The sequence below is a fragment of the Microcebus murinus genome, chromosome 16, assembly GCF_040939455.1.
Source record: "Microcebus murinus isolate Inina chromosome 16, M.murinus_Inina_mat1.0, whole genome shotgun sequence".
Classification (NCBI taxonomy): domain Eukaryota; kingdom Metazoa; phylum Chordata; class Mammalia; order Primates; family Cheirogaleidae; genus Microcebus; species Microcebus murinus.
In genome coordinates, this window is record NC_134119.1 from 34184721 (window position 1) to 34255759 (window position 71039).

At 46.0% G+C, this 71039-nt stretch overlaps 2 protein-coding genes across 6 annotated transcripts; one reads left to right on the forward strand and one right to left on the reverse strand.

Annotated features, from left to right (window-relative positions):
- Positions 1 to 30899: 30899 nt before the first annotated feature.
- BLCAP (BLCAP apoptosis inducing factor) lies at positions 30900 to 44577 on the reverse strand. 3 transcript variants are annotated; one of them, XM_076011113.1, is made up of 4 exons: positions 41590 to 41791; positions 41183 to 41348; positions 37808 to 40395; positions 30900 to 32844 (listed from the first exon to the last, which is right to left on the reverse strand). In XM_076011113.1, exon 4 carries the CDS (start codon positions 32666 to 32668, stop codon positions 32405 to 32407), a length of 264 nt encoding a protein of 87 aa, XP_075867228.1. In that variant the 5' UTR covers positions 32669 to 32844; positions 37808 to 40395; positions 41183 to 41348; positions 41590 to 41791; the 3' UTR covers positions 30900 to 32404. The 3 variants fall into 3 exon arrangements, 2 of the variants coding, with proteins under 2 accessions (XP_075867228.1, XP_075867227.1); XM_076011112.1 differs by lacking the exon at positions 37808 to 40395; XR_001151654.3 differs by lacking the exons at positions 37808 to 40395; positions 41590 to 41791 and adding an exon at positions 44475 to 44577 and having other exon boundaries at positions 32664 to 32844.
- Positions 34748 to 37156, forward strand: NNAT (neuronatin). 3 transcript variants are annotated; one of them, XM_012755037.3, is made up of 3 exons: positions 34748 to 34912; positions 35837 to 35917; positions 36143 to 37156. In XM_012755037.3, exons 1-3 carry the CDS (start codon positions 34841 to 34843, stop codon positions 36233 to 36235), a joined length of 246 nt encoding a protein of 81 aa, XP_012610491.1. In that variant the 5' UTR covers positions 34748 to 34840; the 3' UTR covers positions 36236 to 37156. The 3 variants fall into 3 exon arrangements, with proteins under 3 accessions (XP_012610491.1, XP_075867226.1, XP_012610492.1); XM_076011111.1 differs by having other exon boundaries at positions 35837 to 35912; XM_012755038.2 differs by lacking the exon at positions 35837 to 35917.
- Positions 44578 to 71039: the final 26462 nt, after the last annotated feature.

Here is a 71039-nt window from a genome sequence, read left to right on the forward strand (position 1 = left end):
ATGCTTGCCTAATAATCCACTTAATGAACGGAACATAATTTGGTTAACCATTCCCCTGGAGCTGGAGACTTTGATAGCTGCCTTTTTTTCTCTTTTCCTTTTTTGCTCGTATAACTAAAGCCACAATGCACATCCTTCTGAACAAATTTTTAGAAATTGCTTTTGATCATTTTCCTGAGATGAGCTTCCTGCAAATGGAATTACTGAGGCAAACAGTATGAACCTTTCGAGGCTCTTCACACATTTTAAGCAAATTGCCTTGTGGAAAGGTTTCGCCACTTCACAGTCCTGCCAGCTGTGCACAAGAGGTCCCATGCCACCGGGGCTGAACCAGAACTGTGAGCTCTTGTTTTGTAAAGTACTCATTCGATGAGCCAAAAGTGGTATCCCTGCATTCTAATTCACATTCATTTTATTATGAGTAAGTTCAACATTTTCAACTGAATTTGCCTTTTGAACTTCATCTTTCATAAATGGACTCTTACAGCCTTTTATTGCCCCAACATTTCATTATGAAGATTCTTATTGCCTCTGTGAATGTTTTATTTATGAGCGTTTTCAACACACAGAAGCTTTACATTTCCTATAGTCAATTATATTTGCATTTTCCACTACAGTTCTCTCTATTGCTGTGAATGCTACAACGGCCTCCCTCCACCACAGTTTGGATAATGAATCATTTCCAATTTTTTCCTAGTTATTACTGTGCTTTTTTTGCATTTAAATTACTTTACCTTGATTTTGGTGGCTGTTATAAAGGGAGATAAAAATTGTTTTTTGTTTCCCAAATGGATAAAATAATGTTCCAGCCCCACGAAGTGACAAAGCCTTCCATCCCCCATTAATATGTGGTGCCTGTGCTCTCATGAGTCACCGCGTGACAGTCTTAAGATCTGCATCTAGGCTTTCCATTCTGTTCCATCAAGGTGTCTTTTTCTTTCTTTCTTTCCTTTTTTTTTTTTTTTTTTGGAAAAAAAATTGTTATTTTCTTTTATATTATGCTGCAATATCTATTAGGGTTAGAATCCTTGAAATCTCGATCTCAGATCAGTTGCCCACGTGCCCAACTCCCATAGGCAATTTCCATTTTGCTATCTTACCTTGGGTTTGCACAGCCCTGCTTTTTCCACCTATACATGTTTTTCTAGCTGTTTCTTCTCCCTGGAGCACGTTGTTTCATTGCGCTCCATAGGGGCAGGCCAGCGGTGGGCACACCCCTGAGATCAGGAGGCAGGGTCAGGAGACGTGGGTTTGAGCCCCACCTCTGCCAGCCCTGTGTTGAGCCCTCGCCACACTGTCTGGTCTCTGGACATCTCGGCTTCCTTTTCGGTAAAATGGGGTTGTGAAGACCACATGAGGTAGAGGATGTCCATACAGGTTTATTCTTCACTCAGCAAAAGCGTGTGCTGGGTGCCAGGGCTACAAGAGTGAGCAGGGCAGAAATGGGCTCTGAAGACATGGCCTTCGGGCAGCTTGCATTTGTCAGGGGAGTGTCCTCCAACTCAGGGGAAAGAGGCCATTGCAAAGGAGGAAGAGCACGGAACGTCGAGGGAGAAAGTGCACCAGGAACCCTGTCCGGGACAGGTGGCTGGGAAGGGCCTCTCTGAGGGGACGTGGAAGCTGAGCCCAAAATGCTGCGAAGAGGGTGGGAGGAAAGCCCTCTCCAGGTGTGCCGAGCAACTTGGGCAAAGCTCTAGGAGAGCAAAGAGCTTGGGGCACTTGGGGCAGGAAGAATTTGGTTGTGGCTGGAGGACAGTGAGTTGGAGCCCCCAAGGGGGTTAAAGGGACAGAAAAGGCAGGGCAGGGAAGCCTTGCAGGCCTTGAGAAAGAGACCAGATTTTGTTCTGGGGCCCATGCAAGCCAATGAAGGCTGCTGATGGGAAGGAAAATGACACCATCCTGTTCGCATCCGAAGAAGTCTGTTTTTGCTTCTGCGTGCCACGTGGTTGGGTGAGAAAGAGGGAAGACGGTGGTGAGGCCATCGCAGTGAGGAGGTGGGGGACGGGAGGTGGCTGGCAGCCGGAGGTGGCAGGGGTGCAGGAGAGGCCAGCCTAGGGACGATTCTGGAGACAGAACTGCCAGGATTTGCTGAGGTTGGGTGGGAGGGGTGCAGGCCAGGGAAGAGCCCAGGGTGACTCTGAGGGATCTGGTTGGGAAACCGGGTTGAAGGTTGGGACATTTGCAGAGAAGCGGAAGACAAGCCAGGGAGGGGGGAGATATTTTGGGGGAGAAGTTAGCATTCTGATTGTGGCAGGTGGAGCTGTCATGGGGCTACGGGAGGCTTGAGAGGGCAGGGCTGGGGGCATGAAATTGGAGTCCTTAGTGATCGCTCAGCGTGACAATACAGAGAAAATGAAAAGTGCCCAGACGGGAGCCCTTAGATGGAGGAGGAGCAGTCATCGAGGGAGAGGTTACCTGGGCAATGATGGTGTCATGACAGTGGTGTCATGGTCTCCAAGGAGAGTGATCGGCTCTGGGAGGGAGTGATCAGCTGAGGCCACGTGAATGAAGGGCAGAAAAGCGTTCGCTGGATTGGGCAGTAGAGGCTGTTGGGTAGAAAGGCAGCAGGAACAAGTTGGGGGAGGCCAGGCGGTGGGTAGCGCAGTGTCCACTGTGACCAGGGGCTGCACAGGACAGGTCATCCTGGCCCTGCCCTCTACCCCATGCCAAGCTTATCTCCCGGTGCCCAGCTATGAAATTAACCTGGTGACATTTCCACCCCCAGCCCTGCCACTCCCACCTGGCCCCACACTTCCTTCCCTGTAATGTCACTCCCTCACAGCTGCCACAGGGCCTTTTTGGTAAAAAGAAAAATTTCTGAAGCTCCATTCCAGAGACTGAATTTTAAGCAGAAAATAATTATTCTGCCCCTACCTAGCCGGCTGCCTGTTGCTAGTTGCTGAAAGGCACAGAGCGAGTAAGACATGGCCCCAGCCACAAGGCAGGATGAAACCGCTGCTAATTAGAGCTGGAGCTGGTACCCAGAGGGCAGAGAAAAGGCCTCCCGGAGAACATGGAGATCAGGTTACCTGGTAAAATGTACATGATTTACTTCTGTCCCTTTCCACCAACGCAACTAATCCCTTCACCTCCACACTTAATCCTGCTGCTCCAGGCCCCTTTCATTGCCTTTCCCTGCTCTCCCAAGTCAGCCCGCACAGCCTCCTCCCTGCAGAGCCCTGGGGAAGGCCCAGCCCAGCGGCTGCCTGGCCCTGTGGCCTCCTCCGGCTCCCCCTCCCTCCTGCCTTCTCAGCCAGACTGGAGATTGTCCCCCACCCAGCGGTGCTTCTGCCCCTTCTCCCAGAGTTGCTGTGGCAAACGTCCCCAGAGGCCAGGTCCTGGGGATGCCCTCGCTTCCCCTGTCTGTGCATGTGGCCATCAGTGGCCACTCCATCCTCTGGAAACTCTCCTCTCTGGGCTTCTAGGACGCCCTCTTTCCCTGTCTTCCCTCTTTCTTGGGTTCCCATTCCCCTGTCCAGTGTTGGTGCTGCCTGGCCTCGGGCTCCCCTCCTCTCTCTCATCGTGCACTTTCCCCTTGGTCTTATGCACCCCTGAAGCTCTCCCTCCTCCTGGAGGACTCCCAAACTGATGGTCCAGCCCAGGCCTCCTTTTAGCTCCAGCCCAATACACCCGTCATAAAACCTAAGGTGAAACTGTGGTGAGTCAGGGACTGTCTGTAGAAGCCCGAGGGCAAGGCTGGGCGTGTGTAGCTAGACCACCTGAGCACAGTCGCCAAACGACATCCTAGCTACTTGGCTCAATGCAGGCTTTCCCTTTCTTAAGCGACTTAACCACCCTGCAGAATGTGGGAGTGTCGTTGACCTTGACTCCAACTTTCTCAGTGTGGGAAAGGGCACCGCCAGGGAGTCCCTTCCTCGCACTCCTCCCTCGAGGCCTCCCCATCACACCGCGTGTCTCCTTCCAGCCGGGGCTCGCAGGATGGATCCCAGCTCACTCACAAATCTTTCTGCTTTTCATACTCGCCCTCCCTGCTGGTGCCTTCTTTCGAGACCAGAAAATTCTGGGGTCTCTCCTGTGTTCAAAAGCCCTCCCTTGATCCCCCACATTTTTCTTGCTACCACCTGACTCCTCCCCTCGTCATCCAGCCTTCTCTAAGCAGGGGTCTGCAGCCCCGACATCCATTCACTCCGCCACCCCTGGTGAGCTAGCTGTCACCCCGTCACCCACAAAACAGCTCCTGACAAGGTTCATAATAGTCCCTTGATTGCTATATTCAAAAGACTTTGTTAGCTTCTTATTTTTCAGAGATTTGGGGCAATGAGCTGTGTTGATTACTTTCTCCTTGAAACTCTTCCCTACCTTGGTTGCCACGGCAACCCCTCTCCCAGTTCGTTGCATCTCTCAGGTCCTTCATTTTCTCTCTTCTCTGTCCCCCTCCCTCACCACAGTTGGCCCCTCAAATGTCTCTGTGACTCATGGTTCTGCCCCAGGCCCTCTCCCATTCTCTCTCTCCACTCTCTCCCTGGTGCTCTTGCCCATTCAACTCTGTCCCCGAGTCAGTCCCTCCAGTCGAATCTCTTCCTGAGTCCCAGAGTCTGGGGTCCAGCTGCCTGCTGGGCTCCACATGGCTATGCCCCGGCCCCTCTGCACCATTTCCCGGAGACCGAGCCATTGTTGTCTCCCTCAAGCTGGCTGCCAAGTCATGTGTCCATCCCAAGCGCCTCCCCACCGCCTGCTGAGGGGCCCATGACACATGCGAACTGCCTCTGGCTCCACCCTGTCTCCCACCCCAACAGCCAACAGTCACCATGCATTTCCGACCTCAATTTCTATATTGGTCTCCCTACCAGGTTAGGGACCGTCATCTTCCAAATGCAGTCTTCACACTGACACCACAGCGATCCCCCCCAACCACAGATCTGAACACCCCACTCTGGTGTAAAACCTTTGCATGTGCCACTGACTGCAGGGTCGTGCCCAGAGTCCTTGACATGGGTGGTATCCAAGTCCCTGTGGGGCCTGGTCTCTGTCCACTTCTTCAGTCCCTCCTCCTCTCGTAATCCAGGAAGATCAAACGCCCTCAAGCTTACTCTTGCTGCTTCACTGTTAGGCCTAGCTTGTGCCGTTCCCTTTGCTTGAAATGCTCCTCCAGTCCCTTCTACCTTGCTCATTCCTGCTCATCTTTAAGAAATCAGATGAACAGTCACCTCTTCTGGAAAGTTCTGTGTATGTCTATGTTCCACTCCTGCACTTACAATACTGGATAGGGATGGTCTGCTTAAATGCTGTGTAGTAGGATAGTATTTCATATAATAGTTGATGTGCTTACCCCCTTTCCTTGCCTGTCACTGTTTTGGTGAATAACAAACTACCCCAAACTTTAATGGCTTAAAAACACAATTTTATTTCTCATGGTTCTGATGGGTTGACAGAACTCAGCTGGGTGGTTCTTGCTTAAAGTCTCTTGTGCAGTTGCAGTTAGATGGCAGTTGGGGCTGGAGTCATCTGAAGGCTCAACTGGGCTTGATGTCCCAGAAGGCTCCTTCACAGCTGACAGTCAGTTGGGGCTCGCCAAGGCTGTGCGCTGGAAAGCCCACAAGTGGATCACCACACGGGCTGGACTTATCACAGCATGGCAGCTGGGTCGCAAGAGGAAGTGCTCCAAGGCCAAGCATCTCAAGAGGCCAGGGCAGAAGCTGCAAGCCTCTTATGATCCAGTCTCACAACTCCCAGAATGTCCCTTCTGCTACATTCTATAGACCAAGAAAGTCACTAAGGCCAGCCTAGGTTCACAGGAAGGGGGATTACACTCCTCCTCCTTACGTGGCAAGCAGTATGTCTACGCAGGGAGAGCAGGAGTTGGTGGTGGCCGTCTTTGGAGACTAGCTCCCATGGTCACTCTCTCCTGATCCAGGCAGAGCTGAAGGGGAGGATTTGGGGGTGACAGCATGAATGCAGTGAGAAAGACAGCCAGTCGTTTCAAATAGTCTCTTGAAACCTGCAGCAGAGACAGGGTGTCTGGTTGCAGTAGCTGGGCTTTTGTAAAAAGAAAAGAACCTGAGGGACTCAGAACTTGAAATTGATGCCATGAACAGTAAACAGGGAAGAACATAGAAGCTGTCTTTCTGCCTAAAAGAAAATAAGCTAATGGGAGGAAGGGAATCATATGGAGATGTAACTAAAGTAGATATTAGATCTCCCAAAGGAAATGTGGGGTGTCTGAGAGCAGAGGGGACTGTTGCCCGGCTCCTCAGGTGTTTCCTGGGAGACCAGGACCTCCTGGCATGGGCTGGAGAGGTGGAGGAGCCCTGGTGGGAGAAGGTGTCTGACGATGGGCCTCAGGGTGTCCTCTAGGGTCCTGTGTGTCCCCATTACATGGTGGTGATGGGGAGTGTGTGGAGAAGTGGGGCAGTGTAGCTGACGGCCTTGGAAATGCCTCATGGTCAGGCACTCAAGGGTGATGCCGCGGCTCAGTGGGTGGCAGGGGACAGGTGCTGGCATCCCCGGATCAGCGGCACAACCCCGGCCCTGGTGCCAGGGCAAAACAGGAGCTCCCAGAACAGGACCACCTGCAGGGAGGAGGGAAGGAGCAGTGGGACACAGAGAAGCTGGAAGTGGACCAAGAATCGATTTAAGAGAGACTTAGGAAAAGTCCAGCTGTGACTGTGTTTACCTTGAGCTGACAAAGATTAAGTTTGTGCTGCTGAACGGAACGGGGTAGTGGAGGTGGTGGGTGGAGTAATAAAAAAATGACCTTTTGGCGAGGCTCTGTTCGTAGCTGTTTCTGGCCAGCGTCTGGGGCCATTGTTGACCTTTCATTCTCTCTAACCTCTCCTGTGGGGTTGGCACCGGACCCCCTATTTTTACCTCCCAAACTTCTCCTGGATCCACTTCCTCTCCATGCGCACTGTCATTTAGCTCAGGCGGCGCCACTTCTCACCTGGACAACTGCAGTGACTCTTGGGATTCTCCCCACCTCCAGGCTGTTGGCCCTCTTCAAAGCCTTTCCTGCTGGCAGCCAGAGGGATGGCAGGACACGTTCATTGTTTTCGTTAGCCAGAACATCGTCAACCCTCCTGGTAGTCATTCTGTATGCCAGCCTGTTTGCTTTGAAAGGAATTCACCTTCTGATTACATAACCCACCTTACTGGCCATCAGCGACTGCCCAGGTGTGAGCTCTGACTCAGGCTGGGCAGTGGGGGCCTTTTTCTGGATTTCTGGACCTGGGAACAGAGGAAGCTCATAGCTGACATTTACGGAGCATTTACTACGTGTCGGGGTCTGGGCTAAGCATTTTTCAGCTGCCTTCGCTTTTGACCCTCACGACACTGAGGCTGGTGCTGTCATTATCCCCATTTCACAGATGAGGACACTGAAGACAGAGAAGTAGACAAAACAGTGAGTAACAAGCAGCACTGACTCGAGTGTGGCCTCCTAACCAAGCTCCTGCACTCCCAGCTCGGGCTCTCTGTGCTCACGAACACGAGCCACGTGAAACACGGGCAGCCAGGAGTGCCAGCATGAGGGGGACGCGGGCCTGAGAGGGAGGCTGGCAGGCAGACAAATGAGCGGACACGGAGAGGGGAGAGGGACAGTTTGATGCTTGAGTCCCTGGCTCCTGGGGACCTGGAGGGCCAACTGATCCTAGCCCGTGCTGTGGTTTGATTATGGAAGCTAATTAAGTTCCTCTCTGCCCGAGCTGGTTTGGAGTTAAGCTTCTTTCACGGGCAAAGAAAAGAAACCTGACTAAATGAAAATGTGATCACACCTGTCTTCCCAAACTCTCACCCCAGGGTGTGTGATCTCTGCTCCTCGAGGCTACCTCCCCAGCTTGGAGCTCTTAGGTTGTTAGGAAGAATGCTTTCACTAGAATGTAATAGAACACCTAAGAGTGCCTAAACAACAAGAATATTTATTTCAAATAATGAAAAGTTCAGAGGTCAGTGGTTCTAGGTATCTGGGCTCTGAGTGGGCAGAGAGCCATGTGTCTCCTGGCCATCCCCTCCTGGTCACGAGATGGCTGTCACAGCTCCAAGCAGCATGTCTTCACTAACTGGCACCTAGGCAGAAAGAAAGTGGCAGCGAAGAAACCTCTCCAGATGCACCTCTTTAATTAGGAAGGAACATGGTTCCCTGAAGCCTCCTGAGGATGTCCCCTTTCAAGTTCCAAGTCAAAACTGGGTCATGGAAGTTCCTTAAAGAGTATCTGCTGCACCCTATTTCTAGTTTATAAGCTCCACTGATGTCCCAGGTGACAGATTAGGCTTTGAGTCACTTGGAAACGAGTCCCCTCCATCCTGCTTCCCCCCAGCACAGTTTTAAGTACCTCTATTGGTTATCTTTTTAAGTTTAAGAAATCTACTTGCCCGTTCATTCTTTGTCTCACCAGGTGTCCACAGAAGCTCTTGCCTCCTGCTACTGTCCCTGTCAGCCTTCCTACCCTCTTCCCTCCACTGCTACTTCCCAACTTCTTTGTCTTTACTTTCACATTGTGATGGATGGTAATGTTGACATTCTATTCTGTAACTTTGTTAAAATTCAGGTCAATACAAAAATTGAATATCAATGAAAACTGGAAACGACAAATTTCTCATTATTTGAGACAACCAGGCCATGTATTTCCTATGGGAACCCCATCTATGTATTCATAAGTTTTAAAGACAATCTCAAAAAGTACACACTGAACCTATTACAGTGGTTACCTCTGGGGAGGAGGACGGGAATGGGGTGGCAGCAGGTGGCCAAAAGGGACTTCAACTTCATCTGCAATGTTCCATTTTTCAAAAAGGAGAATGTATTCATGTTTCGCTTGTGTCATTAAACTTTAATTTTAAAAATTCCTATTCATTTTCAGCCAATTATGCCGGCTCTGTGTGTTTGGCTGTGCTCGCATGTTTGTGCCCAGGGAGGAAGAACATTTACTTTCTGTGTGTCTGTGAATGAAGTGTAGCGATTAGTGAGTGGATGAAAAAGAAATGTAGCAAGCAAAAGCAAATAGAAAAGGGAATGTGGAGAGAGCTCATTCACAACAAGAATAAAAGCTATAGGAATGGCCCCATTAGGGAACAGCCAAGTTCTTTATGAAGAAGACAATAGCGCGTGAGCAAAGGACACACAAGACGGTCGGAATGAATGTAGCGATCTCCTGTATTCACGCATTGAAAGGCTCCGTATTGCACGGATGTCAATTTCCTCCAAATTAGTCTTCAAATTCACAAAACTTGACAAGCAGGTTTTAAAATTCATGTGGGGGAGTTAATGTGCACTTACTAGTTCGCTAAGATAGCTGAGAAGAAAGCACAATGGAATGTAGCATTTTACTTAATAAATATCAAAAGGTGGGAGAGCAAACAAAATAGTCTGTTATTGACAGGAACAAACAGATCGGTGGAAAAAAACAGGGGCCTGCGACCCACCTAGACACTGTGACTCAGTGTATGAGGGAGTTTTACTGCAGATTAGTGGAGAAAGGAGGAACGAGTCCATCCATTGTGTTGGATAATTGGCTACCCACTTGGAGAAAGGTTAGATCGCATCTCTAGTGAATCATCAAAATATATTCCGGATGACTTAACCAAATAAAAATAAAATTATTAGAAAATAAGAAAGAATATTTAAATCTTAGGAATAGGGAAGAACTAAACATAATATCTACACAAAAAAGGAAAAGATTGATAAACTTGATTATGCCAAAATTAATAACTGTCTAAAAAAAGATTCTACAAAGAGTCAAAGGCAACAGACAAGCTGAAAGAAAATATTTGTCACAGATTCACAAGAGTTTAATATCCAGATTATATTAGAAAATTCCAAAAATCAATGAGATAAAGACAACCTAATATTTAAAATGAGCGAAAATAAGCAGGCAATTCAGAAAAGAGAAAATACAAATGCCCAATACACACATGAAAATCTCACTAGCAAATAGGAAAATACAAATTTAAAAAAAGGATTTAATTTTTCACCCATGAGATTGGTAAATATTTAAAACAACTGCTTACGGCAAGGGGATTAGAGTCCTCTCGTACCCTCTGGCTGGAAGTTTCGATGGTACAGAAATCATGGAGGGCACTTGGGTAACATTTGTTAAAACTAAAAAACGTGGAAACCTCGACATTCAACATTCCGCTCCTCAGTCACTACCCGAGAGAAACAATGCAGAGAGGAGGCTGTTTCTGTCATGCTGCTCATGACCCAAGGAAGAAAAGGAAGCAGTTGAATGTCCGCGGAGCTCGGAGAAGATGAAAGTATGGTCCGTCCATGGAAATGAATACAATGCAGCCATCAAAGGGCAAAAGCTATATATGTCCACATGAGTATATTATAAAAATGTAAGACTGAGTGGGGAAAAAAAAGCTTACATGAAAATCCCCATAATGTGGAGTGAGTGATGCATTTACAATATCTACATCAATACACGCGTTACTATGGACAGAGACACACAAAACCGTTGGGGAAATGAGGACTTCATAGGGTAGCCAAAGGGGACTGTATCTATCTTGATATTGCTCTATTTTTTAAAAGGAAAATGTATTCATGGTTTACTTGTATAATTAAAGAATAATTTGAAAAGATTCTAATTTGTTTTCAGCCAATTATGCCAGCTCTGTGTGTTTGCCCGTGCTAACGTATTTGTGCCCAGGGAGGAGGCAGGTTTACTTTGTGTGTGTCTGCGAATCGAGCACAGTGATTAGTAAACAGGCTGCCGTGGGGTATGGAAAAACAAGGGCCAAATGTTTAAGAGCAGAGGGGGCCCTATGCACAGTTGATAGCAAAACCTATAATAACCCTCGGAATAAATTTATCAATATGCAAGACTTTAACCAGCGAAAAGTGCAAAACTTTCTTAAAGGGCATAAAATATGAGCTGAACTGAGAGGAGAGCAATGTGCATTGGTAGGAAGACTCTATATGACAGAGATGTCCATTTTCCTTACATTTATCTATAAACTCAATGTAATCCCAATTAAAATCCCAGCAAAAATTCTTCTGAAACTTGATAGGCTGATTCTAAAATTTACATAGTGGGACAAATATGCAAGAATGATCAAGGCAATTTTGCAAAAACAACAAAGAGGGTGGGATTTGTCTTTCCAGTTAGCAAAGCATATTCTCAAGCCCGGGAGCAGAAAAATAGATCAGTGGACCAGAGAGAGCCCTGACATAGACCACAGACCCACAATGGGATTTAGTGTCAGACAAAGGTAGTGATTTTAAATCACGGGGGAAAGGGTAGAGTATCCAATAAATTGTATTGAAAAAATTTGGTTATCAATTTTGAAATTTATTAAAATTAAACATTAATATCACACCAAAAGTAAGCTTCATATGTAGTAAATACTTAAATGTGAAAATTGCAAAATAACAAAATATAAATGCAAGGAAGATAACTAAAAGTTTTAGGAAAAAATTAGGAAAAATGATTGTGATATTGGTGTACCTTCTTAAGGCAAGATAAGATTCTAAATTTGACATAAAAATAAAAACTTCTGTAATAGAAGGTATAATACAGTTAAACGACAAGAGCCAGAATGGCAGAGAATATGTGCAATGCATACAGCAGACAGGGAATTAATAATTAAGAATATATAAACCTGCAGAAAGATGGACAAAGTAAATGCACAGAAGACCCAGACAAGAGGAAATAAAAATGATCGGTAAACCCGTGAGGAGACCACAGTGTGACCAGTCACTCAAAACACACAAATCAAACTAAGAGGAAACCCTGTTTTCACCTATCTGACCTGTAAAGTTTAAAAGCTGGCAGTGGTGTGGAAAAATGAGGATTCGCATTTACTTGTGGAGGGAGTTTTAGACCGGCACAGACACTTCAAAGGACATTGGGCATTATCTAAACACTGAAACAGTGGACACCCTAGGACTCGGAGTTCCACTTTCAGTCCCTACCCTAGAGAAACATTTCAGGAAGAGGCACGTACCAAGACGTTCTCTGCAGCATTTTTCATAATAGAGAGGAAAAAACTAACTAAAGGGCTATGGATGTTCGGGAAGGGGAAGCATGAAACAGTCATGTCAAGAAGTATGATATAGCTGTTAAAAGGATCGAACAAGGACTGCTATATGAACCAACCCGGGGAGAGCTCAAAATTACAATATTAAGTGAAAAACGCAGGATAAAGTCCAATACCTATAATGTTGGATAATTTATTTAAAATACCTCCATCAATTCTATATATAGGGTGTCCCCAAAATTGCCATACATAGGGAAAATGGGAAATTGTGGCTAAATGTCCCTTTATTTATAAAATATTCATCAAAATTTTACAAAAATTTTCCTTTGTAGTCTCCATTTTACAACATTTTTCAAAGGAAAAATTGTATACAATTTTGTAAGGAATATTTTGTAAATAAAGAGACATTTAGCTACAATTTCCCATTTTCCCTATGTATGGCGACTTTTGGGACACCCTGCATTACTATGGAAGGAGATACATAAAACTCCTAACAGTGGCTACCTCCGTGGAGGGGAAAGGGACCAGGATCTCAGACAGCCGAACAGAACTTGCTGTATTTGTGTTGCTCTACTTTTAAAAAGGAAAATGTATTCATGCTTTACTTGTATAATTAAAGAATAATTTGAAAAGATTCTAATTTGTTTTTAGCCAATTATGCCAGCTCTGTGTGTTTGCCTGTGCTCACGCGTTTGTGCCCAGGAGGAGGCAGGTTTACTTTGTGTGTGTCTGCGAATCGAGCACAGTGATTAGTAAACAGGCTGCCGTGGGGTATAGAAAAACAGGGGCCAAATGTTTAAGAGCAGAGGGGGACCTATGCACAGTTGACAGCAAAATCTGTAATATCCCTCGGAATAAATTTATCAAGAATATGCAAGACTTTAACCAGAGAAAACTGTAAAACTTTCTTGAAGGACATAAAATATGAGCTGAACTGAGAGTAGAGCAATGTGCATTGGTAGGAAAACTCTATCTATAAAGATGTCAATTTTCCTTAAATTTATCCATAAACTTAATGTAACCTCAACAAAATCCCAGTGGAAATTTTCCTGAAACTTGACAGGCTAATTTTAAAATTCATGTGGTGGTACTAATATGCAAGAATGATCAAGGCAATTTTACAAAAACAACAAAGAGGGTGAGATTTGTCCTGCCAGTGAGCAAAGCGTATTATCAAGCCCAGGAGCAGACAAATAGATCAGTGGACCAGAGAGAGCCCTGACATAGACTTGCGATGGGATTTAGTGTCAGACAAAGGTAGCGATTTTATATTAGTGGGGAAATGATATATTACTCTGCAAGTGGTATTGGGACAATTACCTATCCGTGGGGGCAAGTAGGTTAAATTAGACCCTTACATTCATGCATATGGAATTTATTTTTTGTATGCGGTATAAAGGCTTAAAAAATATATATGTAAACTATAAATGGTAGAAAAGAAAATACAGGAAAAATGCTTATTACTGTTAATAACGGAGGCTTTCTTAACTAAGATTGCAAAAAAAAAAGGGCATAAAATTAAATTTGATAGATTTGACTGTATCAAAATTTAATATTTTTCTAAAAGATACCATATTAATTAAATGACAAAAATCACAATATAAAAAATAACTGCAAAACACATAATAAAGCATTAGTATATAAAATACATAAAGAACTCCTAAAAATCAATAAGAAAAAGATAAAATGCCCTAGAAAAATTAAAGAAATGGGCAAAGGATACGGAAAAGCAATCTAGAGAAGGAAATATAAATAGGTAGTAAACACACAAAGACTTTTAGCCTTGCTGGTAATTCAGAAAAATACAAACTGAGACAAGACACTATTTTCTCCCCATCATATTGTTTAAAATGTAAAACTTGGAGATGGTCTGGGGAAATGGGTATGCACGCTGCTGGCAGGAGATTAAATAAGAAAGGCACTTGGAAGAACATTTTAGCAGTTTCTATTAGAATTTAAGATACGTACACCCCCATGACCCAACAATTCCATCTCTAAGTATCTGTCCCGGAGAAACATTTGTACGTGAGCGAGAGGGGCATATACAAGGATGCTTTTACAGGTTTGTCTTAATGGAATAACACTGAAAGCACTTTAATAGTCAATAAATAACAACTAAAGAAAACGTAGCACAGGCAGTTCCAGTTGCCGGCGGCCGGCTGAAAGGCGTGCTGGAGCAAGCTGCCGCAGGTGACACGAGAGTCCCGTAGGGTGCCCCGAGCTCAGGAGCAGCACCTCCAGTGTGTACACCACCACGTCTATGCAAGCAAACAAAAACAACAGTAGAACAGAGGACATGTTTCAGTGGGCACAGGAAAACATTTTGGATAAACAGTAAATGCCTAACAGCAGCTACCTCTAAAGTCGGGGAGGGGGCTTAAAGCGGGCACACGGGTGGCCAGTAGTGACTTTGTCTGTAACACTCTAATTTTACTTAAAGGAAAATGTATTCATGTACTAGTTGTATAATTAAAATTTAATTCAAAAATTCTAATTCATTTCCAGCCAATTAGCCCTGATTTACATATGTGCTGTGTTCTCATTTGTGTGCCCAGGGACAAAGCACATTTACTCTGTGGTGTGTCTGTGAATGAAACATAGTGATTAGCAAACTGATTAAAATTTGGAAAGCAAATGAAAAAAAAAAAGGGAAAGTTTTTCGACTCATAAAAGCAACAAAACTAACAACGTACTCAGGAAAAAGCCTGCCTAGAAATGTGAAAAACCTTTATGCCAAAAGTGGCCAGCCTTTATTAAAAAGCATTGAAACCAAAACAAATAAGACTCTGATTAAAAGGAGACAGATACTACAGTCACAGATGGGGAGAACTGATATCTTAAAAGATATTATTTTTCCCTTCAATGCAATCTCACTCAAAATTCCAATGGGATTTTTTTCCCCCTGGAAATTTGACAAGTATGTGGAAAAAGTAAATGTACAATAAGAACAAAATAATTTTTAAAAAGAATAAAGGGCTGCTGTGGGGTAGTGCTTACCTTATCGGGCAGTAAGGCACTTTACAAAGCTCTGCTCATTCACATGTGCCGTTGACCCAGAAACAGACAAATAGCCCAGGAGAACCATTCATAGGGGACTGGGAGAAAAGATGGTGTTGGGACAATAAATGGTGCTTGGCAAACTGGATATTCATTTGGAAAAAGATCAGATTAAATCTCCTTGTCACACCATACACGAAAATACATTTCAGAAGGGTTAAAGACTTAAACATTTCAAACAACTCTAGATGTTTTAGGTGCAAACACAGAGTGTATGTCCAGCACTAGCCGTGCAGATTTCATCAGTGCCGAGCGGTAAGATGCTTTAATATCCGGTAGAGATCCAGGCAGACCTCACCTCCCACCTTCTGCGAGGGCCTGCGGAGCACCGCCACCGGACCTCGGAGACTCCTCTTCCTCTTTCCCTCCAGCTCAACCTGGTCCCAGGAGGAGGGACCGCCATGCTGGGTGGCCTGAGGTCCGAAGTCAGCTCCTGCTACTTGTGCTCAGGGTCAGTAACCCATCTCCTTTTCTGGCTTCCACCTCCTGCTCTATGAAATGAGGCAACACTCTGTTTCTTGTGGGGAAATGTGAAGTTCATGTGCGATGATGAATGTGAACACGGATAAATGGCACAGAGCTTACGAGGATGAGGGGGGCAGACCCCTTCACTTTTTTTTGACCCACTCACCAAAACCTCTGCCACCCAAGACTTAATGCCCCAATGCTTCTTTCTTGTATTGTAACTTCTGAAGAATTGTCATAGATTCTTTTTGGTCCAAAGAAGTTTGAATGTTGACTTGGTATTTGATTCCGAGGCAGAAAACACTGATTCTGCACCCAAAGAGCTTACTGCCTGTTGCTAGGCGCTGAGAAACACACAAGAATAATAAGACACGATCCCAGCCAAGAGACAGGATAAAACTGGCGCTAATTAGAGCTGTAGTCAGTACGCAGGTCAGATAAAAGCTCCCCAAAGAACACGGAGATCAGGTTACTCTCTAAAAGGTAAATAATTTAATTTTGCCCCATTCAGTCAAATACACATTATTGCCCCAAACTAATTTGTCCACCTCCACAGTTGATCCCAGCCCCGATGGGAGCTCATTTCACTAATTGTCTCCATCTCTAATCGCTCAATTACTCTTACTCGCATAATGCTCATATTGCCAGCACTGCTCTCCTTTAAGATTAAAATTAAAAAGCCTTAGATCTTGCTTCTTTCTCCTTTCTTCTCTTAATCAACCCCTACCCCAACTGCTCTGGCAAAGCCCCTCAGGGGTCCCCTGATGGCCCTGTGGGGTGCCAATCAGCAGAGCTGATATGCTGCCCAATTCCGGAGCCATGGAGATTGTGCAGTTGCACGAGGGTGGGGCTCACCGGTCGCCCTTGTCCTGACCTCTCTGCACACACCCACTGCTGAGAGACCCCCTCTTTCTGCCCACAGACTTCCCAGCTCTTCCTTTTCTTTTCAGTACTCTCAGAGGATCCGTCTTCTCTTTTCCAGTTCCGAATGTTGATGGTCTCTGGGCTCAATTTCTGGCCTCTTGTTCCTCAGCCATCCTCAAAATGCCCCAGAAACCTGTTACCATCTCACGTACATTTCCACTCAGGAGCATCCCTGAACCGGTCTCTGTGATGTCTCTGGCTGTGCATTCAGCCACTTCCTCCCCATCTCCACCTGGGTGTCTCAGCTGTCAACCATTAGACTTGGGGTCTGTCTTACAGAACTCTGCCCCTTTCCAGGGCTCCCCAGTTCTGAAAATGGCACTGCCATCTCAGCAGTAAGGCGAGCCAGGAGCTCAGGGGCGTCCTGAACAGATCTTCACTCCATCAAGCATCAAGAGTGGCCAGATATGAAGACTGTGTCCAAATCTGTTCGCCACGACAAAAGCTTCCTAACTGGTCTTCCTAAGTCTACTCATATTCCTCTAGCGACTGCTCCACAGAAAAGCCGGAGTCGCAGATCACAGCGACATACCAGGGCAGGTCACATCCCTGCTTCCCTGGGCAGGTCATATCCCTGCTTCCCTCGCTCTCAGGATGTAGGTGCTGTGCGGCGTCCTGGTCCCCCAGACGCTGCACGGCCAGAACTGCCTGCCTCTCCGGTCTCACCTTCCTTCCTCCCGAGTCTAGCCCTTTTGCACGGGTTTGTCCCCTGTCCAGAATGCTTTCCCTCAGTTTGCTGTACCCAGTTAGCTCTGTCCCTTTCTTCACAACTGGGTTTGCAGCGTCCCTTCCCAGGGAAGCCTGCCAGAGTCATGTAAATGCAGATCCTTGTTGGATGCCCTCCGGCACTCGGTACCTTTTCTTCAGAGCGCCTATCAATGCTGGAAATCGTACATTTGTGCGATTATCTGATTATGTCTTCTACTACCATGCAAGCTCCACACGGACAGGGATCTGGCTATTTTAATTCATTCACCAAATCATCCACAGTGCTAGGCTTGCTGCCAGGCACATAATAGATGTTAAATTAGAATATGTGGAATGTAGAAACTTTTTTTTTAATGTATAAACTTTTTGTCACTAAACCATGGGTACCTATCGCATTTGGAATTTGATGTCAGCCTATGAACACGCCCATCTTTCCTAGCCTCAACCTCCCTACCCCATCCTTCACGTCTCAAAGTCTCCCTTCCAGACTTCTTAAAGGACTCTTAATGATGGATTCACATTCCCCTCATATCTCAACATTACTCCAGCTTACGTCCCCATCACTCCCCTAAAATGCTCCTCTTAAGGCCACCAAAACTTACTAATCGTGAAATCCAAAGGAAAAATTCTGTCTTTATTTTGTTGGAATTCTCTACTGCATTTGACAGTGTTGATTACTTTCTCCTTGAAACGCTTCCCTACCTTGGTTGCCATGGCAACCCCCTCTCCGAGTTGTTTGTCGCATCTCTCAGGCCCCTTTTCTTTCTTTCTCCTTTGTCGCCTGCCCACACCTTGATCAGCTCTGCAAATGTCACTGTGAATCACGACTCTGCCCTGGGCCCTCTCTCATCCTCTCCCTGGTGATCTCGCTTATTCTCAGGGTCCCCATCACTCTGAGTGGCGATGGCCCTAGGCCAGTGCTTCCAGTCGGATCTCAGAGAGCAGGATCCAAGTGCCTGCTGGGCCCCACTTGGCCGTGTCCCGGCCCCCTGGGCTGTATCTGAGTCCACGATCTGCCCCTTAACTGGCTCTCCGTACTCTGTTCCCACCCAGAGGCCTCCCCGCCATCCACCCAGGGCTCCACTCAAGACACGTGGGCATCCCCACTCTCTTACTCTAACAGTGAACACTCACCGATCATCTCGGGTTTCCATCGATCACAAGTTTCTGTTCCCATTCTCTCCATCCCCACAGGTCTCGTTCAGGCCTTTCCCTCTCCTATCTGGATGTCTCCTGCCTCTGGGTTGGTTACTTTCTATAATGGATATCCTGGACTTCTGGCTTTCTAGCACTCCTTATTCCTTTCTGAAGACCCTTATTACCTTTAGGGAAAGTTCCTGTTGCCATCTCACATGGGACCTGGGCTGTTTCCCACGTGGAAGTCATGGAGGCCCCTCTTCTAGTCCCACCTCTCACCACCCATGTCCTGTCAGGGGTGGTGTGAAGGCCCAAGCTCAGTCAGCTAAAGCAAGGCTCTCTCTGTACTTTGACTTCTGTCCAAATATGGAAGAAACAGAATGATTTGATGTCTGGGAGACACCACCACGTAGAACTGCTATTGAGACCCTGTGTATAGCATTCCAGACTGTGACCCAGTCCCTACTGACTTCATTGCTTACCATTCCCTACCTCAATCCTGCTTCTCTGGGTCTCAGTTTCCTGCCCTGTGAAATGGAGGTAATGGTGGCTGTCTGCCGTACTAGTGGCAGAAGGGTGGGGTTATGATGACTAGACAAGACAATGGCCATGACTCCATGGTATAAACAATTAAGAGCTGTGAAGATGGGTGTGGTGGCTCACACCTGTAATCCCAGCACTTTGGGAGGCCAAGGTGAGAAGATCGCTTGAGGCCAGGAGTTCGAGACCAGCCTGGGCAACATAGTGAGACCTTATCGCCACAAAAAATGTAAAAATTAGCTGGGCATGGTGACACGTAGTCCCAGCTATTTGGGAGGCTGAAACAGGAGGATTGCTTGAACCCAGGAGTTTGAGGCTACAGTGAGCTGTGATTGTGCCACCGCACTCCAGCCTGGGTGACACAGCGAGACCCTGGCTCAAAAATAAATAAATAAATAATTAAGGCACTATGGCTATACTGGAGTGCCAATGCATTTCCTGCAACCCAGATAGCCTCAACCTTGACGTTTATTTACTTGTTTGTTGATCCCCTGGATGTTGCCACAAAGTCTTTTTGGTAAAAAGAAAAATTTCTGAAGCTCCATTCCAGAGACTGAATTTTAAGCAGAAAATAATTATTCTGCCCCTACCTAGCCGGCTGCCTGTTGCTAGTTGCTGAAAGGCACAGAGCGAGTAAGACATGGCCCCAGCCACAAGGCAGGATGAAACCGCTGCTAATTAGAGCTGGAGCTGGTACCCAGAGGGCAGAGAAAAGGCCTCCCGGAGAACATGGAGATCAGGTTACCTGGTAAAATGTACATGATTTACTTCTGTCCCTTTCCACCAACGCAACTAATCCCTTCACCTCCACACTTAATCCTGCTGCTCCAGGCCCCTTTCATTGCCTTTCCCTGCTCTCCCAAGTCAGCTCGCACAGCCTCCTCCCTGCAGAGCCCTGGGGAAGGCCCAGCCCAGCGGCTGCCTGGCCCTGTGGCCTCCTCCGGCTCCCCCTCCCTCCTGCCTTCTCAGCCAGACTGGAGATCGTCCCCCACCCAGCGGTGCTTCTGCCCCTTCTCCCAGAGTTGCTGTGGCAAACGTCCCCAAAGGCCAGGTCCTGGGGATGCCCTCGCTTCCCCTGTCTGTGCATGTGGCCATCAGTGGCCATTCCGTCCTCCGGAAACTCTCCTCTCTGGGCTTCTAGGACCCCCATGTTTTGGGTCTTTTTCTCTGGTCCCTCATTCTATTTCCTCAGCAGGATCCTCTTCCCATATCTATCCCTAAAATGTCACTCATGAACTTGTCTCTGGCCTTGTCAGAACACGACCCCTGGTTCTCCATCTACCCCTGCTGGGAGATGCCCGTTTCTTTGGGGAGCTCCCAACGGGCATATATACTTTCCCACTTGACAATAGCCCCAGTCAAGGTCACCAATGCACATTTTCCTTCCTTGTCACCCTTGTCCTTTGATCTTGCCTCTGATTTACACAGACAGGAGCACTTTAGATGATAGCCCTTTGGACTGTTGCTGTCACATCTATCCTTATTTCATCTCAATCCAGCTCCAGGCTCAGAAACTGTCCCCTGGCCCAAATTGTCCCCCTAGCAGCTTCTCGCAGACAGGTGGCCCAGCTGCCTACTCTCCCGTCCCCTCCCATTTTCCTCTCTCCATCTCTCACGGGAAATTGCTCTTGGTGAGGACTAGCAGCCCCTGATTACTACACGCAGGGGGCTCTCAGCCCCCAGCTAGCTGGCCTCTCTTTTGTCTGCTGATTGTTTTCTTCTGGAAATGCTCCACATCCCCGAGTTTCCATGCCAACACAGCCTCCAGGTGCTTTTTTATCTCTCTGGCTTTTTTTTTCTGCCTTTGTGGGCTCCCCTTTCTCTCTACCCACCCCTTAAATAGGGGCAAAGCTCTCATTTCTGGACACCCCTCCCCTTCTCAGCTGACATATTCTCCTAGGGCCAGCTCACCCAAGCTCATGGGTACAATCAACATCAGTCTCAACCCAAATCTCTCATTTAAATCTCCTGCTGGGATCCAGACCCTCTGCCTAGCTCTTTGCAGGCCACCTCCACCTGGATGCCCACCTCTCACTCAACTTGTCTGAGATTGAGCTCAGCAATCCTCCTCCAGCCCCCAGGGCTGTCCTTTCCTGAGTGTTCTCCCATCCACCCAGTCACTCAAGATAGAAACAGAAAGACATCCTTGACTCTCGTTAACCCCAGCAACCAACTAGTCTGCAGGTTCTCCTAACTTTACCTCCTGGATCTGGCCACTTTTCTTCATCCTCTTGGCCTCTTCCCTAATATAGGCCTTGCCCTCTTTACCTGGACCAAGGCAATCATCTCCTCATTGGCCCTCGTACCTCCAAATTTCTCCAGGCAACCAGAGTAATCACCCTAAAGGAGAAATCTTACCATGGTACCTGCTTGTGCAAAATGCTTCAGCGGCTCCCTGTTGTAACTGAAGACCCAACTCTTCAACTAAACATACTGGCGCTGTGTGATCTGGTTCCACTTTGTCCAGCCCCAGGCTGTTATTTCATGCTTCAGCAGCCTCAACTGCCCACGAGTTCAGCCATGATGCTTGTCTCCTGTCTCTGCCTTCTACCTGAGTAACTCCCCCTCGCCAATCACCTCTTCTAGGAACCTCCTTGGATAGTCCCATAAAGCTTCACACCTGTACCCCCAACCCCGCTGCCTCATGCTCCCATGTCCTAAGCATATCTCTGGCCTGCTCCTTCTTGTGTATCATTTTAGTATCTGTGTGTCTTTTTTATCTCTTTGTACACCTAAGAGCAGGGATCATATCTTACCTTCCTATTTTAAAAACTAGCACCATGCCTGACACAAAGCAGACACTCAATATATGTTGTTTAAAGATATAGGCCATTTATCCTCTCTTAAAACTTTTTCTTCTGCCGTAATACTTTCCAAAAGAGTACACCAATGCACATTCCCCCAATAGCATATAACGGTGCCTGTTCCACTGTATCCTCATCAACATTGGGTATTCTTAAACTTTTTTTTCCTAATTTGTTGGTGAAAACTTTTATTTCCTTATTGTTTTCATTGTTGATTTTTGGTAATTAGCGAAGTTGAATATTTTTCCAAAATTTTTCTTAGTTAACTCCATTTCATTTCTCTGAAAACTGTGGGTGATTTAGAACCTTATTTGCTTTACTTTTACTGTTATAATTTTGGGTATGTTCATTTATATATTATACATCTGCAAATATTTTACCCACTCTGCTTTTTGGTTGTTTGTGATATTGACTTTGAAACTATTTAGTTCTGATGTAGTCAAATTGATTGGCCTTTGCCACCTTGATGTCATTTTGTTGTTTTTTAGCTTAAAAGGGCTCCCCCAGTCAGACAGTTGTTAAATATTCAATTGCTTTTCTCCCTAGTTTTTAATGGGTTCATATCTCCTTTTTGACCTTTTAACAAAATTCTTGCATTTGGGTGTGTGCTCTGAGGTGAGGTTGGAATGGACTTTTTTTTCTTTCTAGTGAATCAACAGTCTGAGCCCCAATTTTGGACAAGCCTTCCCCTCTTGGCTCTAGCTCTGAGATAAACATCTTCCTAGCTGATTATGGCATTTATGGCCATAGTCTTCCCAGAGAACACGCCACCTGGACAGGGAACTGGAAGGCTACAGGAAGGTATGATTCCAGGCATAGTGACAATGAAATACAGGGAGGCATTTAAGGGGTGAGATCAGAAAGCCTTTCTGGAAGCTCTGCCAGGAGAGTGTGGTAGAAAGATGGGTCACCTACTTTGCCAATATGAATAGCTGAATCTAGTTGGCATCTGCCAGTCCTGGAGGCTTCCAACTCTGCAAGGAAACATTACTCAGGAGTCACAAGAGAAGAAAAGCCCCCTCCCCACTCCTCACCTGCACCAACCTACCTGTATGGACTTTGCCAGGAGATTCCACCATCAGCCGAAAAATAATCTCAGCCAGCTCCAAGGTCATCTTCAAGGGGGCTGTGGCCATCGTCACAATTCTTCCATGCTCCAAGATGCACACTTGGCCCACAGCCTGGGGTCACCATGCCCTTTACTCACTTACTGCTCTAGGCAGCAGCGTATCTGAGGATGATGCTAGAGCTGGAAAGGAACTCGAGGATTATCTGGTCCAACTGCCTCATTTCACAGATGGTAAAACCAAGGCCCAGTGAAGGGAGGTGACTCACAGCCACCCAGCAAGTGAGTGAAAAGCATCCTTGCCGACTCTGCCCACCTAATCTTGATGATAAACATATTTGGACCCTGGTTCTAAAAGGATTACGTGGTGAGACTGTATATTGTTCAGGAAGTGGTGTAGTGTGTAAAAGACACAGCAGAGTCAGAGGGGGACAGGCCTATTTCTGCCAGTTCTTGCTGGGAGACCTGGAGTTTATTCTCTTCTCTAAGAAATGGGGGCTGGGCGCGGTGGCTCACGCCTGTAATCCTAGCTCTTGGGAGGCCGAGGCGGGCGGATTGCTCAAGGTCAGGAGTTCAAAACCAGCCTGAGCAAGAGCAAGACCCCGTCTCTACTATAAATAGAAAGAAATTAATTGGCCAACTGATATATATATAAAAAATTAGCCGGGCATGGTGGCGCATGCCTGTAGCCCCAGCTACTCGGGAGGCTGAGGCAGAAGGATTGCTCGAGCCCAGGAGTTTGAGGTTGCTGTGAGCTAGGCTGACGCCACGGCACTCACTCTAGCCTGGACAACAAAGCGAGACTCTGTCTCAAAAAAAAAAAAAAAAAAGAAATGGGGATCATCAAGAATCCAAAGTGATGGAAGCAAATTCACCCAATAGACTGGAGGATGAGTTTATTTAGGAGTCCTTAAAACTCAAGACCCTGAATGGGGAACACCTTGTGTGAGATCCTCTGCCCCCAAACCCTTGCAAAGTGTGCAGAACTCTGCCTACAGGAAGGGTTGGTCATCCTAGTCCCGACCACCATGTACATATCAATTCTGAATACCCCAGGCAGCCCCACCTAACTGGCCAAAGAATGAGATGCCTGGCCCCTTCTATCATCAATAGCATAACAAAGGTATTTTTCCTCTTTGATCTAATTTTCCATTTCAGATGTTGATTTCACATCAGCAAATATTTACTTAGCACCTCCCAGCGATGGCTTGAGGACAGATTGAGGTCACTCACCAAGGGCTAAGCCTCCCACGTTTGGGTGGGTGGGTCTTTGTACACTTGCTGCCAAGGCTAAGTCCCCACCTGCCCATCCAAGTTCAGCCCACTCCAGCCATCTTGGGACACAGGCCATCACTTGCTCTTGTTCATTGTTGGCCTTTGTCTTCTTGAGGTCATTTCGTTGCTCTTTAGCTTGGAGGAGGTGCCCCACTCAGACACTTGTTGAATATTCAATTCCTTTCCCCCTTGGTTTTTAATAGGCTCATATCTTCTCTTTGACTCTTAAATATAGTTAGCCTCTCTGCTCCCTGGCCCCTTCCCCTCTGAAAAGTTGGGTGTTCCAGCCCTCCAGTCCTATCCAAGCCCTCAAAACCTCTCTTGTGCCTCTAGCCTGGCTCTCCATTTGCAGTAGCTCTCCACCTCCCTCATCCCCTCGTGGCTGCAGGGAGACAAGGAGAGTGGTGAAGGTGAGGCTGTGCACAGCAATGGAACGGGGTACAAATTCCAGCTCTGCCCGCCATCTTGGGAATCTCTTCTGTGTAGTGGACATGACCATGCCAACCTTGGGACGTTCTGTGAGGTCTCAGGAGATATTGCTGGTAAAATGTCTACCGGGGACTGATCCAGAAAAGCATTTGACAGATATTAGCTAAATAAAACAACAACAGTCCAAAGGGGGACTTCCACTTCTTCACCTCTCTCTTTCCCTTCATATCTGAAAGCAGCAATCTGTCCCCTCCTCTCTACTTCTTCCTCTCATTTTCTCCTTTGCCCATGGCAATGTGATGTTTGTCTCCATCACTCTGCTGACCCTGACATGGAGGACAAGACCTCCTAACTGACCAATCCAATGACCCCTTCTTGCTGGTGGTGGCTGCCACTGGAGACCTCATATTCTTTCTCAAAAACCCTCCCCTGACTCCTTCTCCTTAGGCAATCTTCTGGACTCTCATGTGAAAGGGGACATCCCTTCAGGGAGGACAGGTGGGCTCATCTGGCTGGACACCTAGAGAAGCAGAGTAGGGGCACAGGGGGTAGGTGGGAGCCAGCTTGCAAAACACTCTATTGCCCCATTAACAAACAGAACCCCATCCTCTAGGTGATGATGAAGGGCAAAAGTTAAGTCAAGAGACACAGAACATGACCTAAGTTGGCAAGGAAGCCCAACAGTGGCCATTTGGACGATGGGGGAAAGGGACAGGATTGAAAGCAAAGAGGCATCTGGTGTAGTCTTTAGCTAGAGATGACTGGCTCTGAATGAAAAGACAGACAAGGGGAAGATTAAGGGGCCAGAGAAGCAGGACTAGAGGGGCAGCATTGTCAAGACCATGGATAAAGAGGCCCCATCCAATCTTTCTGGATCTGAACTCCACTCCTGCTGCACATGCAGCCTGTTAGGGGGCACAGCTGCGAGGGCCACGAGTCGCAGTAGCTGTGCCATGCGCCTGTGATCCCCAGTTCCTGTCAGTACAAAATGGGACCATATGGCATTCATAAAAACGGCTCTGAGTGTGGAAATGAGAACTGGTTCATATTTGACCAGTAAGTAAAAACAAACAAAACCAAAAGCCAACTACCAAGAATCGGCCCCCCCAAATGGCCTAGCCCATCTGTGAATAGCAGTCTAACCCCACGGTATTGCAGCTGAGCGACTGGGCGTTGGATGAAGACGGATCCTTCCTCAAAGTGGTCTGAGGGAATGGGGCCAGAGGAAGGACCCGAATCTTGGTGGTGTGCTCCCATGGTGTGTTGCAGTGGGGAGGAAGGAGGAGGGAGGGTGCTCGTGATCTATGAGGGCGGGAGAAGAGGGAAACGGGAAGATGAACAATGCAGAGGGCCAACTAAGTTTGTGGTCAGACTCAGGAATCCAGGGCCAGCCTGGCCTAGCTGTGAACCCTCGGGTAAGTCAGAGAACCTCCCAGCAGAGCTCTGGTTGGCTCTCTGTGAAACTTTAAATCTCGTGCTGTGGTCCATGCCCTGCAATCCTGCCAGCTCACCTGCCTGTAAGTGTGCGGGGATGTTTGGGAAGTCCCACAAATGGGGTTGGGGTGGGGGACAGGTAGGGAGAGGGGAGAAGGGGGAATGTCCCCAGCTCACAAGCAGTCAGGAGCCCACCTACATCCAGGTCTTACGAGCTGTCTACCACCTGGCCGGGCTACTCCCAAACCACACGTGGACTGTCACCACAGGGAGGATGCCAGGTTGTGGAGCCTTTTACAAGCTTCTTCTCACATATCTGTGTTCAAAATACTAGTCTGGAGGCTGGAAAATAATCTCTGTCACTTCAGAGGTGCCAAGAGACTTGGGAGGCAAACTGAATTCCTTTCCTTCTAGGAAAGACTAGGCCACTGAATTCCTTAGGGAATCTAGCAATTGGTTGATTGAACCGTCCATCCATCTACCCACCAGGCTAGCTAACCAGCCAGTATCATGTACTATACCAGGCCTGGTCAGGCAGGTTCTGTGCCTGGCCAAGGGACAAAGACTAAGTCCTTATCCTCGGGGGTTGTGCAGAGCTTTGACGGGACCACAGGCAACAGGGAACCACTGAAGGGCTTTGTCTATCTTCCTCCCGCATAGACTCTTCCATGTCTGTCTTGGCTCTAAGCTAAGATCCTTGACAATTCTACACCCAAGAGATTTAAAGTTTATTCTTTAATGCAAAAGATCCTTTGATTAAATATGTAATTGTCTTAACATATTTTCTTTCTTTCTTTAAACCAATATCTCTAAGATTGGAGTAACAAGGATCAAGTTCACTGATGTTTCACAGAAGATGGCTTTGGAAATGTTAAAGACTTCCTGGTCCAGCCCCATCCTTGGATTATAAATGGGGAAACAGAGGCCTACAGGAGAGTGAGTAGAGAAGAGCAAGTCACACCAGAAGGGGTGAGAATGAGGCCCAGGGCCTTAGCTCCTGCCTCCCTGCCCCCTCCTTAGAGGGCTGCCACTACCAGTGTGGGATAGGGGATTGGCAGAGGGTTTCGCTTTGGAAGAGGTGGTAAGCTGTCCAAGTGCAAGCTTTCTACAAACTACCCAGGAAACGAGGTGAGAGGCCAGAACCACTCAGAGGATTAGGCTTTGGAAAAGGGTCATGTTCCACCCATATATGACAAAGTGCTCTCAAAGTTATCCGTGCTCTGATCCTCATGGAGGGGAGGCTGGACTGGCAGGGACTACTGAGAGAGAAATCCATGAGGGTCACTGGGAAAGCTGGTGGCCCAGCAGGGACTCAAACTCAGGACTTTGGCATCCTAGGAAAAAGCTGTCTTGGTGTTTTCCTTTTTAGGCGATTGTCTTTTCAGAGAATGTGAAAAATAATTAAGGAACTTCACACTGAGGTATTGACATATGGTCTCCCACGCAATCTCTCTGCCTAACTCCACTAAAGCCCTAACGACCCGGTACTGTAATTATCTGCCTACAAGACTGCCTCCATGCCCTCCCTCCTACCGATCTGAGCTCCTCAAGGAGCGCATGGTCTCATTGTGCCCCAGCGTCAAAGAGGTTGGCAAGGAGCCTGGCAAATGCTCCTCCCACGAATGAATGAGTGGGAGATTGGAGGATCAGAGTACAACCTAGGAGGCCTGAGCCCAGTAAGGGTTGGTGGCAGGGGACACAGAACAGAATAAATAACATAAGTGGAGATTGTGCCTTGAGGCAGATGCTATGGTGGGTGGTATGATATCCATTTTACAGTGAGGAAACTGAGGTTCAGGGAGGTGCAGTCACAAGGGAAGGGCATGAGACCTGGGGCTCCCTGAGGGCTCACATCAGGGTTCTTTGGTCCTTCAAGTCTATCTCCCACCCAAGGTTTGAGTCCTTTTCCCAATGTCCCAAAGGGAGACCAAGGGCTTCAATCTGAGGCCTTCAGCTGCTGCTCAGCCAGCTGCTTCTGTACTTTACCTTGAGCCTGCTCTACAATTGAAGTTTTGCTCAACATATTTAATTCCCCTCTCCTTGACTCTACAGCCTGGCAGACCAGCCTGGCAAGCTCTGTCCTTCCTGAGACTTTCAGGAAGACACTGGGGAGCGGGGGTTGCTGGGCTGAGGATGGACAAGCCCTCAGTCAGGATCATCTCCCATCACTTGCTGAGGAGAGCACTTCTTAGTTCTTTCCTCTTCTCAGAGCAGTGACGTTTTGGCAGGGTGGAGAGTGAGTTTTGCACTGGGTGCTAGGAGACTGGATTCTGGCTCTACCAACCGAATAGACATAGGTGACAACCCTTCTCTGGTCTTCTTTCCTATCACTATTCAACAGGAGTTGGCTTTCCTTGTCATCTCCCACTGCCTCCTCCCTCCCCAGCTTACCCTGTCTCCTGCCATCCCTTCTTCACTTGGTCATTCTTAGACCCACTTCTCCCATTCCCAGTGGTCTAGACGAGGTGGCAGCCTTCTCTACGGCCTTGCTACTTACCACTCAAATGCTGTCCTATTCCTGCTGAAAGAATCCCACCTTCAATGCTGTTCTGACTGGCTCACCCCCAAACCCCATCAGATCCTTCTTTGTGATGGTTTCCAGTCAGCTGAAAACTGAAGAGTTCTCAGAACTGAATTGTGGGGCCTGCCACTGGCATTTCAGCCTTAGAACCCCTTCATATCTCCCAATAGCTCTCTAGCTTTAAGCAGACTGACCCCAAAAGCCTTTCTGGGTTCTGATTCTAGGACAGCCAGATATTGGTAGTCCTTGATTTTACTTTTAGCCCAGTATTCTTATCTGTAAGCACAGAGATGCTTGATTAGAAAAAATAACATCTCATTACCTCACTGGTCAAGCATTTATGCTCATCCTTTAGGTCTACACCCGAATGTCAATCCTCCTGGCCTGCATTAGATCCCCTCTTAGACTCTCTCTTCTAGCACCTGCCACAGTCCATAGTTGTATTCCCTGGGACACTCAATGTCATCCCCTTTCCCTTTAGCAGGGATGCTCCACCTTGTCCACTGTGTAGTCCCAAGGCCTAGTCTTGCGTGGCATTCTGACAAATACTGGTGGAATGATTAATAATGCAGGCCCCTTGGGAGGCAGGAGGAGCCCTCATGGGCCATACCATCTAGGAACTCAGTCACTAAGGAAGAGGAAGCCTGCCTAACAATAGCACTCAGCAGAATGCTGGGTGAGGTACCCTAGGCAAGCAGATCCCTGTAGAAAATGAAGAAATCCAGGAAAGGTTCCTGACAGAGGCAATATCTGGGCTTGCATGGTACACTAAGCCTAAAGCATATGCAGGCTATCCTGGAAGTGCACAGCCACCTACTCAGAACTCTGCTGCCTTCCTCAAGTGGGTCCAAGAGGACTCTAAGACCCTGGGAGAAAGAACTAGGGTATTAGGGCTGGGAAAACTGTTTGCTCCAAACACATTTCACCTATAAGGAAACAAAGGCCCAGAGCAGGCACGGACCAGTTCCTAAAGCAGCCCAGACCTAGGCCTCATGGAGTCTTGTGGTAAGTAACTAGTTACCATGTGGGCAACCATTTCATACTAGGAGCCACAGTGACTGTGGAATTGCAGTGCGAGGCTTTTCTAAGGCCTGGTGTTCCTATTCCTTTCCCGAAGAGGAAGAGGTATCTACTTTTCATTTTTTTGAGAGGCAGTTTAGGGGGCAGGATGCTCTGCTAGGTGGGAAGCATTGTTAGGCATACAGAATGCTGATTTGGCAGTCACCTTGGGGTGGTGGGGGTGCAGGCTCCCTGCTAGAAAGGGCCACAAATCTTTCAGAGGGAAGCCTGTTTGTGTCTCGTAAGCCCTCTTGACCTAAAACAGAGAGCTGCTTTCTGAGGGAGAGCAAAATAAGCAATAATCTTGGCTTCATTTATCATCCAGGTGCCTCCACAGGAGAGGAGGAACACAAAAGCCTTTTTTGTTTGTTTGTTTTGTTTTTGGAATTTGCAATTGTCTATTTTGTTAAGTCTTCCCACTAGGCTAGAATCCTGAGCTCCTGGAGAGTCAGGCCTGGGTCTTGCCCCTGAAATCCCCAGCAAGCCTAGTATAGGGTCTCAGTGTTTGTTGAACAAACCATCCTTTCCATGGATGGCCTGGATGATTCCTTAGCTTGTCAAGACTTTGCAGAACCACAAAATATATCCAGAAACCCAGAAAAGAAAAATTCAGAGATAAAAGCACAAAGGAATCAAATTAGAAAAATATTCAGCAGATATGATCGGTAAAAGTTTGGTTCTTTCAAAGTACTTCTAAAATAGACAAATCTTTGGCAAGTTTTGATCAAGAAAAGAAAGCATCAATAAGCAACACTAGAAATGAAAAAAGGGATAAAGTGACGATGGAGAAATTTAAAAGAGCTGGAGAAAAACCACATGCAACTTTACAGCAATAACTTAAAAATCGGGGTAGGTAAAACAGGTCATCTACTATGATATTGCCAAAGCCCTTCACAACTGTTATCTCAATAAATCCTAACAAGAGCCCCATGCCTTGAACAGGCAGTGTTCCTGTTATGCTTTCTAGAAGGAAGAGATTCAGAGGTGCACACCGAGCACAGGCCCCTGATAAGCTAGCCCTCTGTTTCAAAGGTCATGGCCATGGAGTCTGAGCACATCTAGACATGGAACCAAACCACTCTTGCACTTCTAGCCATCACCTTAAGTCCGCTGGTTGGACAGCCAGTCTTATTTATTTTTCCACTTGAAATGTCATAAGGGGTTTCATTTTATTTTTACTTCAAAAGCAGCACCATAAAAATCCTTGATGATTAGAGCTCCAGCTGTCTTAAGTTGTTTGTCAAGGGATCGGTTACTCAAATCTCCTATGGAGGGAAACAATTTCAGGCGAGAAGCCATGGGAGCTGAGAAACACAAATGTCTCATCTCTGAAAACTTTCAGACTCCCTCCTGTTCACCGCCTGGCCTGCCCCCTGCCCCCACTCTCCTAACCCCACCATCTGCTCTCCAGAGAGCAGATCAAATTTTCGGGCTAAGGTACTCTGGCGCCAGGGACTCAGCCCCTCCATGCGTCCCCCTGCCCCCTACTAACTCAGAAATCCAACACCAGGATCCAAATGGACTGCAGCCACATAAAAACACAAAGTAAAGTTTATAAAGCTTTATTAAACATTTCAAACAGCTGTGCAACGAACACACCAGAAAGAAAAGCTCTAGAACAGCAGTCCAAACGTTTCACAAGTGTGGCCTTGCAGCCTCACAGTCCCATTCCCTAGATGGACTGCCTCCAGTTCTGTTCTCTGCCTGGCCCACCTCCCTCTCCCCTCAGGCAAAAGAGAGATGGATGGTTCAGACTGGAAGGACAACCATGCTGATCCCCAGTGGGCAGGGCCAGGAGAAAGTCTCGTTTGCCAACACTGTTACTGAAGCGCAGAAAAAGAAGCAAGTGACAGTCACAAAGTCTTCCTGTGTATTCTTCATAATGCACAGTCTATATGCGCAGGAACGGAGAAGCTCCTGGCGGGAGGACGATGACCACTGCTCCCCTCTGTCTTGTCTGAACCACCTCGGAATCCAGTGTGCTGGTCACTCTGCAATCCCCATGCTAAATAAAAACTGTAGCGGCACCTACTATATATAGCTAGCTACTGCTAAACCTCAAAATCAGAACACATTCGATAAAGCTTCTTTAAAAGGAATATACACACATGTATTTGTACATACATACATACACACACATACACAGGGCACATCAAAAAATATCCAAACACCTATCAAGGGATTCATGGCTGTTACGAAACACACAAGTACTCTCCCACTCATTCAGCTGGGGACTACTAGATCTACACGAACACACAATACTTCAATCCCGCAGAGCATGCACGGGAGACACAATGAGCCCACCCCCCCTCGGGACAGCTGAGAAGGACAGGAGGAAGGGCAAAGGACGTAGGGCTGGGCCAGCAAGCAGGAGCCCAGACACCAGGTGAAAGAGCAACATCTATCTGTCGCTTCCTTTCTTAAAAATGAAGGGGAGAAAATATTGGGAGATTCGTGGACAACAAACAGTCAAGACATTTTTCTGTCTAGCCTGCTGAGCAAGGAAACAAGGAGGGAAAAGCGAGGCTCTTGGGCGTCAGCAATCTCTTCAAATTTGAGATAAGTGCAAAAATGAGCCCTGTCTTAGGCGCTCCCCCAAAAAGGAAAGGGGTAGAAGAGAAGGGAAACCGGGAGAGGAATGGGGAGTCACTAATATTCACGGAAGGAAGGAGACCCTGACAAGGAGGGGTCACAGAGGTGACAATGACACTGGGATTTTATCTGCCCAGGTCACTCTAGGGCAGTTGACCAGGATGGGTGCAGACTCTTCACCGTAGTGAGGCGAGGGGGGTGGCCATCCTACCAGCCAGGACCAAAATGGGGACAGAACACACACAACCACAAGACCACCCATGACTACAGGACTCTACAATAAAAGCACCGGTCAGTGCCATTATTCACATTATAAGGATAAAACATCACAGGCCAAAAAGGCGCCATCAGGAATGTGGCACCCGCGGCTGCGGGATTTGAAACTCCAATGCTTTATGACCTATGTCAATGCCTCCCCTCCCGTCTTCTGCTTCCTTGGAAAGCTAACAGAGTGGGCTGTTAGGTGCCCACAACACCAGGGTCATGCGCCGATTCTGGAAGCGGGGAATCAGAGCAGTGGTACAGGAAACAGTTTCCCCAGCAGCTATAGCAGATGAGGAACAGGGCTGCCAGGAAAACCAAGGCACAAATTGTGCAAGGCTTCCGTTCCAGGAGGAAGCTGAGCAGGTAGAAGCCCATGAACATGGAGTGGCTAAACCACAGGGCGGGGTTGAGGGGCTTGGGGATGAGGAGGACAGGCAGCAGCCACTGGAGGCAATACATGATCTCTGCCGGGCAGGGCCTTCGCCAAGGCTGCCAAGCACCGCTGCAGGAACCGACCTAATGCGAGCCAGCGGGCGCAGGCGGCTGCCCTCCGCTTTCTTCAACCCTCACTCTCCAGGAGCTGAGCCGCTGTGCTCTCTGGCTGTCAGCCCGGGATCACCAAGGCAGCAGGGATCCTGAAGAGAAAAGTCAACACAACAAACACACAAAGGACAGACAGACAGACAGACAAAAAAAAAAAAAAAAAAAACAGGAACAGAATGTATACTTATTTGGGAAGATGGATCATGGTTAACAACAGCAAAATGTGAATGCCCTTTCCTCCCTGCCCACCCATGGAAGTTCCACTCCTCTCCAAGTCACCAGTTCGGGAAGCCTCCTGGGATGTCTCCCCTGGGCTTCTACTGGGGGCTCGGGGAGAGGGCTCTCTGGCACGGTCTGTACAGTGGACTGGCTTTGCCTGGGCCCTGCCCAGCAGAGATCATGTATCGCCTCCTGGGGCTGCGGCCCGTCCTCAGGGGCCCAGACCTCACAATACCGCCCTGTGGTTGCCCCAGAACGGCCATGGGCTCCGTGCTGTGCCCCCATGTGGTAAGGACGGGGTTCTGTATCTATTATCTCTAGCGGCAGTAGGTGCTCAGGCACGGAGTGGCGAGTTAAGGCAGTTAGCGGCGCACTGCGGGCCCCCAGTATAGGCAAGGGATCTCCGGGAGGCTGCCGGCGGCAGCGGCGGCAGCGGCGCCATCAAATACTTTGTTTTAAGATGGCAGCCTAGGCAGAGCTTGCTTTTTGTCAAGTAACCCGGCATCATTTTGCCAAAACCAGCCAACTTCTTCGAAAGTCAATGCAGAGAAAAATCACTCTGCCATTTCATCCAAACTGAACTCGCTTGGATCATTACACTTCCATCTGCCGCTGGCACTGGATAGAACCTGACCTCCGTGAGCTTTTAATCAAAATTAATTTTCTATCCACACAAGGGTAAATGCCAGTTGGCCCCTGTGTCAGGCAGCTTGCTAGAGAGAGGTGCGTGGCGGGCCACTGGTATGCCGAGGGCCGCGCTCAGAAACGGCGTTTGGGTCTTCCCGCCCAGAAAACCCGCGATCGCGACCCGCTAGGGACCCGTAAGACGGGCGCTCGGAAAAGGATCCGCTTCGCCTGGAAACCCGGCTTGCGGCACCCACGATCCTACCGCGATCCTACCGCAGCGGTAGCGAAACCCCGCTTCTAGCTCTAGCCGCTCGGCGCAACGGGTACAAAGGACCCCACTGGCCAGGGCAGACCTACCAGGCCTGGGGGAGGCGAGCAGAAGACAGAGGTTGAAACAACTTGTTCTGCCGAAAACTATCCGCGACACATTCCGACTACTTCTAAAGCTCCTTCCTCCCGCGCACAGAAAGGGCGCGGATCCTTCCCGCATCCCTCCCAGACTAGATACTCCGAGACTACCGCTTTTGCGCCCAGAGCGCAGCGTCCTGGCTCAGGTCCTCACAGTAGGCACCGCGCCTGCAGATCCTGATCTCCCACCGCAAGAAGCGGGATGCGAAGAATCAGAGAAGCGGTACGCGCGCGGGGACTCTAATGAAGCAGAGGATCTGTGCTTAAAACTCACACATTGAATATTAGGAAGAGTGCTGAGCACGGGCCTGTGATGCCACGGCTCCTGAAAGGGGCACCGTTTTTTCTCTACAGGGCAGATAATCCCTCCCTAGCTTCGGTTTTCCACCCATGCCTAAAGTGGAGTATAGGGCGGCAGCGGAGATTAGGCTCAAACGTGCAGGCCAGGGCTCAGAGAGAAAAGGGCGCAGCCCCGAGAGGTTTGCATCCCCTACCCTCTACCCAGAGTCACGGTACCCTTTCATTTTACACGAAAATTCAAAAGCGAGCACGGTGGAATCTTCTGGAAGGGGGCTAAGATGGAACTTTGGAGGCGGGGGTCGGTGTGGAAACAGCAGATGGATTATTTTTTTCCTCTCCTGGCGAATGAGGATCGCCCCCAGTCACCCCTCCTCACGAAGCCCCCCCGAAGCGCGCATGCGCACTTGGGTGGCGGGCGGCTACTTAAGGCGCGGCCGCGGCAGCTGCGGCAGTGCGCCCTACAGCGGACTCCGAGAGACGAGCAGACCTCGGCGAACCCTCGCTCTCGACCACCCACTCGGCACTCTCGGAACCATGGCGGCAGTGGCGGCAGCCTCGGCTGAGCTGCTCATCATCGGATGGTACATCTTCCGCGTGCTGCTGCAGGTAAGTGTGCTGGGATTCGGGTGGGAGATGGTTCCCAGCGCGTGTCCCCTGAACCCGCAAGCCCGCGTCGCGATTGCCGCCTCCTATTCCGATTGCCGCGATCCCTGCCCGCCCAAGTGCCGCCGCGTCCCTAGTCCATTCCCTGCGCCGTCCTCTTAGCGCAGAACTGTGCGCCCGCGCCCAGCTGGGAACAAAGACTCGGGGCGCGGCGGGCGACCGCTGCGGACGATCAACCGAGGCTTTTAGCGACCTACGCGGTAAGAAAAACCCGCTACACCCAGACTCGACCCCGGGAGGGAGGCGGGGCGCTTCTGTTGCGAGACTTTCAGCTCGCAGAGCAAAAATTTTCCGCCTTAAAAAATTGCGCATTGCGGGGAAATTTTCTTAAAAAATACACACACACACACACACACATATATAAAATGCTTGCGGGGGTGGGACGAAAAATAAGTTAGAAAAAGGCACTTCTCAGAAGAAAAAATCACTTCGCAAAAAAAACCCAAAAAAACCCCACAACGAATTAGAGGAAAAATTAACCAAAAAAAGAAAAATGCGCATTGCAGGAAAATAAATCAGACAAAAGCACTTGGTAGAAAATGCATTAGATAAAAAGCGCATTGCAGGAAAAAATTAGACAAAGGAGCTAACTTTGAAAAAATGAATTGGAGAAAAAACACTTTGAAGAAAACAATTGGAGGAAAAAGCCCTTCACAGGAAAAATGGAAGGGCAAAAAAGCGCTTCCAAAAAAGGAAAAATCGCTTTATGGAAAAACGAAATCAAATAGAAGCAAAAGCGCTTTGTGTAAAAAGAAATCAGAAGAAAGCGCTTTGCCCGTAAAATCAATCACCCTAAAAGCTCCCTTCGCAGGAAAAATTCCCTGCTAAAGGAATCCTTTGCCAAAGGAATCGCATATTTCCTTCAAGGTGTTCCTGGAATGCTGCATTTACTGGGTAGGATTCGCTTTTCGAATTCCTCCAGGGACACAGCCCATTGCGAGAAGTGAGGTATACCTAAGTTGTGGGTCCAATCAGCTTGCCGCCATGCAGCGCTCAGCACAGTTGGAAAAGCTCCAGCTGCCCTGACTCGTGGACAAGCTGTGCTCGCGCCCGCCTCTCCAGCCCACACTGGACAGGCGGGCGGGGCAGGGGGTGGGGCGCGGGCGGCACGGCAGCTCGCAGACTCGCTGCGGGTGCTCTTTACTGAGGGCGGGTCCTGGGTTTCTCACACAGGTGTTCAGGTACTCCCTGCAGAAGCTGGCGTACACCGTGTCGCGGACCGGGCGGCACGTGCTGGGGGAGCGCAGACAGCGGGCCCCCAACTGAGGCCCCAGCTCCCACCCCTGCGCGGCCGCATCATCAGATGCTCCTGTCCATCTCTGCTAACACCGGAGCCAATGCCGCACAGGAATGGGGGTTCCCCTGTGTTCCCTCGCCAGAGGAGCACTTGCCAAGGTCAGTGAGGGGCCGGTAGGTCCCGGAGAAGCAGTACCAGTACCGACAATGACGACAATATCAGATCCCTTCCCAATCCTTGCCCCATCCCACTGCGGGGCATGGGGGGGAGGAGGGGGAATGGGGGAGCACATCCCTGAGATCCGGGCATAGGCACCACATTCTGATCTGGACCAAGTCGGGACAGCACCAGCCCAGCCCCGAAGCCACGGCCATGCCAGCAGGCCGCACCACAGAGATCCAAACACCACACCAGCCAGCAGAATGGACATTCCAACATCGCCAAGCGAAGCCCTGAATCTTGGTGCAGCAGAGAACACCAACTGCGTGCCTGTGTGGCCGGACTGGAGGGCGTGGGGGAGGAGGGTTAAGAACTGGAGTGGGGCCCTCTCACTGTCCCTTGCCTACAGCACGTGCATTCCAACCTTGCTGCCTATGCTCCCTCAATGCCCCTATCCTCCTCATTGCCTTCCAAGCCCACCCCACCCCAAAGAAATGTGTCACTTGATTCGGCCCTATTCAAAGAGTAAACGAATCCCATCTTTACCAAAACACCTTCTCCGAGCCCCCGACCCCTCACTGATCTTGCTTTCCCAGGTCTCACGCAGTTGTGGTCAACATTGTGGTAAACGCTAATTGTAATGATTGTTTAGGTGTGCTTTTAGTTGTCTCCCCAGCTAGACTGTAAGCTCCTGGAGGTCAGAGACCGCCTCTAGAAAAAATAAAAAAAAAGTACCTCCCCTATCTCACAGTGTCCCAGGACCCTGTGGGGTGGTGGAGGCGCACCAAAAAGTTGTCTCTGTGGCTTCTTTTGCGGCATCGACACACACACTTCTAAGACTGGGCTGATGTGCCCATTGTGGAATAGGCACACTACTTGGGGGAGGGAGGAAATGAGGGGGGGATTGGAATAAAGTGGGCTCCTAACACACCCAGCCCCATCTCAACACTGTCCTGAGATAAAGGACTATTTCCCCCTCCCCAAAAAGAAGCTGACAACTTCATGTGTCCCAGAATAAGGGACTACTTCCCCGTCCCCAAAGGGGTGAGTGCCTTTACTTGTGGTCCTGGGATAGGGGACACAGCAGATAATCATTATGGGAAAGATGGGAGGAGGGGTAAAATGGTGGGAACAGCCCTCAAAATGGAGTACTAGGGACCCCCGGGGGCAATTTCAGAGCACAAACTCTTACTCCAGGTCTCCATCCAAGAGCCCCAAGGGAATTAGTAAAGGGCAGGGTGGACACTGGCCTGGACAATGGGTATGAGATAAGAGGTGTGGTGTGGCACTTCCTCCATCCATCTTAACACTCTAGGACCCACAACCACTGAGCCACTCCAAGGGCAATCTGCCTGGCCCCACCCTGCCCTGTAAACCTCTCTCCCATTACTGGGTTCCTTGCTTTTCCCAGCACTAGCCTCCTTATTCTTAGGGACGCTTACCAGGTCCCTGGCCCTGGGCTCTCCCCTGCCATCACGTCAGGGCGGGTGGTGGGCTGGCTGCTCCGCTTCAGACTTCTCTCTCCCACTCCTCAGTGAGGTGGGGCTCTTCTTACATGGGGTCAGCTGACTCTCACCAAATGGGCCTGCCGCCTGTTCAGCCTTGTCTCTGGCTTTATGTGTCCCTGTCACTACACACCTGTTCCTGGGTCAACACCAAGGGAGGGAGTTGGAGGGCCATAAATCTCTCTTCCTGCCATTTCCTCAAATCCCTTAGTCACAGCTGTCACAAACACTTCTGGAGCACAAAGTACCTCGGCCCCTTGAGCCTGATCATGTTTCCCTCCCTTAAGCAAGCCTCTTAGGTTTCTCAGCCCAGTCACCAGCACCTGAAGGCAACTACAACTTGGTTCAGCATCAGAGAATTATGGGGGTGCGGGTAGAGATGTTGGTTCTGGTCTTGGTTTTGCCATCAGTAAACCCAGGGAACCTAAACAGGTCACCCTCCACCCCTCACCTTCAGTTCCCCTCTGTAAGAGGGCCTCTAAGATCCCAGTGTGAACCCCAACACACTAGAAACACTCTGCTGTCCAAGTGGCAATCAGGACTCATCAGGACTTGGATAGAATGTGCAATCTGAGGCTCCATCTTCCTTAGGCTGTGTGGCTACAGCTGCTACCATAGCCTGAAGGCGAGGCAGGTCTCCTTTTGCCCCAGACTGACTCATCAGCAGGCAATGCCCGCAATCCCTCCCTTCTGAAGCCCGTATCTTGGCAGGCCTCGAGACTGGGAGTTTCTGTGGTTTTCCACACTAAACCCACAGAACCGTGAACATATTTCAACATGTGTTCTCAATGAAGGCTGGCCCTCCCCTCAGAGCCTTTGAGGGGTGTGCCCATGGTCCTATTGCCTCAGATGCTCTAACATCAGCCCAAGTGACAAGGTAGCTGAGTTCAAGGATGCAGGCCAAAGCAGCATGGAAAAGTCTGACTGGTCTGGACACAGTATTTCCTGTGCCCACCCCTTAGAAGGCAAGAGGCTGCGGGTAGTCTCAGAGCTTTCCAGATGATCTTGGCAAAGCCCTTTTCCTCCATCCATCCAACAGGGCTCTGAGTGTGGCATGGTGAGATGACAGAAATCCAGGCAAGGGCTGCCCTGGTGGCCTGCACCGGCACGGTTAGGCTTGAATGTGCAATGTCCGCTTCTTACTTTCATTCTCTACCCCCAAACCCTTATGTTCTGGTAGCAAACTTAACCTACCAGAGATGACAAAAGGAATGCATTTACTTTCCCCATCCTGTGCAATGGTCCAAACATATCTTGTTTATAATGTTTTTCCACAAGCTATACCATTAAAACATTTTATTCCGAAAGAGAGCAATGGGAGGTGTTGAAAATGACTAGTGTTTTATTGCAAAGCCCTTAGTCACAGCACTAAATGTCCCCTTTCCCTAAACCATCACTGCTCCCACAAGACTCTGCCTCCACAAGGCTAAGGACAGAGCAAATGAGTTGTGAGGGGTGTGGAATGGCCTTGTGGGATCCAGCAAGAGGTGAGATCCTTGGGACTAATCCCTGAGAAGGATGTTAAATTTCTTAACCTAGAATTGAAGTTGAGGGGGGGTGGGGTGCTGGGTACCACAACCTTCAGAGGGGTGGGGTGCTATGTGACACTGTTACCTCTATCTGCGGGGTGTTTGAATTTGAGGGAAGGGATGTCTGTTCTTGGAGTAGGGCAGGGGCAGGTTTCGTGAGCTTGGGTTGGAGGGCCAGCAGCAGTTTATTACAGGAGGGTTGGACAGGGGAGGTTTGCTGTGAGCCATTCACTATTTTGAAACATGTTGTATCTCCTTAGGAGCCAACACCCCAAAGGGAGATTCTGAATTTGCAGTTAGCTTTTTCCCCAGAGATATAAACATGTGCACTCATGCACACACACAAAACAGTAGTCTAACAACAGTCTCTTTTTCCCTGGTGACCTCTGACTTCCTCTATATGCCCCAGAGAAATGTTGTCACCATCTTCTCTGGGAATGATTCCATTTATCCTCCCTTCCCTCCCTTTTCCCTCCCATAGGGCCCAAACCCCAGCAGGATCCAGATTCCTGAGCATTCCCAGAGCAGGAAGTCAGAAAGGCAGGCAACACATGGTCCTTGGTATATCACCCAGTGACAGGCTTGAAATGGAATGCATGTGTTTCAAAGATAGGAGAACAACAAAAAGAAAAGACAGCCTAACCCAGATTCCTCTTTGAAACAACATATTACAGATAAAAGTTAAAACTGTTTTTGGCAGCAACTCTAACAAGACCAATTTCAGATATGGATTTGACTTGGTCATTGGAAACCAACCAGGCTTCCAGTGACTGAATCTTTGAACAGATTTGCTCAACGTTAATTAGTCTCTGATTTAAAACAAACAAGCAAATAAGATCTAACACTTGACATTGGCACTTAAGCTGGAACTTTTTTTTCTGCCGGCTTTGGTGTTGCCGTCCAGAAGGCTGATGGGATGATTGGACCATGTCAGGCAGGGCAGAGAAGCTGTCCCAACACACCAGTTCCCTGAAGGGGATAAAAGACGATCCGAACCTATAAACAGAAAGGCCGTTTCTTTCCTATGACAGACCCCAGTCTCCCAACATTTAGCGTTGAAAAGGGACATGGAGGCCTGGAATGAAACTAAAGATTTGGAAGAAGGAAGGAAAAAGCTACTGTCCCCCATCCCCCATTCTTCCTTTCCAGGCCATTAGTGTGCCAGGCATTCCGTTCCTCCAGCTGCCCTTGAGGGCCACTCCCCACACATATTAGAGGGAAAGGAACGGGTGTCCCGACTTGAGGTAAAGTTAGAGGGAGAAAGAAGCGCCTGCGACTGGAAGCAGAGCGTCAACCTATCACCCCAGACTCGGAAGCGGGGACCCGGGGCGGGAGACCCTTTTCTACTCTTTTCCCCACGCCTTCTGATTTAAAAAATGCAACCGAAGTGGTGGCAAAGTGACAGGCCTCCCAGAAGGTGGGCCCCCCGCCATAGGATCTGGGGCCGGAGAGGCGGTGGTCGCGCTCCCCAGCCCCGCACCCCCCGGCTCTGCCTGCCTTATTCTGGGAGGGCGCTGACCTTGGAGGCCGGAGCGAGAACCTAGGAGACCAGTGACCCACCCTTGGGCTGGGAAGACACCCCTAAGGCCCAGGCTAGGGCCAAGCAGGGCAATCACTAGACGGCGGACAGGGGTGCTCCCCCATCCCCCTCCCGGTGTGTGCGGAAGGAAAATCCCAGCGTGAGGACCCGGCGACGCCTAAGGTGACCCAGAAGGGACAACATGGCGGCGCGGCCGCATTGAGGGCCTCTCATCCCGCCCCCAGCAGGCTGATGCCACGGTACCTGCGAGCCCTGCCATGGCGCCGCTGCCACAGTCGCTGTCGCTGCCGCAGCCTGCCTCCACCTCTGCCAGCCACCGACGCCGCAGGAAGCCGGGGAGACGCCCCCTTCGTCTTCTAGTCGAGCCGGCTGAGGACCCCTTCGGGGATCGGGCTGCCTACGGCGACGCCTGATCACACAGCCCAAAGAGGAAGGGTCACCCTCGGTCGATAGCCCCTTAATATCCACCACAGAAGACCCTCTGAGGACTTTCTGTGTACTTTTACAAATGTCTGAGAGCGCTGAGGCCTTCAAACCCCAATAATTTCTAATCAGGCGCAGCTAGACAGCCCCGAATCACGGGCCCATGGACCCCTCATGCATATGCAGCAGATTGTGATCTTTACTCATTGAGAGTCGAGCGGGCGTACTTTAGTTCCGCGTGGGTGAGTCCCGGGTCATGGTGTGCCCCTAGGGTCGCCCGTAAACGCAGGGAGAACCTTCTCGTGGCTCGAAGTCCACTCCCTCCCTGGCCCTCTCACGAAAGGGCCACGGCTAGGAGCGAAAGATCGGGGCTCGGCCTGGGAGCTGCCTCGGGTCAGAACCCTGCCTCCTCCCCTTTGCCCCAACCCTGGGCGAGCAGGTCCACCCCTACTCTCAGCTTCCTCACGTCTGATGAAACGCCGACCTTTGGGTTGTTATGGGCACCGAATGAGTCAGCGTGTTCATTCACTAGCTAATTAAGCACTTTCCTCGAGCGCTTACTACGTGCAAGCGCTGAGCATGGGAGTAGAGTGGGTGACCTGAAGGCGCTGCCAGTCTAATAATCACTAATAATTTTAATCAAATCAATACATAGTCACGCATCATGGGAAGGGCTGCGAGGGAAAGTAAAGAGTGTTATGAGAAATTAACGGAGTCCTAATGTAGGGTGGGAGGTGAGGGTGGAGCCTCCTTGGGAAGACGGCATTTAGGCTAAGAAACCAAGGACGCTGAGGAGTTGTACCGGGCGAAAGTGAGGAGGGAAAATGTTCTAGGCAGAATGAACAACTTGTCCCAGATGTGGAGGTGGGAAGAAGCAGAGTGAGGGTGAGGGGTGAGCGAGGAATAGGGCAGGTAGCGCTACACAATAGATTTGGTTTTTAAGAATCAAGGGAAGCCATTTTCATCAGGGCAATGGTATCAAATTTGCGTTTCTTAAAAGGCCACCCTGGCTGCATGGCTTGGAAGGTACTCTGCTGTGGGTGTGGGGAGATCAGTTAGGAGGCTTTTACAGCTTTTCAGGCATAAAGAAAGTAATGGTGACTCAGACAGAGTGGTGGCCTGGGGAGGTGGAGAAGGAAAGGACGTAAGATTGAACTTGGGTGGGTACTGATGGACAATAACACCTAGCTGGGATTTAGCCTTGAGGTGAAAGAGCTCTTGACCAAGGTGATGATAAAGCCTGAAGAAAGAACAAACTGAGAGGGAAGATCAAAAGTTTGGCTCTGAGAAGTTAAGGTTGACATGCCTGGGCAACATGTAGGCAGACAGGGTGAATAGATAGTTTTATATGAGCTGAGCTCCCCAGCTCGGAAGGGAGGCTAGGGCTGGAGATAGAAATGTGGGTGCCATCAGCACACAGCTCATGGCATCGGATGAGAACCCAAGGGAAAGACAGTAGATAGAAGAGTGGGCAGAGGAGGAAGAGCCAGGAAAGGAGACTGAGAAGTGGTGGCCAGTGGGGTAGACTGCTCAGCAGGTATGATGCTGTGGAGAAGAGAAACAGCGCCACTGGATTTGGGAATGAGGAGGGTTTGTGGACTCTATCCTTTATGTTGCAAGTTAAAAAACACACACACAAAACCAAAATCCCTAAATCAATTGGCTTAAAAAATAAGTAGCTTGCCACTCAGTGGCAGATGAATGGCATGGCTTGACCATGTCATCAAGGACCCATATTAGTTTTGTCACTCTGCTGTCTTTTTGTTTCATGCTCATGGTCACCCATTTCCTGGGGTCACATCCAAGTCAAGGAGATGTCCATTCCTCCTCTAGCTGAGACTCAAACAGGTCTGGATGTGGCCTCTTAACATCCTGCTGCTTATGGACTAGGGGATCAACACATCCATGCTAGGGACACCTGGTGTCTAACACTGGAGGGAAACAGGAGTCTTGTAGTGGAAGCTTTTGTTTAGAAAAAGAGGGAGCTAAGTGCTGGCAAGGATGTAGAACAACTCAAAAGTTTTGCATACTGCTGACAGCACAGGAACTCAGTACAGCCACTTTGTGGCAGTATCTTCTAAATCTAAACATACACCTGTGCTACTTTTTAAAATTCATATAAATTGGGAAGTACCAAATCCAGTACACTTGTGCTGTGACCTAGAATTTACCCTCCTAGGAATTTACCCAAGAGAGGTAAGTGCCTGTGTCTACATAAAGACTCGTGTAAGAATGTTGATAGCAGATTTATTCATAGCTCAAACTGGAAATAGCTCAATGTCCAACGACAGGAGAATGGATAAACACATTGTCTTGTGTTCATCCAATGGAATACTGTGCGGTATATAGTAATATAAAAGAACAAAGTATGGATCCATGTAACAGTATGAATTAATTTCATGTATGGTATGTGGACTAAAAGGAGCCAGGCACAAAAACAGTACATGCTGTATGATTCCATTCATATGAATTTTAAGGGCAGGCAAAGCTATTCTCTGGTGATAGAAATCAAAATAGTAGTTACCTGGTCAGGTTGGGAGTAGGGAAAGGAGAATGAGGGACTTTTCTGAGGTGCAGGAAAAGGATTGTATCTTAATCTGGCTGGTGATTATATGAATAAAAATTCATCAAGCCATGCCTTAGGACTAGGGGGCTTTATGTACTTTATCTATGTTATGCCTCTAGAAATATAAAAGAAAGGAAGGGGTCCCACCATCCCATAGCACGTGACATATGCTGCCGAGCAGGGATCAGAGGTCCATTTTGGGGGTGGGGGCAGTATCATCTTCCAGCAATTTCATGCCAAGTCTGGGCATTGACAAGACCTCAATGGCCAACCCTTTTCCCTTTGGGCTCCAGAAGGCTGGAGAAGGTGAGGCCAGGGCTTCTCACTCCCAGGGAGCTGGCTCCTGCCCAGCTGGTGCTTCTCCTCTCTGCCCACAAGACTGCTCCGCCCTCCCAGCTCAGTTCCAGGCAGTAGAAACAACACCGACCCTGGCTCTGACTTGAGGGACCTGGAAGGTCTTGCTGCCTTAAACCTTTGCTGAGCAGACCTCAACTTCCTGCCAAGGCCTCCCCAACTTGCCCCCACCCACCAGACACCCAGACTCACCCAGGACTCCTGCTGTCTCCTGCTCCACACTCCCCCAATCTTGTTCGTTTCTCCCGAATCCCCCTTAGGCCTCTTCTGTCTCCGCTGGCCAAGTTCAATCTGGAGGCAGTAACTGTTGAATGAATGGTGACGGAATGACTGCAAAGCCAGGCCAAGCTTTCTCATTTGTCCCCTAAGCCTCTGATTTAGCTGGCAACCAAATGGAATTCATCTGGAATTGGATGGCCAACTTGGGGCTAAATGATAGAGTATCGGGAAATGGTTATGTTATGAATAGAACAATGTTTTGTGAAATCACAATACCTACTTTCCTATACCATCAATCTGACAATTACTTTTTTTTGAAAATCAACATTATTCCATACCAAGACTTAGATTCAGGAAATTCAACCTGTAATGAACCAGTAGTTAGTTATTAAAACATCAAAGAAACTATGCGATATCAAAAGTTTTAAAATGTAACAAGAAACATTGTTACCAACATGATCAAAGAAAGAAGTAAGCTCTGGGACTGTAGCCAGAATGCTGGGGTTTAGTCTACATTTACTAGCTGTGTGTCCTTGAGCAAGTTAATAAACCTCTCTGTGCCTCAGTTTCCCATCTGTAAAACAGGGAAAACATTAGACTCTACCTCATATGGTGGTTTGTGGGGATTCAATGAGTTCATTTTTTTTGTTTTGCTTTTTGAGACAGAATCTTGCTCTGCACTCAGGCTAGAGTGCAGTGGCACAATCATAGCTCACTGCAGCCTCAAACTCCTGGGCACAAGTGAGCCTCTTGCCTTAGCCTCCTGAGTAGCTGGGACTACAGGACTGTGCCACTGCACCCAGATAATTTTTAAATTTTTATAGGGACAGGGTGTGCTATGTTGCACAGGCTGGACTCAAAGTCCTGGCCTCAAGCAATCCTCCTGCTTTGGCCTCCCAAAGTGCTGGGATTACAGGTGTGACCCACCACGCCCAGCCAATGGGTTCATATTGTAAAATGCTTAGAATAGCACCTGTCACATAGCACTCATAGTTATGTGTTATTACAAACGGGTAATAAAAATATCCCAAGCACTGTAAGAGCTGTGGGACCCCTGGTGGGTAGACCCCTCCCAATCATGCCCCGTAAAGTTCCAGAACAACTGGATTCCAATTTCTGACCTGCTTTCATGACCTTGGGAAGTTTTCCCAACTCTAAGGCTCTTGTTCCAGACTTCTTGGGGCTGCTTCATTTGGGAAGCAAATGTTATTTTAGCCAAGTCTGTGGCGACACCTAGTGGTATTATGGAGAACTGTCCAATATTCTTAATCTTTCATCAGTTTTCTAATTGTACAAATAATGCTATATTAAGCTCTTACTATGTGCCAGACAGTGTTACATGAACTGTCTTACCTAATTTTGATGTAATTCTATGAAATATAGGCTGTTACTATCCTTATTTTAGGGTAGAGGAACCAAAAGTTCAGAAAGATGAAGTCAGTTGCCTCAGGCCACACAGCTATAGGGGACAGATTTGAATCCAGGCCACACGGACCTGAAGTCTGAATTTTTAACCCCTTTATGCCAGGCTTCTGGATGAGTCCTGGGGAAACATGGTAAATCATATTCATGCCCCCAGAGAGAACATAACTCTGGTCTGTAGCTATTTTAGGGGGAATAAAAGAGCCTCAGACTCCCATGCTGGGATAATCTGTCAAGTACCTCCCAGTCTCCATTGGAGAGATTGGAATGCAGGGAGAAAAATCTTTCCTGGAAGATTATAAGATCCTGCTAAGGACTAGCTGTGAGACCTAAGTTCCAGAGTCCCAGCTGTCGTTCCTTTATCCATCCACCCCTACAGCAAACGTTGGTTGAGCACCTATCATAAGCCAGGCACTGTGCTAGGCTCTAGAGATACAGCAGTAAGCAAGACACAAAGGGTCCACAGTTTCATTGAGCTTTGTGGGGACTACAGACTAGCAGGGACATGGATCTGGACGCCAGACCCAGGAGGCAGGAATGGCTCCAAGTCTTGGAGTGCTGGATGGCCCAACTGTCAGCCAAGGCTCAGAGAAGGAAGCTGGAGCTTCCACCCCTCCGACTCTGAATCAGCCTCCACTGCACTGAGCCAGCAGAATTCAAGGACACCGCTGGGGTCTTTCAGAGCATTTCTATCCTGTCTCCAACACACATGCACCGTGTGACCTTGGGCAAGTCACATTACCTCTTGGAGTATGAGGTTCCTCAGCTATCGGGGTCTGACCATAGCACGTCTCCTTCCCACCCGGGGTGGTTGTGACGCTTCTATGCGTTTATGCAGATATAGCAATTGACACAGGGCACAGCACACAGTAAACACTCAGGAAGCAGTAGCTGCCCTTTGCATCCTCTGGGATGCCACACAGTCCCTGGGTCCTACAAGAGAGATTGACAATCCCACACATTTTGTCAACCGTAAGACAGACGCTGAAAACCTTTCTTGTGGTCTCAATGGTCAGGTTATAAACTCAACCGCAGAACTCACTGAAAGTATTTTGAACGCAATGAAGAGACACTTAAATGATTGAATTAAAAGGCCTTTTAAAGTGTTTTCCCAAGCCAAAAAGCAGCTGTGAGTTGCTAAGAACCTTTTCCCCATCATTTTCTGGACATTGACAAATAACCTGACATACTGTGTGGAAGCACAGATTCCTGAGATTGCTTCTGATGGCTTCCAGAAACAAAAATTTGTTGTACAAAAGTCATGACGTCATTTTAATAAGGAATTAGTTTTCAGTGTGCACCCCTATCAGAAAAGGGGGTTAATTACCACCCTTCTAAACTCTACACTCATATGTTCAACTGCCTACTGGATATCTTTGCTTGGATGTCAAATCCAGCATGTCCAAAACAGAAGTCCTGATCCCTGCCTCCTTACTCAGCCCCCAAATCTGCTCCACCTGAAGTCTTTCCCCTCAGTTGATGGCAATGCTGTCCTTCCATTTTCTCAGGCGAAACACCTTAGAGTCATCCCTGACTCCTCTTTCTCTAGTTCTTGTCAATCTCTGTGACTCTACCTTTGAAATATCTCCAGACTCCAGCTACCTCTCTTTGTTTCTACCACTAATACCTGGGTTATTGCAAACACCTGCTTAGTGGCCTCCTTGTTTCTAGCCTTGCTCTGCCATGGTCAAGATCCAGCAGCTAGAGTAATCTTGTTAAACATAAGTTAGAGCATATCAATACTGTCCTCAAAATCCTCAATGTCCCTCTGCTTCTTCTTAGTTAAATCCTAAGTCCTATAAAACTCTTGCTCCCTGCTAATCCCGACTTCATGGTGACACCACTCCAGGCTCATTGTTGTTCCTTGAAGATCCCAGACATGCTTCCCCTTTATGAATTTGCACTGGCTGTTCCCACTGCTGGAATGTTCTTCCCCCAGATATTTGCATGACTCCCTCCCTCACACCTTGTAAGTCTTTGCTCAAGTATGACCTATTGAACATGGGTGACTCAGACCCTTCTATCTGAAACTGTGACCTACCCCCAGGCTCAAATTCCTCTCACCCTGAGCTGTATTTTTTCCCTGTAGCACTTATGGTCTGGTAATATATATGCAATTAATTTATTTAGTGTATTTATTGTTTACTGTCTTTCTCCTCGACTACAATGTAAACTCCGTGTGGGCTGGGATATTTACCTGTTGCGTTCACTAATGTAACCATTTTTTTCTAGCAGAGTGCCTGGTGAAATAGTATAGGTGCTCAGTAAATATTTATTGAATGAATCGAGGACTTTCTGAGTGGGTGTATATGTGAGCGGAGGTTCTCATTGCCAGATTTTTTTTAAGTCTAAAAACTAGAATTATCTTATTACTATCTTGCTTAGAACTTCATCTTCATCCAAAACTAAGCAGCATTGAGGTGACAGGCATGTTTGGATTGATCATAAATGTTCCTTTATCCTCACTGAAAAGCTTATGCTCTAATATGCTATACTCTTAAATTTAAAAAGTAAGTCATATGAAAAAATAAATGAATAAATCCATATATACCAGCAGCAAATAATTGGAAATAAATTTTCTAAAATTCCATTACACTAGCATCAAAAAAATAAAATGCTTAGAAATGAATCTAACAAAAGATGCTCAAAATCTGTACACTAAAAACATTGCTGAAAGAAATTAGAGAAGACCTATATAAATGGAGAGATAGACCATGTTTATAGACCGCATAACTCAGTATTAAGAAATTACTCCTCACCAAATTGATCTGTAAATTAAATGCAATCTCAAGCAAAATTCCAAAAGGCTTTTGTAGAAGTTGATACAATAATTCTAAAATTTATACAGATATGGAAAGGGCCTAAAATAACCAAAGAAATTTTTACAAAAACAAAGTTGGCCAGGCGCAGTGGCTCATGCCTATAATCCTAGAACTTTGGGAGGCCAAAGTAGGAGGATCGCTTGAGGCCAGGAGTTCAAGGCTGCAGTGAGCTATGATTAGGCTACTGAACTCCAGCCTGGGCTACACTCCAGCCTGAGTGACAGAGCAAATTGTTTCTAAAAGCAACAACAACAAAAACAAACTTGAAAGATTTACTTGATTTCAAGACCTACTGTAAAGCTACAGTAATCAAGACAGTTTGGTATTGGCAAAAAATGTAGAGTATAGATCAGGGCCAGAGATGTACCCCATTTTGGGGGGACAGCATTAGGGTTTCCATTGCATGGATGAATTGTGTTAAACAACTTTGTTGAAGTATATTTTACATAAAATAAAATGAACCCATTTTAAGGATACAGTTGGATGATTTTATTTTTTGAAGTTTAATTGGATTAGAATAACATCCACATAATCAAATTATTCAACCTTTGTTATATGTATATGTCTGTGAAACCATCACTACAACAAAGATGATAAAACTTTCCACCAATATTTAAAAGTTCCCTCATGTCCCTTTGTAATCCATTCTTGCCTTTGGCCCTCTCTCCAGGCAATCACTGATACGCTTTATGGAATTTTACAAAAATGAAATTGTATTGAGATGATTGTTATTATTTTTTTAGTTTGCATAGATTGAACCAGGCTTGCATTCCCCAGATAAAACTCACTTGATCATAATGTATGATCCTTTTTATATTTTGCTAGATTTGATTTTCTTATGGATTTTGCATCTATGTTCATAAAGGATATTGTATTCTTATTTTTTTTAAATGTCCTTGGTTTCATATCCAGGTGATTTGGGTCTTATAGAATAAGTTGGGTTGTGTTATCTTCTCTTAGGTTTTCTGGAAGAGTTTGTGTAAAATTGGTATTATTTCTTTTTTTTAAATTTCAGAACAGTACAGGGATACAAATGGTTTGGTTACATAAATTGCCTTTGCACCACCCAAGTCAGACTTACAAGTGTGCCCATCCTCCAGACATTGTGCACTGCATCTGTTAGATATCAATTGATCCAACCCCTCCTCCTCCCTCCCACCTGCCCAACACCCAATGAATGTTAATTCCATATGTGCACATAAGTTTTGATCAATTAGTACCAACTTAATGGTGAGTACATGTGGTGTTTGTTTTTCCATTCTTATGATACTTAATTTCAAAGAATGGGCTCCAGCTCCATCCAGGATAATACAAGAGGCAGTTCACCATTTTTTTTTTTATGGCTGAGTAGCACTCCAGGGTATACATATACCATATTTTATTAATCCACTTGCGTATTGATACACACTTGGGTTGTTTCCACATCTTTGCCATTGTGAATTGTGCTGCTATAAACAGTCGAGTGTAGATGTCTCTTTTATTGAATGTCTTTTTTCCTTTGGGTAGATACCCAGTAGTGAGATTGCTGGATCAAATGGTAGCTCTACTTTTAGTATCTCCAACTTCTTTCCATAGAGGTTGTGCTAATTTGCAGTCCCACCAGCAGTGTATGAGTGTTCCTATCTCTCTGCATCCATGACAATATTTGTTGTTTGGGGACTTTCTGATAAATGCTGTTCTCACTGGAGTTAGGTGATATCTCATTGTGGTTTTGATTTGCATTTCCCTGATGATTAGAGATGTTGAGTATTTTTTCATATGTTTCATGGCCATTAGTCTCTGTTCTTTTGAAAAGTTCCTGTTCATGTCCATTGCCCACTTTTTAATAGGGTTGTTTGATTTTTTCTTGCTGATTTTCCTGAGTTCTATATAGATTCTAGCTATCAGCTCTTTATCGGATGTATAGCATGTAAATATTTTCTCCCATTCTGTATGTTTTCTATTCGGTCTAGTGATAGTTTCTTTGGCTGTGCAGACACTTTTTAATTTGATCAGGTCCCATTTATTTATTTGTGTTGTTGCTGTGATTGCTTTTGGATCTTCTTCATAAGTTCTTTGCCTAGGCTGATGTCTATAAGAGTTTTTCCAACATTTTCTTCTAGAATTCTTATGGTTTAATGCCTTAGGTTTAAGTCTGTTATCCATCATGAGTTGATTTTTGTGAGGTGAGAGGTGCAGTTCCTGTTTCAGTCTTCTACATATGGCTATCCAATTTTCCCAGCACCGTTTATTGAATAGGGATTCTTTCCCCTAGTGTATGTTTCTCTCTGCTTTGTCAAAGATCATATGGCTACATGAGGATGGTTTTATATCTGGATTCTCAGTTTTGTTCCATGGGTCTATGTCTCTGTTCTTGTGCCAGTAACATGCTGTTTTGGTTACTATAGCCTTATAGTATAGCTTGATGTCTTGTAAATTGATGCCTCCCAGTTTGTTCTTTTTGATAAGGGTTCTTTAGCTATACAGGATCATCTCTGGTTCCATATGAAGCATTGAATTATTTTGTCTAGATCTGCAAAAAATGATGTTGATATTTTAATAGGGATTGCATTGAATTTGTAGATCACTTTGGGTAGTATAGACATTTTAACAATGTTGATTCTGCCCGTTCATGAGCATGGTATGGTTTTCCATCTATTTATGTCATCTGCTATTTCTTTCCTTAGTGTTTTGTAGTTCTTCCTGTAGAGGTCTTTCACCTCCTTAGTTAAATGTATTCCTAGGTATTTTATTTTCTTTGTTGCTATTGTGAAAGGTACTGAGTCTTTGATTTGGTTTTCAGTTTGACTGTTGTTGGTGTATATGAATGCTACTGATTTGTGTACATTGATTTTGTAACCTGAGACTTTTCTGAATTTATCAATTCCAGTAGTCTCTTGGCAGAATCTTTGGGGTTTTCTGGATATAAAATCATATTAATATCATCATCAAAGAGTGATAGTTTGACCTCTTCTGGCCCCATTTGGATGCTCTTGATTTCCTTCTCTTGTCTGATTGCTCTGGCTAAGACTTTGGCACTATGTTGGATATAAGTGGTTATAGAGGTCAACCTTATCTGGTTCCAGTTCTAAGTGGGAATGCTTTCAATTATTCCCAATTCAGTATGATGTTGGCTGTGGATTTGTTGTTTAAGGCTTTTATCATTTTGAGGTAAGTCCTATCTATATCTATTTTGTTAAGTGTTTTTATCAAAAAAGGGTGCTGAATTTTGTCAAATGCTTTTTCTGCATCTATTAAGAGGATTATATTGTCTTTGTTTTTACTTCTGTTTATGTGGTGAATTACATTTATAGATTTACATATATTGAACCATTCCTGCATCTCTGGGATGAAGCCCACTTGGTTGTGATGGCTTATTTTTTGATGAGCAGCTAATTTGGTTTGCTAGGACTTTATTGAGAACTTTTGCATCTATATTCATAAGGGATATTGGTCTATAATTTTCTTATTTTGTTCTTTCCTTTCCTGGCTTTGGTATCAAGGTGATGATGTTGGCTTCATAAAACATACTAGGGAGGATTTCCTTCCTTCTTTTTTTTTTTGAGACAGAGTCTTGCTTTGTTGCCCAGGCTAGAGTGAGTGCCATGGCATCAGCCTAGCTCACAGCAACCTCAAACTCCTGGGCTCAAGCAATCCTGCTGCCTCAGCCTCCCAAGTAGCTGGGACTACAGGCATGCACCACCATGCCCAGCTAATTTTTCTATATATATTAGTTGGCCAATGAATTTCTTTCTATTTATAGTAGAGACGGGGTTTTGCTCTTGCTCAGGCTGGTTTCAAACTCCTGACCTTGAGCAATCTGCCCACCTTGGCCTCCCAGAGTGCTAGGATCACAGGTGTGAGCCACTGTGCCTGGCCGATTCCTTCCTTCTTGATGTTGTGGAATAATTTCTGCAGGATAGGTACCAGTTCTTCTTTGTAGGTTTTATAAAATTTTGGTGTGAAACCATCTGATCCGGGACTTTTTTGGGGAGGAGATATTTTATTGCTGCTTCAATTTTAGTACTTGATATTAGTCTGTTCAGGAGTTCTATTTCTTCCTGATTGAGCCTAGGGAGTGTGTATTTCTAAGAATTTGTCCATTTCCTCCCTGTTTTCAAGTTTATGTGCATAGAGATTTTTATAGTATTTGGAGACGATATTTTGTATTTCTGTGGTATCAGTTATAATTTCTCCTTTTTCATACATGATTGAGTTTATTGGAATCCTTTCTTTTCTGAGTCTGGTTAATCTAGTGAGAGGGCTGTAAATTTTGTGTATCTTTTCAAAGAACCAACTTTTTGTTTCATTAATCTTCTGTATAGTTCTTTTGTCATTGAGGCCATTTAGTTATGCTGTGATCTTGGTTATTTCTTTTCTTCTGTTGGGCTTGGGATTGGTTTGCTATCTTTTTCCAGTTCTTTGAGATGATTCATTAGATTACTGATTTGTGATATTTCTGCTTTTTGGATGTGAGCATTTATGGCTGTGAATTTTCCTCTCAGGACTGCCTTAGCTATATCACACAGATTTTGATAACTTGTGCCCCTTTATCATTTGGTTCAAAGAACCTTTTGATTTCCATCTTAATTTCCTCCATGTCCCAATAATCATTCAGCAATAGGTTGTTTAGTTTCCATGACTTTGTGGGGAGATGAGTGTTTCTGTTAGAGTTGATTTTTAGTTTTATTCCACTGTGGTCTGATAAGATGCATGGTATAATTCCTATTTTTAAAAATTTGTTGAGACATATTTTGTGGCCTAGGATGTGATCAATCTTAGAGAATGGCCTATGAGCTGATGATAAGAATTTATATGCAGTGGTTTTCGGGTAGAATGTTCAGTAATTGTCTGTTAGGCTATTTTTCTAAAGTTCTGTTTAAGTCTATTGTTTCTTTGTTTATTTCCTGTTTGGAGGATCTGTCCAGTACTGTCAAAGAAATGTTGAAGTCCCAGGCTGTTATGGTGTTGCTGTTGATCATTTTGTTTAGATCAAGTAGGATTTACTTTATGAATCTGGGCACACCTATGTTAGGTGTGTAAATATCTAGAATTGTTATGTCTTCTTGTTGAGTTGTTTCCTTTACTATTATATAATGACCATTTTTGTCTTTCATAACTTTTGTTGATTTGAAGACTATGATATCTGATATGGAACTGCTACACCAGCTCTCTTTTGGTTTCCATTTCCATGGAATATTGTTTTCTATCCCTTCACCTTGGTCTGAATGAGTCCCAGTGGGTTAGATGTCTTTTCTGGGGACAGCAGATACTTGGCTTGTATTTTTTTTTTTAATCTATTCAGCCAGCCTATGTATCTTCAGTGGGGAGTTAAGCCATTCACATTTATTTAAAGAATTGATAAGTGGCATGGATTTCTGTTCATCCTGTTAAACAGAACTTTGTTGCTTTATCTCTTGAACCATTGTGATATCTGTCCTTTGACCTTTAGCTTTTGGGTGATTTTACACTGGTGGGTGTCTATTGTGCTGATTGGTGTATAATGCAGTTCTGAGTACTTCCTGTAGGGCAGGTCTTATTTTGACAAATTCCCTCAGTATTTGCTTGTATGAGAAAGTCTTTATTTCCACCTCATATATGAAACTTAGTTTTTCAGGATACAAAATTCTAGACTAGCCATTATTCTGTTTGAGAAGACTGAGAATGGGGCCCCAATCCCTTCTGGTTTGTAAGGTCCCGTGAGAAGTCTGCAGTTAGTCTGATGGGTTTTCCTTTACAAGTTACCTGCTGCTTTTGCCTTACAGCTTGTAGGAGGGCCTCTTTCATGTTTATTTTGTTCAGTCTGATGACTATGTGTTGTGGTGTTTACCTCTTTGTGATGACTTTCCCAGGAGTCCTTTGAGCTTCTTGTACCTGGATATCTAGATTTCTAGCAAGGCCAGGGGAATTTTCCTCAGTTATTCTCTCAAGTAGGTTTTCCAGCTCTTGTGTATTTTCTTCTTCACCATCATGGATGTCTATGGTTCTTATGTTAGGCCTCTTTACATAATCCCATATTTCTTGTAGGCTTTGCTCATTCCTCTTATTTCTCTGCTCTATCTCTGTGACTGACTTGTTTAATTGAAATGTGTTGTCTTCAAGATCTGAGATTCTTTCTTCTGACTGATCTAACCCATTCTTAAGGCTTTCCATTGTGTCTTGTAATTCCTTGAATAAGTTTTTCATTTCCAGAAGTTCTGGTTGATTTTTCTTTAATAATTCAATTTCTTTAGAAAATTTTTCATTCATTTCCTGCATTGTTTTTGTGGTTTCTTTCTGTTGGGTTTCTATTTTCTCTTATGTTTCATTGAGCTTCCTTATAGTCTATATTTGAAATTCTTGACCTGTCATTTCATTGTTCTGATTTTGATTGGTATCCATTGCTAGAGAACTGGTGTTCCCTTTTGTGGGGTGTCCTTTTGCTCTGATTCTTCATACTTCCGGAGTTCTTTTGCTGATTCATTTTCATCTGGAGCAGCTGTTACTTCTTACTTTTGGATTTTCTTTTGTTTAGATAATGACATGCCCAATTTAATCTCTGAGCCAGTAGATGGTGCTTGTGGGTAAGAATCAGCCACACCCTGTATGATTGAGTCAGTAAATGCTGAAAGGGTGTCCAAATTGACCTCCCTGTCAGTAGGTGGTGCTTGCTGGAAGGAACAAACTGCAATGTTGTTTTGGGGTCCTGTGACCAGGTCTAGTTCCTCAGAAGAAGCACTCTAATGTCCCAGGTGGTGCATAGGGCCCTGAAACTTCCAGATGAGTCCTTTATTCTCCACCTTGGCAGAAGCAAGTGGGAGAGTGAAGCTGGGTGGGGCTGGATTGGGTGAGTCTGCCTGCAAACTCCACAAATGCTAGCAAGTGATCTGCTTTGATAGGGGTCAAAGGTCTGTTCTCTGCCTTGGACAAAGCTGCCAGGTAGGGGCTGAAATCATTCCACTCAATCAGAAAGTCTACGTGTGTGGGATGTCTGAGACCTGCAATATGGCAGTCTGGAGTGGGCTTTGCTCCTTCCCACCCTCCCCTATTCTGTGGTTTCTCTTGGGCTCTGCTGGCAGGCAGGACCTCAAGGCAGCCTAGCTTCCCCATGACTGTGCTGTGGACCAGGAAGTTCCCTGCCCAGGATCCCGGCCTGAGCAGGGAGTGCATCTCTCCTATGGGAGGAGGAGTGCTTGATGATCATTGCAGCTAGGACCCACACTGCACTCTCCCCCCAATCTGCTCCTGCAGGCATCCACACCTTAAGAGACTAATTCTCAAGTATCTCCTCTGTGCCCCTGGGCAATGTGATTGAAACCTGGGTGTACAGGATCTGGCATGCAGACCTGTCCCTTGGGCCTCATAGATCAATCCCTGACCATGCCAGGGGGGAGGACTGGGGTCCTAAGTCATCCATGGGGTGCCCAAGCTGTTTCAATGTCGGTCTGCCTCAGGGCATGTCCCACTCTGATGGAGTCTCCAGGCAAGCAGCAGCAAGGAGGGCCAGTGGGCAGGGACCTCACAGTCCAGTCATTCCTCTGTCCACTGCAGTATCCCAAAAGGAAAGGTCTAAGCCCCACTCCTTGTGGAAGCCTCTGTGTTGTGGCTCAATTATTTCTCTTGGGAGTCACGGGTGGGGAAGGGAAGGGGAGAAAGAGTCTGGGTGGAGGAAAGTCTGCACTCTGGTCATCTCTGGCACTCCCAACAGGAGGCAGTCTGCCCAGAATGAACAAGCCCTGGAGTCATGCAGATCTCCTGGGACCCACTGGACCCCTGTAGCACCTGCAGTCTCGGCTAGAATTGAGAAATGTCTGTGTGGGGATGAGGAAGACAGAACCTGAGGGGATGAAGCCCTGTGGGGAGTGAAAAGGCCCATGGTGGATAAAGAAGTAGTATGGTGCCTGCTGTGTAGCTCAGGTCTGTGGGGCAGGAGGTGCCCTTGGGGTGCTAGGAGACAGGTGCCCTGTCCGCAAGAAGCTCCCCACTCACTGGAGACAGCAGTCTCTGGGCTTATGTGGGCAGAAGGTCTCTCCAGTGGCTTGGGAGCCCACCAATAGTCCGAGATGTGAGGGAGGGGATGTTAACCACTCCACCTACCCTTCTCACTGGTCTCTAAATCTCTCATGGCTTAATCTCCCCCAATTCCTTTCCCCTTCCAGTTCTGCTCCACAACCTCTTCCCATAGAATCTCCTGTAGGTTCAGGTACCTTTCCTTCAGACCCCCATCTGATCTATGTTTGTCTGTCTGTTTGTTTTTTCTATTTCATCTAATAGTTCTCCTTAATGAGATGCTCTGGCTGGTGGTGTTTCTGGTCTGCCATCTTGGCTGCTCAGGAGAGGTTTTATTTCTCCATTAATTGTTCAGTAGAAGTCACTGGCATAGTGATCTAGGTCTGAAGTTTTTTTCTTGGCAGGTTTTTAAAAACTATGAATTCAATGTCTTTAATAGTAATGGGACTACTAAGGTTATTTATTCCTGAATGAGCTTTGATAGTTGTGTCTTTCAGTTTATCTATTTTTTCTAAGTTATTACATTTATGAGCATAAATTTTTCATAATATTCTATTATTATCCTTTTGCTGTCTGGAATTTATAGTAATTTATCTTCTTTCATTTCTAATATTGTTAATGAGTATCTCTTTTCTTTTTTAAAAATCAGTTTTATTGATCTTTTCAAAGAACCAGTTTTGGCTTCACCGATTTTCTTTGTTGGTTTTTGTGTTTTCTATTTCATTGATTTCTGATTTTATCTTTATTATTTCCTTCTTTCTGCTTGCTTTAGATTTAATTTGTTCTTCATTCTAGTTCCTTAAGGGAAAAGATCATATTATTGTTTTGAGACCTTTCTTCTTTTCTAATAAAGTAAAGGAACGCTATTTATTTCACTGTAAGTGTTGCTTTAGCTGCTTCCCACAATTTTGATATGTTGCGTTTTAATTTTTTTCTAATTAAAGTATTTTCTGTTTTTCCATATGATTTCTTTTTTGATCCATGAATTATTTAGACGTGTGGTTTTTAATTTTTAAAATGCTGGTGATTTTCCAAATATCCTTTTTTTAGTGATTTCTAGTTTAATTCTTTTGTGGTATAAGAATATGCTTTTTATGATTTAAGTCATTTCAATCCTATTGCTATTTGTTTAATGGTCCCAAACATAATGTATTTTGATGAATGTTCCCTGGCACTTGAAGATATTGTGTGTTCTATTCTTGGATAGATGTGTTCAATAAATGTGAATAAGGTCAAGTTGGTTGATAGTGTTTTTGAGGTCTACTATGTCTCCTGATTTTTTGAATACTTGTTCTATAAATCACTAAGAGAGCAGTGTTGAAGTTTCCAAATGTAAGCATAGATTTGCCTATTTCGTCTTTCATTCTACTGGTTTTTCCTCCATGAGTTTTGAACTCCATTGTTGGGTATTGAGATTATTTTGTCTTTTTGATGAGTTTATCTTTTCATCATTACGTAATGTTTCTCTTTATTCCCAAGAATTTTTCTTGTCTTGCAATATACTTGGCCTAATAACATAACATTTTATTTTTCTTTTGATTGGAGTTTACATGCTATGTCTTTTTCCATCCTTTTACTTTTAACCTATATGAAAGATTAAAAGCAGATTTCTTCTATATGGCATATAGTTGATCTTGCTTTTATATTCAGTTTTTGATAATTTCTTTTAATTGGGATACTTAGACCACTTACATTTAATATAAATATTAATATGGCTGACTTTAAACCTATTGCTGGTTGTTTTCTGTTAGTGCAATCTATTTCCTTTTCTCTCTTTTTCTGGTTGCCATTGAAGTAATTGAATATTTTTTATTATTCTTTCTTATCTCCACCATTGGTTTGTTATTTATACTTCCCTTTAAAAATTTTTAGTGATTGCTCTGGGATTTTCATTGTACATCTTTAACTCAACACAGTCTACCTTAAAAAAATGTATCACTTCATATGCAATAAATAATCAGAACAGTTTACTTTCATTTGCTTCTTTTTATCCTCTGTGCTACTGTTGCTATACATTTTACTTGTGTATATGTTGTAGACTTCACAGTGTATTGTTACTAGTTTTTGCTTTAGAAAGTCATCTTTTGAAAAGATCAAAATAAAACCATATGTTATATTAACCTTCCCTCTTACTATATCCTGCACTCTTTATCTTTTTGTGTGTGTATATGTAGGTGCATTTGTATCCGTTTGGTATTTTACTTCCCCTGGTTGAAGAACTTCCTTTAACATTTCTTGCAGTGGAGGGTAAGATACTGGGCTATTAGGACAAGGGACACCTTCCAGCTTCTGTTTACTGCTTGCTTGCCAACCGCAAGGCATTATGAGTACATTATGGGATGCAGAGGAGAAAGACAAAGAGCACAGAAACCGGAGTCTCTCAGCTGGGACCCGGAACAGGTTGGAGCCTATCAGGGGCAGGCTGAAGTAAGAATCACTGTGGGGGCGGATGCATGATCAGCATGTAAACAGCTTAGGTATAAAAGGCTCACTAGCACACAAGGGGGGGGGGTCCCTGCCTAAAGAAGAGGCCACTGCACTGGCACTCTGGGGGCTCAGACCCTAGCTCGGGCTAGACAATAAAACTCCTTTTGATAATTACAGCCTCAATGACTCTGTCTCTCTGTCCTGTGGCCCTGTGAATCTTGAGTATATAATAGCGGTCTGGTAGAAATGAATTCACTTCTATTTATCTGAAAAAGTCTTTTTTTTGATACCTAATTGTTATACATATTTATGGGGTACATGTGCTATTTTGATACATGCATATAATGTGTAATGATCAAATAATGGTAATTTGGGGGCCTCAAACATTTGTAATTTTTGTATTGGGGACATTCCAAATCTTCTCTTCTAGCTATTTTGAAATATACAATAAATTCTGTTAACTATAGGTGCCATACCGTGCTATTGAATACTAGAACTTATTTCTTCTATCTGACTATATTTTTGCACCCTTTAACTAAACTTCCTTCATCCCTCCCTCCGCCCTACCCTTCCCAGCCTCCATTCTACTCACCACCACCATGAGATTGATTTTTTTAAAAAAAATCTCATACATATGAGTGAGAACATGCAAAATTTGTCTTTCTGTGCCTGGCTTATTTCACTTAACACGGTGTTCTCCAATTCCATCCATGTTGCTGCAAATGACAAGATTTTATTCTTTTTTATGGCTGAATAATATTCCATTATGAATATACACCACATTTTTTTATCCACTCATCTGTTGATGGACACTTAGGTTAATTCTGTATCTTGGCTATTGTGAATAATACTGCAATAAACATGGGAGTGCAAATATCTCTTCAATATACTGATTTCATTTCTTTTGTATATATCATATGGAGGTTCTAATTTTAGTTTTGTTTTTTTTTTTTTGAGGAGCCTCCATACTGTTTTCCATAGCTGCTGTATTAATATACATTCCCAGCAACAATGTACAAGCATTCTCCTTTCTCTGCATCCTTGCTAACATCTGTTATTTTCTGTCTTTTTGACAATAGCCATTTTAACTGGGGTGAAAATGGTATTTCATCATAGTTTTGATTTGCATTTCCCTGATGATTAGAGATGTTGAGCATATTTCATATACCTGTTGGCCATTATATGTTGTCGTCTTCTTCTTCTTTTTTTGAATGGGAAAATTATTTCATTTTGGGGAGTGGGTAGATGTCCTATCTCAGAACTCTGGAATTGCTTCTTGGTGCTGGTGGCCTTGATGACCTTGAGCACATTGAAGAGCACCAACTTGCTCAGGGGCTGGCACTCACCCACCTAGACAATGTTGCCTATCTGAATGCCCCTGAAGCAGGGGGACAGGTGCATGGGACATGTTCTTATGATGCCTCTCAAAGTGATTATACTTGTGGGTGTAGTGAAGATAGTCCCAGTGGATGACAATGGTCTTCTGCATCGTCATCTTGGTCACCATGCCAGACAGGATCCAGGAGATGCGTACCAGTGAAGGGGCATTTCTTGTCAATGTAGATGTCCTCAATAGCCTCTTTGGGCATTTTGAAGACCAGACTGATGTTCTTGTAGTACTGCAGGAGTTTTTCCTTGCCAGTTTCTTCCAACAGAACCTCCTTCTTGTTGTGAAAGATGGTCAGTCTGAATGTCCACCACCTTCTCAGCCAGAAAAAAAAATGCTTTTTGTCTTCTGAGAAATGTGTATTGAAATATTTTTCCCATTTTAAAATAAGATTATCTGATGTTTTCCTATTGAGTTGCTTGAGTTTCTTATATATTCTAGTTATTAATCCCTTGTTGAATGGATAGTTTGCAAATATTTTCTAAACATTTCTCCCATTCTGTATGTTGTCTTTTCACTATGTTGATTGTTTCCTTTGCAGAAGCTTTTTAGCTTGATGTAATCCCATTTTTCTATCTTTGTTTTTGTTGTTTGTGACTTTAAGGTCTACTCAGAAAATCTTTTCCCAGCCCAATGTCCTGAAGCATTTCCCAGTGTTTTCCTCTAATGGTTCATAGTTTCAGATCTACATGTCAGTTTTTAGTCCATTTTCATTTTATTTTTATATATGATGAGAGATATGGGTCTTGTTTCATTCTTCTGCATGTAGATATCCACTTGTCCTAGCACTATTAATTGAAGAGACTGTCCTCTCCCCAATGTATGTTCTTGGTGCCTTTGTTGAAAAGGAGTTGGCTGTAAATGTGTGTATTTATTTCTCGGTGTATCTATTCTGTTTCATTGGTCTATGTGTCTGTTTTTATGCCAGTATCATGCTTCTTTGGTTAGCATAGCTTTGTAGTGTATTTTGAAGTCAGGTAGTGTTTTGCCTCTAGATTTGTTCTTTTTGCTCAGGATTGCTTTGGCTATTTAGAGTCTTTTGTGGTTTTATATGAATTTTAGGATTTTTTTCCTATTTCCATAAAGACTGTCATTGATATTTTAATAAGGATTGCATTTAATCTGTAGATCACTTTGGGTAGTATGGAAATTTTAACAATATTAATTCTTTCAATACATGAACATGAGATGTCTTTTTATGTCCTCTTCAGTTTCTTTTCATCAGTGCTTTATAGTTTTCATTGTAGTGCTCTCTCACTTCTTTTGTGAAATTTATTACTAGGTATATTTTTTTGTAGCAATTGTAAGTGGAATTACTTTCTTGATTTCTTTTTCAGATTGTTCACTTTTGGCATATATAAATGCTTCTAATTTTTGTATGTTGATTTCATATGCTGCAACTTTACTGAATTCATTTATCAGTTCTTAATTTTTTTTTGGTGGAGTCCTTAGGTTTCTCTAAATATAAGATTATGGCATCTGCAAACAAGGTCAATTTGATTTTTTTCCTTTCCAATTTGGATGCATTTTATTTCTTTCTTTTGCCTAATTGCTTTGGCTAAGCCTCCCAGTACTATGTTGAATAAAAGTGATGAAAGTGGGCATCCTTGCCTTGTTCCAGATCTTAAAGAAAAGGCTTTCAAGTTTTCCCCATCCAGTGTGATGTTAGCTGTGTGTTTGTTATATGTGGCTTTTATTGTTTTGAGGTGTGTTCCTTCTATATCCAATTTGTTGAGAGTTTTTATCATAAAAGGATGTTAAATTTTATCAAATGCTTTTTCAGCATCTACTGAAATTGTCATGTAGTTTTTTCCTTGATTCTGTTAGTGTGATACATCATATTTATTGATTTGCATATGTTGAATCACCCTTGTATCCCTGGAATGAATCTCACTTGATCATGGTGAATGATCCTTTTAATATGTTGTTGGATTCAGTTTGCTTATATTTGTTGAGGATTTTCACATCTATGTTCACCAGGGATATTGGCCTGTAGTTTTCTTTTTTTGTTGTATCTTGTATGGTTTTGGTATCAGAGTAATTCTGGCTTTGTATAATGAATTTGGAAGTATTCCCACCTCTTCAATTTTTAAAAATAGTTTCAATATATATAGTTCAATATATAATTATATATATATATATATATATATATATATATATATATATATATATATATAACTGGTTCTTCTTTAAATGTTTGGTAGAATTCAGCAGTGAAGATGTCAGGTCCTGAGCTTTTCTTTAATAGGAGACTTTTATCACTGCTTTGATCTTATTACTTATTATTGGTCTATTCAGGTTTTCTTCATGTTTTAATCTTTGGAGGCTGTGTGCTTTCAGGAATTTATCCATTTCTTCTAGATTTTCCAATTTGTTGGCATATGGCTGTTCATAATAGTCTCTAATGATCCTTTGTATCTCTGTGGTATTGGTTGTAATGTTTCCTTTTTCATCTCTGATTTTATTTATTTGGGTCTTCTCTCTATTTTTTATTAATCTAGTTAAAGATTTGAGAATTTTGTTTAACTTTTCAAAAAGATTGATAGATAAGGCCACCATGCCTGGCCCTCTTTTTGTCCTTGATCTTTGAGAGTTTTAGTACTATATGCCTTCTGTTGAATATGTTTGGTGATCTTTGACTTTCTTTTACCTGGATATTCATACCTTTCTCTAGGTTTTGAAAGTTTTCTGTTATTTCTTTGAATAAACTTTCTATCCCTATCTCCTTTTCTACTCCCACCTTAAGGCCAGTGACTCTTAGATTTTCCCTTTTGAGGCTATTTTCTAGATCTCATAAGCATTCTTTATTCTTTTTCATTCTTTTTTCTCCTTTCACTGTGTGTTTTCAAATTGCCTGCCATTTAGCTCACTAAATCTTTCTTTTGCTTGATCAATTCTGCTGGTGAGATACTCTGACACATTTTTCAGTTCATCAATTGTATTTTTCAGCTCCAGGATTTCTGTTCGACTTTTTAAAATTTCATTCTCTTTGTTATATTTCTCTAGCAAAATTCTGCATTGTTTGTGTTTTATTGAAGTTCATTGAGCTGCATCAAAATAGCTATTTTGAGTCCCCTGTCTGAGGGGTCACACATCTCTGTCATTCCAGAGTCAGTTACTAGTGCCTTATTTAGTCCATTTGGTGAAGTCATATCTTCCAGAATCTTCTTGATGCTTGTGGATGTTTGCTACTGTCTAGGCATTGAAGAGTTAAGTATTTATTCCAGTCTTTACAGTCTGGCCTTGTTTGTACCGGTCCCTCTTCAGAGGGCCTTCTAAAAATTCAAAGGGAACTGACTGTTGAGTTCCCTAAGCCTGTGGTCCCTGTTGCCATTTCAACACTGGAGGGCCCCCTTATTCCAGTTATGCCATGACTCTCTTTCACCCAACCAAAGGGCCACCACAGTTGGCACTGCCCTGACTTGTACCTGAAACCCACAGCCTCCCAGATCAGCACAGTACCAAGGCTTGCCTGAGGCCTGTGGGCCACTCTGCCTGACTACTGCTGATGTTTACTCAAGGCCTGAGGCCACTTTAGTCTGCCAGGGGTGAAGCTGGCAGGGACTTGGGTGTGTCCTGCTGGGATGGCAGATTCCCATCTGGCCTAGGGTGGGTCTAGAAGTGACATCTGGGAGCAACAGATTAGAATTAGGGACTTTAGGGTTCTGCCTGGTGCTGTGTTACATGGTGGCAGGGCTGGCATTGAATTCCAATGTAAAGTCCCACAGTCACTTCCCTCTCTCCCTACTCTAATCTTTCTTTTGATATTTCCTGTCTTTTCATGCAGATTGTGTACCTTTTACACTAGCTCCTTTAACATATTACTCACAGTTACTTAAATTCCCTGACAGTTCCAACATCTGGGTTATTTATGTGTCTCGTTCTGTTGAATGCTTTATCTCCTGAAAAGGGATTGCATTGTTTTTGTTGTTTTTTTTTTTTTTATTTGTGTGTGTGTGTGTCTCATAATGTTTCTTTAAATGCTGGATATTGTGGGTGAAACAACAGGAGAAACGGAAGCAAATGGTATTTATGCCCAGAAATAGGCACACTTCTGGGGAATCAGTTTTATTGTTGCCATAGTTACTCTCAGTGTTTCATAGGCCTCAACTTCCTCCAGCTGTGGGCTGCTACTACCTCGTGCTTAGTGCAAAGCTGGACTGCCAGAGAGTCTTTCTCAGTGTTCTTATTCCACACTCAGCCTTCACAGGCCCGGCACGCCTACACCATGAAGAGGATGTCTTTCCACGCGCTCACCCTTCTCCCAGCAGTGGACTGCTGTGCTTGCTACTCACGTGAGGCGTGTGGCGGGCGTGGGGAAATACTCGTGCTCCTGTTCTCAGGCTTGGGCAAGCTCTGTGACATCGAGCCTCGCAGCGAGTGGGGCTTTCTCGGCATTCTTGCCTCTCCCCTCGTGGCAGCCAAAGTCTGCCGAATATCGATGGGGACATGAGCAGTGATAGGCCGTCTCTGTTTGGTGTCAGTACAGAATCCTCGGCCTGAACAGGTTTCCCTGCTCCTCCTCCAGCTTTTACTTTTCACTCCGCTTAGCCCAAGGACTGCGCTAAGTGTAGAGAGTGGAGGAGATTCCTGCCTCTCCCTCCGGGGTAGACACCTCTCCCTCAGTTGGCAGTTTCTTTGATGAGGGGCGGTTCAGTTTCTCATGCCTCCCTAGGGGTCAAACGGTTTTTATGCTTTCTCCAGAAGCTGTGGGTCTTTGCTTGGGACTTCGGAATAAAAGGGTTTCTTGTTCCTCCTCCAGTGTCTTAATGCTTTTTCTTGATACTAGAGAACATTCCAGAAAGTGCCTGGGGTTTCATGTTCCATGTGCCGTGAAGGGAGACCCACTCCTACCCTACATCCAGTCTTTCTTACGAGCACCTGATGGGGCCCGGTAGAAGAGTCTGCAAATGAGTATGGACTCCCTTTGTGTCTGCAGCTCCCTGAGGTTCTAAATGTCACGGGAGGCTCTACTCAGCCTTTAAGATAAGAATTTCCTAAAATCCTCGTCAGTTTTTTTTTTTTTTTTACTTGCTATCTAAGTCTGTTAGCAAAATACCATAGACTGGGTAGCTCATAAACAGCAGACATTTATTTCTGACAGTTCTGGAGCCCAGAAAATCCAGGATCAAGGCAGGAGCAGATTCAGTGTCTGGCAAGGGCCTGATTTCTGGTTCATAGATGCTGCCTTCTAGCCGAGTCCTCACCCGGTGGAAGGAACAAGTTAGCTTTCTAGGGTCTTTTTCATAAGGGCACTAATCTCATCCTGTGGGATCTACTCTCATGACCTAATCATTTCCCAAAAGGCCACCACCTCTTCATACCATCACATTAGTGATTAGGCTTCAACATATGAATTTTTTGGGGGACACAAATATTCAGACCATAGCACTTGGTTTTGTGGGGGCTGCCTGTTTTTCCTGTGTTCTGCCAAGGCTGAAGCCATCTATGGGTGCAGAACGGTCCTCTGGGTGGCCTCGCACCTACCCAGTTCTCCCTCTTTTCTCACCTGTAGTTCTCAAGAATAACTAGAATGTCCTGGAAACGCAACATCCTGAGACAAGGGGGAACTGGCTGGAACGGCTTGGGCTCTGTTCCAGTCCCTTCTAGAAACAGGGCATCCTTCAATACTGCAGCCCAACATGTTGTATTGCCTCCAGGGCATGGAATCCAGGGAAGCTGCTTTCTGGGGTCTCTCAGCTGCAGCGCAAGAGGGGTGGTCACAGATGAGACGCCATCTGCCTCGGGCAGGTTCCCTGAGCCTTGCGGACCAGATCCTCATGAATCCTAGGCTTCTACTGTTTTTTGCTGCCCATCTGTAGGTCATCAATCCGCTTCACGTAACTCGTCGTGTGTGTGTGTGTGTGTGTGTGTGTTTGTGTGTGTGTGTGTGTATGTGTGCGTGTATGTTTGGAAAAACGGTGATTCTCCTCTGCTGTCACACTGCAACCATCAGCAACACAGAAGAAGACTTCTGTGGCCAAGTGTGGGTCTTTGTCCCCCACACACCAAGCAGCGGACACCAGCTGGGTGTCCTCTAATTCAATTCTGACACTGTCTGCCTGGAGATAATGTCAGATCCCATATGATGAGGGCTCAGTCCCCAAAACAGCCCTACCTGCCTAGACACCAGTCACAAGTCCCCGCCTCTAGAACTGACCGGCCGGCTTCCATTGGGGTTCCCGCAAACCCCTCTTGGAGTTCAGTTAACTTGCTGGAACGGCTCACGGAACTCAGGGACACGTTTACTCTCCCTTGCTGGTTTATGACAAAGGACACTGCAAAGGAGACAGACGCAGAGATGCCCAGGTGAGGCACGGAGCTTCTGCGCCCTCCCTGGGCGCCACCCTCCAGAACCTCCACGTGTTCAGCTATCCAGAAACTCTGCGAGCCCAGTCCTTTTGGGGTTTTACGCGGCTTCATTACATAGGCATGATGGGACAAAAAGGGTGTGATCTCACGCTAGCAGACTGAGTGGGGAAACCCAGCAAGGCCTGTCCAGATGCCTCTTGGCGTCTCTGTGCAGCTCTTTCCTCCGGCGCTCGGGCAGGACCCACCCTGCCCAAGGTGGAACAAGGTGAAAGAGGACAGGAGAATACCAGAGAGAGAAAAAGAGAGAGAGAGATTCTGTTTCCTTTAGGGCTCCTGAGGCATAAATTGTCCCAACATAATAAAAAATGGTAACAAGGGCTATGGGACTTATGAGCTAGGAACCATGGGCAAAAACCTATATATGTTATATTAAATGAGTATATATCACAACACCACGGTCAGTGCTGTATCTTCCCAGACTTGAGCAAGCACTAAGGTGCAACCTAAGATGCAGGGGCTGGCTGGCTCGGTGAACCTGCTTCGCAGCGGGTCCTGTCTCTTCTTCAAGGGGACTATTGTTGCCCTTTAGAACTCAATTCGCTTGGTTGCCTGGTGGCCTCAGTTCTCTGATGAGCTCCAGAAAACTTATGTTTTTACAGATAAATTGTCTTTTTCTCCTTTTTCGGATGAGCTCAACATCCTCTTGCCGCTTTCAATGTCCTGGGCAAAAAATGAAATCTCACATTAAAAATTTTCTAAGATCAAGTAACTTTGTTTTGTTTTTAGATGCTAACAACAAACATATGAAAGTCCCAAATTAAAACAATTCCATATAAAGTCTCCCTAAAGAAAATGAAATACTAAGGTACAAACTTACAAAACACAAATAGGATCTGTATGCTGAAAATTACAAAATACTGATACACTGACTCAAAGAAGATTTAAATAGAGAGACGTTGCATTCTTGGATTGGAACACTTAGCATAGTAAAGATGTCAATTCTCCCCAAATTGAGCTACATGTTTAGTGCAATTCTTGCAAAAAAATAAATCTCAGAAAATTCTGTTGTAGACATAGACAAGTTTAGTCTAAAATTTATATAGAAAGGTACCACTTTGCGAATAGACTCAAAATCACTGAATTTTATGCTTCAACAGGTGAATTTTGAGGTATGTGAATCACATCTCAGTAAAGCTGTTATAAAAACATTTAAGAAGGCCTCATTCTCAGGTGCTGATTCTATACCTGCACAGCTCTGCGAGTAAGTACCTCAAATTTTGTGCCCTCAGCACCTCCCTCCTATACCCTAGTCCTGGCCCAGGTGGCAGATGGGGTACCTCTAAATTTTGACTCCTTTTGACTGAGGATCAGCTCTGGGGTTTAACTGTCCTGGCTTGTCCTCTGTATCCAGCCAAGCTCAGTGCTGTGGGCGGGTGACTCCCTTGGGCAGAGGCATGAGAAGCCATCAGGGTATGTGACCACTGATGGCCATGGCATTGTCAAGTGTCTGCTATATTCAGAGTCATCTGGCCACCGCCATCTCTCCTGCTCTTCTCACCTTTTTGGCCTCTATTCTCTTTGAAGAACCCACCACTTTCCCACCCCAGGGCCTTTGCACAGGCTGTTTCCTCTGCCCAGATCACTGCCCCTAAACTTGCATCTTGCAGGCTCCTTCCCATCCTTCAGGACTCAGCTCAAATGTCACCTCCTCAGAGAGAGTCCTTCTCTCCCTGCTCTATCCAAAAAGGCTTCTCTTTCAAAACACCTAGAATACTTTCTTGATAACACTTATCACAATTTGGAAAGTGTATGCCCATTTGCTTGTCCAAGTATTTAAAGTCTTTCTTCCCCACCAGGCTGCAAGATTTAGGAGAGAGGGACTGGGTCTGTTTTGCTCATGGCTGTATTCACCAGATCCTTCGCTGTGCCTGGCACACAGAAGGTGCTCATTGAACGTTTTTCATGTGCTTTACGAATAAGACATACCCCAGGCCCTACTCCCCCCAAACAAGCACGCCCAAGCAGGGGAGGGGGCATCGGGGCAGGTGTCAGTGCTACCAGATGGTCTTTGCTGTAGCAGGTGAACAGAGGGGCGTGGGGAGCCAGATAAGGGAGAAATGAACACTTCTGGGGGGCCAGAGAGGGAATAAAATGTTGAGAGCATGTGTCGAGAGCTGGGTTTTGAAGGATGAATAGGAGAGCTCTGGGCACATAAAAATGTGGGAAGAGAATGGCAGGCAGAGGTGGCAGCATATGGAAAGTTTGGAAGCAGATAAGTGCTGCTGCTCTGGCTGTGTGTGTGTGTGCATGTGCGTGTGAGCATGTATGTGTGTGTGTGTGTGTGTGCATGTGCGTGTGAGCATGTATGTGTGTGTGTGCATGTGCGTGTGAGCATGTATGTGTGTGTGTGTGTGTGTGTGTGTGTGTATGTGTGCGTGTGAGTGTGTGTAGAGTCCCAGGGTGTGCATCTGGAGATGCAAGTGGAATCCTGGATACAAAAGGTTGTCTACACCCAGCTACGGAGGCTGGGTTGATTCTGACCCCCTTCATTTCCTGGAGGGTGACATCAGTGCCACTGGAGGTGAGGGCACTTCCTGGCTGAATGATTTCAGGTGAGACATCAAACTCATGATTTCACAGGGATTTAAAAATAGTATATTATTTTGTTTCCTTTTAGAGATAAATGTGTATAAATCAAAAAAAGCAAGTTAACCTGAAGAAATACATTAGGTAAATAATAAATACAGGTGAAACCAGGGCAGACGTTTGGTAAATGCTGCAGAGGAGAGTGGGAGCCACAGCAAGGGCAGAGTGAGGGAGGAGCATGGTGAGATTGGCTCTCCGAAGGCCCGCTATGGGCTCAGCTGGATTGACTGGGACGTGCTCGACTGGAAGGCATGAGGCCAGGGCCTGTGGGACGGGGAGGATGGGAGAATCCAAAGGCCTGGGAGTCTGATTGGATGTGGGAATGGAGTGGGCAAGGAGTTGGGGGAAGCCCTCACTTGGGGCTTGAAGGCACCAGGCTGCTTCTACCAGGATGTGCCAGGGCTGGGCACGTTAGAGCAGCTGCCCTCTCTTCTTATTTATGTCAGTGAAACAAACTTTGCAGACCTCTTGTGGCAGAAAGGTTCCTTTCCGTGTCCCCAGTCCGAGGCTGTAGCAGACGTGGCTGGCGTCCTGCCCGTACCCTTCCTTTGGCCCATCTCAGAAGTGGCCCGCAGATAGCACCACGCTCACCAGCGGCTCATGCGTCTCTCTGGCCAACAGCATTCTCTGGCCAGAGCCAGCTCGGCCTCCACACGCCCCAGGACTCGCCCGGACAGCGGAAGATGGGAGCTGGGTCAACGGCCCAGGTCGTGCTCTTGGTGGGACAGCTCTGAGGTGTGTTCCGCACAATCTCCCGGCGGGGTCCCAGCTGGACTGAGCCCCAGCTGCTCGCAGCAGGAACCCACCCATTAAGGCTGCCTTCCCTTCCCTCGCTGGTGTCCCCACTCTCAAATTGTGCTTCCTGGGACCCCCTCCCAAAGAACCCCCCTGCACCCACCTATTTGCCTCAGGCTCTGCTTTCATGGGAACCCCAAAGCAAGACAAAGAAGCAAGAAATGTCGGGGTCCCCCCTATTTCCCCAGCCTCTTCTAGAGCTGCAGACATCACTTGTCCAGATGGACCCGAGAGCGCACGTGGGTCCTAGTAGCCTGCCACCTCCAGCAGTCTTGGTGGGCACAACCAGAAAACCACAATTGGGGTGACGGAGAGGCTGGCCCTATTTTTTATTGTTTTAGTTAAGTCAGAAATTGGCAGCCTTGGGTACATGCCAGCATAAGCTTTGTTTCTGTTATTCAAGGTGTGGAGGGAGAGGCCATCTTGCCCCAGGGCCTTTGCACTTGCAGGGCGCACTGCCTGGCATGCTTCCCCTGAGAGATCCCCAAGTCCAGAGGCCTCCTCTCATTCAGGTCTCAACTCAAAAACCACCTCCTCAGGGAGTCGCCATAAATATACCCCCTACTCCTTCATCCTACTGTCTTCACAGCTCCCAGCATTGTATCTTTTAAAAAATGAACTTTACTGAGATGTAATTTACACGCTGCGACATACGCTCATCTGAAGTGTACGGTGTGATGAGTTTTGGCCAGCACCTATGCCCTGGTAAACGCCGTGCAATCGGCGGTTCCATCATCCCGGACAGCACGGTCGGAGGGC

Coding starts and splice junctions, on each gene's coding strand:
- NNAT (XM_076011111.1), top strand. CDS start 34,841: ATGGCGGCAGTGGCGGCAGCCTCGGCTGAGCTGCTCATCATCGGATGG. Junction 34,913..35,836: donor TCTTCCGCGTGCTGCTGCAG/GTAAGTGTGCTG, acceptor ATTTCCTTCAAG/GTGTTCCTGGAATGCTGCAT. Junction 35,913..36,142: donor GACACAGCCCATTGCGAGAA/GTGAGGTATACC, acceptor TTTCTCACACAG/GTGTTCAGGTACTCCCTGCA.
- BLCAP (XM_076011112.1), bottom strand. CDS start 32,668: ATGTATTGCCTCCAGTGGCTGCTGCCTGTCCTCCTCATCCCCAAGCCC.